Source organism: Epinephelus fuscoguttatus, linkage group LG14 (assembly GCF_011397635.1).
Source record: "Epinephelus fuscoguttatus linkage group LG14, E.fuscoguttatus.final_Chr_v1".
Lineage (NCBI taxonomy): Eukaryota > Metazoa > Chordata > Actinopteri > Perciformes > Serranidae > Epinephelus > Epinephelus fuscoguttatus.
In genome coordinates this window covers 16,867,413-16,939,501 of record NC_064765.1, presented here as the reverse complement: position 1 = coordinate 16,939,501, position 72,089 = coordinate 16,867,413, and the positions used below count along the sequence as shown (strand labels likewise).

The following is a 72,089-nucleotide window of genomic DNA, read 5'->3' as shown; positions in this document are numbered from 1 at the left end:
ACACAGAAGGTTCCCAAGTGGCTGGGTATGGTTTGAATCACAGGCCTTTTAACTACGAGACAACAGCGCTGCTAACAAATGAACAACAACAGTCCTCCGATAGACTTCCAGCATTTGGAGAAAGAACAAAAAACTGAGATTCTGAAAAAAACATGTTCAAGGTTATGTCCCTTCCAAAAATAGTCAAAGTACATTTCACTAGTGCAACAAGACGAGACAGATTTTACATGACTAACCCTCTTCGACTAAACACACACGTCTGCACATACACGCCAGTGAGACAGGTTAACCGTGAATGCTGGGCCACGCTCATCCGGCGACACGTTTCATGCACCGCTGCAGCAAACACGAGAAGTGCATACCGGAAACAGGCCGACGAGGATAAAAGCAAGAGCACGCAACCGCTCCCTTTCATCTAAGGCAGCCTCTCACCCACCCAGCTGCATGTTTGTCATATTAAATATGAAGCAATTACACAGCCTTACACAAGCCACACTGCTTCTCAATCTCGCATTTGAAGTGAAAATGAAATTCCTTTCCTCTCCCATGTGTTCCCCTGCTGGGAGGAAAAAAACTTCAACAACATCTCATGGTGGAATAAGATGTCCCCTCTCCCCACTTCTCCCCACTTCTCCTCAGACCGACTTTTCGCAGTGCGTTGATGGCGAGATGAGAGATAAATTGATGAAGTTACATTTGGATGAATAAATTAGTGGGCCAACTTGTACCAGAATACATTTACATGTAGATGAGATTACAGTCCTGACATACAAGCTCATTACTGGCCTCTGCTGCTTCCTGCAGACGTCATCACCCAATTGCATCCTAACTCACTCAGCCGGGTCGCTGCTGTGACTGCGAGAACAATAACTACAATAACTTGCTGATTGATGTGATAAATTAGAAGGGAGACAACACGGAGGGAACTACCAGCCACACATTATGAAAGCTGAGTTTTAGTTACTGCACCAAAGAGACCCGGAGGTGCAGATAAATGTCTCAACAATTGAGGCTGAAGGATTCTTAATTAAAGGCTAAATAGCACATCTTCTGCCCACAAACACCAGCGGAAGAAAAATCCTCCTATGATTCACATGCTGACCCCGAAGCTCTTTCCTTGCCTGCCGGTATGAAGCAACGGTCCTTGGAGGGCCTTTAGTGTCCACCAAGAAAACACACTATACAATCATAAAGAAATATGAAACAGGAATTCTAGCTTTAGGTGGCTCTGTTAGGAGGCACAAAGAAACTGTGCTGCAAGAAGCAGCAACACAAAGGGCTGTTAAACACTCATCATAATCTGCATTGATAGTTTTATACACACATATCTGTATTAAGATGCATTTAGATATGTTGTAGGAATTAATTATTTGATCTCTAAAGATTTGGGTGTAAAGGTTGTGGGGGCAGCAGTACCTTAGTCTATAGGGATTGGGAATTGAAGGGTCTCTAGTTCAAGTCCCCATCTGGACCAAATATGGAGTTTGACCTGGTGGCTGGAGAGATGCCAGTTTGCCTCCTGGGCACTACGGAGGTGCCCTTGAGGAAGGTACCCAACTGCTCGGGGCACCTGTCCATGGACAGCCCCCTCACTCTAACATGTCTCCATTTAATGAATGTATAGGTCCTGTTTGTGCATGTGTGTGTATTTCTAGCCAGCGTGTATATGACTACAGAGTGAGAAGAAGCATGTCTTCTTCCAAATGCAGATGCTTTGTCACATCCCTCAGCATCTGAGAGCTGCCCACAGGGCACCATTTTGCATATCTATGTGATGCACAGCTGAAACACGTAACACAAGATTAATGTTGTGCAAATGGTCGCAGTTAGGTTCAGGTAAGAGAAACACTTGGTTAGTTTAAGAAAACAGATCATGTTTTAGGTCAAAATAAGTACATCAACACACAGTAACATGATGTAAATACATCGCATGAGAAACATAAGTATGCTACAACTGCTACCCAAGTTACTTTTGGCTTGACTTTTGATTTCACATGGGACAAGAACTCTGATCTCCTGGATGAAAGTCCAGTTTGTTTGACCCATCCACCCGTCCACCACCCTATGCAGACTTTCTCACTCTTTATGCTTCATCAGTTGCTCTCAGCGTGAAGTATTGCTGCGGGGGGTTTACAGTCAAATTAGGTGAAAGCCTGGTGCATCTCATAAAGATGTTAAAGGGTCCTTTGCCATCAATATCACATGCCAAGGAGCTTGACAAAGCAGTGGTATATGACCCTCTGGGAATGAGTACAGGCTGTTATAGCAGTGGTGGAGAGCAAATTTATCCATGTTTACTTTTGAGGTAGGTTGCAATGTTATACTTGTGCTCCACAATTATAGATTCAGATTCACATTCAAAACATATGGCATACATTGTTACAAATTAAAGTATATAAAGTTGTCCAATTAGCTCAGCTAGCTACAGCATTAATGCTTCTTACACATTTAGCATCAGTAACAATGCTGTAATACTATAAGCTTTGATCCTTTTACTTGAGCAGCGATATGACCATGCATCAAATGACGATGGGAAAACAATGTGACATGACATGCACAACATATTCCAGTTGTTGCCCTTATTCCAAAAAAGACAATATTCCTACTACTCCACTAATGTTCCCTTTTCCATGCAGCCATGTGCACTCCAATTAACATGCCCTAAAATGTCATTCATCGCATTACACTATGGAAAAGTGGAACAGGTGGTGCCACTAGCGCCGTTTTGCTTCTTTGCATCAACATAAGACAAAGTTTTCCTCTGGTGAAATTGTGTGAACACAGCCTCCGTCTTTCATTCCTTCAATCACCTTCATGAAAAGGTCGGAGTTGCAATATTTGCACATATCCAAAAACCTGTTGATATCCAAGTCTTTCATTTAAAAGTAGGTGTGTCTCTTCTGCTGGCCAGAAGTGTGGGCTCTTCTTTTGGGCAGGTACCTCTACCCAGGCCTTGCAAATTGCTGGTGAGTTTATATGTTTACAGCACATCCATAATGATGCGCTGAGCTGACTATAAAGAGGCAAGAATCCATGTGTCACAAACTGTGGTAAAAAACAGACAACTTAGACACATATTCTGCGTCTCAGTTCTTTAGACCTGTATACAGGTCCAAAGAGTGCTCCTGGCATAACCTATATGTCTTAATCAGAAAACGCTACCCTCATGAAATGGCCTAATTCAGAATATCCAAACAGAATATGCTGTTTCTATGATCCATATCAAACTCAGAATACTGTCATATTCGGAATAATAGTTGAATAGTACTGTGCATGTAAATGAAGTCACTGTGAGAGTGGTCTTTATAGTGAGTTTCAGCTCACTGGTTTGCTGCCTGACCCCCAACTTTACTGTTTTGCTTCACCTTCACTGCTGTCAAAGCATCTCTTTTCAAACACAGCAGGAAGCTGTGTCCAGCAAAAAAAAAGAAAGCTCCAAAAAACCCACTGTACACAACCTGCTCAGCACCAAACAGCAGACAGACACAGGTAGCGACTAGCTGGTGAACGTAGTGGAGCATTTAGCAGCTGAAAAGCCATAAAGTTCCCTCAGGAGTTGGTGGGGACCAAAACAGAGCTTGAAAGGTGACTGGATATTGGACTTCCATTCATCATGGGGGTGGGGGGTAGAAGCATGACAAAATAAATTTAACTGTTGCTCTGTGTCTGCTGTGTTAGAGTCACACTGTGCGCTCGTAAATTACAATAATCAAATGACTACATTTATTTCTGTAGTATTTTCCATCGGCCACAGTCCTCCTGGTCAACACAGCAGGCTCACACTGCAGGTGCACAGGATCAAAGTGACAGAGCTGAAATGGCCTGCAGCTGAAAGTGAAAGTGAAAAGCCCAGACACAAATGGAAGAAGAAAAAACAGAGTGGAGAGGTAAAGGTGGCTCTACAGGGAAATCTGCTGAAGGGGAGGCTCAAGGGGAGGATAAGACCCCTGTCATCAGTGACCCGAGCACTCACACTGTCATACACATGAGCACACACACATTCAGGCTGCAGCATGAACGAAAAGCCTGATATCATCTGATATCACAACATTTTCCAGGTACCAAATTAAAACAATGACATGATCATGATGCATTGTGCTTAAAAAATAGACAAGGTTGACCCTTGTCCACCATTTGAAGGACACAGCCTGGAGAGTGGGCACATCAGCACCTGTCACTTCCCTTCTCCAGATGTTCAATAGATGCCTTGTGACACTCTGCACAGCCCATCTATCACTCAGCACAAAGCCATAACCTTCTGCTTCCCCGTGCACCGTTACATATTCAGACAGCAATCTGAATATAACATGCACGGAGGAAGGAGAAGAGCGGCTGTGGAGAATGAGAAGTGAAAGGTTAAGTCGTGGGCATGCTGGTGACAGCGCAGCAGGGGATTGCGGATGCCTGTTGGCAGGTACATGCTATGGCTCAGAGAAATGTCTGCCGTTTATGCTTTACAGCAGGCAATAAGAATGAGGCACCGCTGTTGAAGACCTCATGGGTGCCAGCTGATGGACAGGCCAGGCTATTTGTATTAAATCACAAAGGATAAGTGTGACTCCACGGGATAAACTGCCCGTCTCGCTGGTGAGCGATGCCCTGTAAGAAAAAGACAAAAAGTATCTCAGTTTTGATCAGCACTTTCCCGCTTCACACATTTACAGAGACACCTAGAAACAGCAGGTGGAAAAATGAAGACTTGTTTACTGTAAAATACAAGCTCTCATTTCTTTCGTGGTATCCATGTGATATTCCTATGAGTTATATATATATTTTTGTTGAAATTTTCTGAGGTAGAAATAGTTCATTGTGTTCATCCCATCAATATAAATCAACAGATTATCATGCATTTAACAATATCATAATAAACTGCCCATGTTTTACTTTTGCTGGAGATATCAGCCGTAGAGATGTCTGCCTCCTCTCGAATATAATGGAACAAGATCATGCTCAGCTTGTGGTGCTCAAAGCACTAAAAACATACATTTGAAAAATTCAACAGCAATGTCTCTTTCCAGGGATCCTGACCTGGTTACTCAAGATAATCCACAGTCATTGTCGTGAGCAGTTTCATGTAGGAACTTTTTGTTTTACTGAACTTCACCTGCAAAGTGTATCACTACACAGTATAAGGCCCTGATCACACAGACAGCTTTTTAGCAGCTGGAGGCAATTTTTTGCAATTGTTTTTAATGAGAATGAAACTTTTTGCTTGCTGTTTTTGCAGTGTGACATGTCTCGTATTTCTGCCCTCTAAGTGCCTAGCATAGCAACAGAGTGCTCTGAACCCCTTGAGTTGAAAAAACTCCTCCAGTGTTTACCAGCTGTAAACAAGTTTACAGCTGGTAAACACTGGAGGAGGAACTGGTTATCCAGAGCTACAGACGATAGACAGTAGGTTGTCAAACTCCCCTTGAGTCATCCTATAATATGCCTGGAAAAAGCCATCATGGAGGAGAAGCTCCTGGACCAACTGGTGGTACTCCCCATGATCCACCCTCTTTTTTAGGGTCTCATGTACCCACACAGATCTCAGTTTCCCTGTGCCCAACAAACTGTTTGCTAACAGCCAATCACCCTCAACCAGAGCTACAGCAAGTACCCTCTGCCTCAACATTGTAGCAACTAGCAACTAATTACTGTGAAAAAAGACAAACAAACAAAAAAACAGTCAATTGACCACACGGTAAGGTTAGTGTAAGGACTTGATGGGGTGGTTGCCAGCGAGGTGTGCCGTGTGTTTTGCATCCTGTAAAACTGTGTGATCGTAGCCTAAGGCATGCATCTTCTACCTATTCTAACTAATAATACGCTACTGCTTGATCACCTGTGCTAGCTAATGCTAAAGGAAGCTACCATGAGGAAAAGCCTCTATGAGTAGATGCACACTTCCTTCTGTGTGGTGATTCAGGGTTGCACAGATAGTAAGGGCATAGGAAACCTCTGATGGTCTTAAAGAGGTATATCTCCAGCAATTAATCATCTAGTTGGTTGGCAGGTTTGGTTTGGTAGAAAGAAAATAGTTCCTACATGAACTGCTCACAACAAGGTCTTTGGATTATCTTAAGTAATTGGGTCATGATTTCTGGAAAGAGACATTGCTGATGAGCTTTTCAAATGTTTTTGGGGCTTTGGACACTACAAGCTGAGTGCCATCTAGTTCCATTATATTCAAGAGAAGGCCGAGTCTTTATGGCTGATATCTCCAACACTCAGCAACTCACACCAAAAAAAAAAAAAAAAAAAAAAAAAAAAAAAAAAAAACAATAGCACTAAAGGTAAGAGGAAAAACATGTATTTCTGACTTTGGGGTTAACTGTCAGTTTAAAGTGAAAAAGGCCTGTGTGAGCAAGATTTAGAATTCAGTGCTTACTTAAAAACATTTTTTCCATAAATTTTCAGTTTACATGAAATATTTGACACAGCAGGTGAAACAGCTCTATCTCACATAATCCTATTTATTGTAGAAATTGTGGGAAAAAAGATGACTCAGGTGAAGATTTCATGCTTATTTCATCTTACTTTTTGGTTTGTAGCATCTTTAATGCTACTGTCACAATGATTTAGAGAGTGGAGCGAAATCCCTGGAATAAAAGTACAAAACTATGGCATGCAAATTTTAACTTCTCCAGAGGCAAAAGTGTCAAGTGAAGTTAGGATAACGTGGGGTGTTTAATTAATGACAGTCTAAAGGGAAACATGACATGCAATTATTTGTTGTTGTTGAAACTTCAGTTAGATCTTACTGTTGATGCAGCTCCACTGTGTCACTTATTAGATTTACAAACTGCAATTTTCTAAATCAATGTCACTTCATTAAAGTGTTGTCAAGTGTAGCTTCATTACTTGGACAAAGGTTTCACGGCCAAATATGCGATTAAATAACATTTTATATATGATGATAAGCAGTGTGATGTTTTTACAGGAGATTATATTAAGTGAAATCATTAAACACTGAACACTGTGTTTTGACATTTATCTGCAGCTTCTAAATAAAATCTGGCTCTTATAAAAACGACCTTGAGCAGGTTACAGAGTAATAAAAGAAATTGATACCAAAATGGACTTCTAATCCAAAAATAGCAGATGACATTTACTGTGGTGGATTTGATTGGAGAGATGAATCACCCATTGTCCTTGAATACAATCCACGGATCAGTGCGACCTTCGACCTGGGTGTGCTGTGAGAGTGCATTCCTATAGGTCACAAGGGAAGCCCATAACCATGTTGTTAGTACTGTCATACGGAAGAGAGCAAGACACAAACTCAGCCGAGTGGAAAATCGGAATAATGCATTGGCAGCAGGCGGTAGAGGAGCTGCTGCCTGTCACTCAGTTACACTCAGAGCAGGATTGTCTGCTTTGAGTCCCAGGCAGCGACACAACATGTTCTCAGCATCCTATAGATGCCATACTAATATTTTGATAGCTTGGTTGCGAGACACATTTTTGAGAAATCTGACACCTAGGAGAATTTTACTCTAAACAGCTCAATCAACCAGTTTTATTTCCACCAGGCATAAGCCTGGGGGGCATCATGTGCTCAGTCATGTGTGTGTGCGTGTATCTGTCAGTCAATAGCTAATCTCTCATATCACTGGACACATCAACCTGATATTTTGTGCACATTTATGACTATATGCTCAAGAACCTATCGTGGTTGCAGTGAGTCACAGTTTTTGAAAACCCCATTTTATGACAGTGTTGGCAGAAATATTGATTTATTGATACATATCTGTTTAATAATACATTTGTGCCAACCTCATTTAAGATTTTAAATAATGTTGCTTGATGCTTAGGGGTTGTGTTGTGCTTTGCTTATGGTGCTCTGTTGTGTGCTGGTGTTATATGCAATACATGAGTGGCTGATGTGCAACACTGTCATGTACTAAGTGTTTTTACCGGTATGTCATTTCTTTATATGCTGTATGCTTTTTATTTCTTCTGGATTATTGCTGAAAGGCAGCAATACTTGTGCAGCACCTGAGTCCAAGACAAATTTCCATACGAGGACAATAAAGCATATTGTAATGTATCGTATCGTATCGTATTGTATTGTATCGTATCGTATCATAGTGTATCGTATCGTATCATATCATATCATATCATATCATATCATATCATATCATATTGTATTGTATAATCGATTCAGGACATTTGAAAGGGTACTATCCGCCGATTCACAGGGACCAGCTGCACTTTCTTGCTTTTTTTCTTGTTTTATTGTTTGTTTACTACCGTCATTCTGCTGTTCTCTGCTACTAACCAAAAGAAGTCATCATAATCATGTTTTTGTTATATTTTATCTTTTGATTAAAACATTTAATTTTATTTCCTCAATGTCAATTTTCCCCCATAGTATTAGAACAAAGGAAACATTTGCATATCTATTAAAAAACACAGGTGCGTTGGAGAGAGAAGACCAAAAAGTTGCAAAATGACTCCTGCACACTGTCTAACTTGCAATATATAATTTATTTGCGATGTTTATTTATTTGCGTCTAGTACCGAAACATCACAAATAAATTATATATTGCAAGTTAGACAGTGTGCAGGAGTCCTTCTGCAACCCCCATAGTATTAAAAAAGGTTTTTGATATCTTTTTTCAAGGTTAGAAGTTAGAAATTCCAATATCTGGACAACGCTTGGTTCTTTGGTTTTATACCGCGATGACTCCTCACTCCTCATAACCAGCCATCAGGAGCCGCAAGTAAACAACTGCCTCAGCTCATTTTAGGGACAACCTCGCTGTCAAGAGGGAGAACTTACGTGGTGGTCAAATAGATGTTTGAAGAAAATTTTGCTGCTATATCGCTTAAAATTTACATTTTATATTGCTGGCTTTTAGGAATTATTCCTGTCCAGATTTTTACACCTAAGAAAACTGTGGTTTGTAATCATTCAGTCAAACATTACAGCACTGGTCCTTAAAACATTTACAGTAATAATGGTAAATGGAATGGACCTGCATTTGTATAGCGTCTTTCTAGTCATCTAGTGACCACTCAAAGCACTTTTTACACTACGAGTCACGTTCACCCATTCACACACACATTCATACACTGGTGGCCGAGGCTACCATACGAGGTGCCACCTGCATCAGTTTTAACACACTCACACACCGATGGAACAGCCATCGGGAGCAGTTTGGGGTTCAGTATCTTGCTCAAGGATACTTCAACAAGCGGGATTGAACCTCTGATCTTTTGTTTGGTGGACAACCCGCTCTACCTCTGAGCCACAGCCGCCCCATGTCAGCCAGCTGATGAAATGCCTTTGTCAGATAACTCATCACTTATGTGGGCGATACACTGGGCAACTTTTTGGTCAGCATGACACAGCAATGTTCTTGCCGACAGGAATTATTGTACAATAAATACCCACATGCTCCCAGACACACCTGACGGATATCTGCACTCTAGTTCACTTTTTTAGTTGGACAGTGTACTGCAATAGTCCTGCAGTGTTGTTGTGGAACTGTGGATTTTCAGTTGAAATGACCCATGTCAAATGACCAAAAAAAAGTATGAATTAAAAAAGCTATACCACATGCAATATACACCCAGGAATGTATATGATTCATCTGGTCCTCAGTTTGATTTGAGAAGTTTTTCAATTTTTCAACTTTTTATTCATTTATTGCCAGCAGGCTGATGGATTTCTTATCTCTACCTCTCCTACAGTAAAATAAATGATGTACTGGTCTATAATGGCACAAACAAAACCCCAACACCCTTACAACAGCCACTCATGGTTTTTAACGACACGCTGGATGTTTCTGCATAAAATGCTTTTGTAATCTGGATGGTACAAAACTGTGGCTGGCACCATGGAAACCTCCAGAAGAGAGGGCTCTTTTTAGAGGAGTTAGACAAGTCACTTGTAACACCTCATTTACCGCTGACTCACTGACTATATTTACATGCACAAAATATCCTGTTTTTCCCTTGTTCAGAAAAAAGACAATATTCCTACTAAGCCATTTGCATGGCTTGTAAAAAATGAATATTCTGCTAATACTTCTGTTTGCATGTAGTTGTGCATACTAAAATTAACATGCTGTTTATCATGTCAAAATGCAGAGTAGTGAAGCAGCTGGATCCACATGTGCTGTTTGCTTCTTTGCATCAATATAGGAATTTCTCAAAGTTTCCACTGGTGGCAACTTGCTCGATGATGCAGCTCAGCCTCCCTCTTTCATACCTTTAATTTTACAGCCTATGCTTTAACCACCTTGAAAAGGTCGTCACTGCAATATCTGTGCATATTCAAAACCCTGGTGATCTCCAGGTCTTTCATTTAAGTAGGTATGTTTCTTCTTTCAACCAGAAACGGGCTTTTAATTTGGATGCAATTTCTACCCCGGTCTTGCAAACTGTTGACTAGTTCATTTGTGTATATCGTATCCATGACAATGCACAGAGCTGACCATAAACAGGTGAGAGGCTGAGTGTCACATACTGCAGTAAAAACCCCAGATGAGACACATATTCTAAATGTGCTGTGTACATGTCCAAAGAATGCCCCCAAAACCTGAATAACACCAGCACATCCCACGACAGGAAAATATGGAAGATCTAAATGAAGCTCAATTGGGAATCAGGAAGACATTCTTTATGCTATATTCATTCACAATTCTCTCTCTATCCCACCCCCACCGCTTCCTCAAATCAGCTGCCAAAAAGTCTGTTCCCCTCTGTGTTCCTGTCAGCTGTCATTTTAGGCACAACTGTCTCACCCTCCTCCACCCCATTCACCTCCAGTCACCCTATCCAGAGCCCAAGACAAGCTTATCAAAGGCCGACTCCTCTTCACTTCCAAATCCTCAGCTCCCTCTTAATCTCATCTCGTCACATGAACACCATTTCCACCACCAGTGTCATAGACTCCATAGTGGGGGTTCCCTAATCTACTGCGTCTTTACTATGACATCACAATGGGGTCTAATCACCAAAGACTTTTCCCATTTCTCATACTTATGTGCACATGTAAATATATATATTCTTCTCTCTCAGAAAGAGTCACTCCTGACTGAAATGGAATATGATGTTTACATGACTGGTATCAAATTCAGAATACTGTCATATAGGGATGGCAGTAGCTCAGTCTGTGGGGACTTGGCTTGGGAATCGGAGGGTCGTGGTCCAAAGTCTCCATATGGACTAAACATGGAGTGAAGGCTGGCTGCTGGAGAGGTGCCAGTTTGCTCCCTGGGCACTGCCGCCTTGAGCAATTATCCCCGAAACTGCTCCAGGGGTGCTGAATAATGGCTGACCCTGCGCTACCCCTCTGCTGTAATTGCATGTGTGTGTGTTGTGTGTAATAAGAGGGATATGTGAAAGTCATATTTCAACCGCCAACTGTCTTGTGTGGACAGACATAAAAAAAAAAAAAAAAAATGACATTAAAAAAAGAATAACGGTGGAATATTAGTGTGCATGTTAATGATGTCAATGTCATTTGTTGGTTTGTTATTAATAAATAAAAAAAATGTTCTATGTAATTTCTGTACTGACTTAAAATGCCAGTCATGTCCTGGTTCAATGTGACCCAAAGAGAGTCCAAAAAAAGTCAATACCACACAAGGGTAGTAATTTTTGAGGGTGTAGTTTGTTGTATATTTTTTATTGTTATTACATTACAGTGTAAGGGGCTGTTTTACGGTGCCCACCCCTTTTTCAGTGGCTTTACTGGATATTTCATTGTAGAGATAAAACGAAGGGGGAGAGAAGGTGGGGGGTGGGGTGAAGAGGTGACACGCAACAATGATGCAAGGCCAGATCCACACGCCAAACATTCCAGCTACATGACATGCACCTGAGCCGACCGAGCCTCCAAGCTGTCTCAGTTGGTCCAGTGTTAGGCGTTGCTCTCATTTCACACTTAAAAACGTTGTACACACACGTACTGACATCCACAGAGGGAGGGAGGGAAGGAACGCCAAAAAGGTCAGGGAGCTTTGCCCTGTATGTGCCGCAACAGTAAAAGTCAAACACATCGCCACACACGAGCAGAGTGGCCCAGCAGAGTGGCAGAGTGGTTGTGGCATTCAAGCATGAGAGACTGTCTGAGTGGAGTGTTTGTGCGTCTGTGCACGCAACCGAACCTGTTGCAAAGCTTGTTGTCCTAATTTGTTTTGGTCCACTTTGGTTTGAATATATTACCACAAAGGACAAAAACAGTGAGTGCCAGGAAGAGCATTTGAAAGTCAATTTCATTTATTGGGGGGGGGTGGGGGGGGGGTTAGGCCTTGGGCTAAGATGAATGTCCCAGACGGACAAACCCAAAATTAATCAGGTGATCATGGAAGTAGGTTTTAGAGAGGCAGCTCATTACAATTTATTTAGGATGGGTAAGAGCACATGGAGGACGAGGGAAGACAGCCAGGCCACAAAAAATAAAATAAAATAAATGAGTTTTGCTATGTCACATGGTTTCCCCAGGGTGAATATGTCATGAGCCGTCCATTACATGGAAGCAGATATTGTTTTAAATAATACACTAGGGGAAACGGGCAGATATTTCCCAAATGGCACGACAAAGATACACAGGTCAAAAGGGAGACATCCCCTCAAGCTGTGTTGATAGTTGGGTAATGGATCAATATTTATTGTCAGAGGGATATCACACAACATGCACAACGCAACATTTATTAAGTTATACTTTATTGATCCCCTGGAGGATTATTTTTCCTGCAGTTGACCCTTTTAAACAGTGTTTTAAAGCAATTTAGGGGAGGAGGCAGCCACAACACAACATCTTGGGTGCAGCTGCAGTGCTGAATCTTCAGCTGTTTGTTCTTCTTTTCACCAACAAAGATGGTATTTAAAAGGCTTTTAAAAGGTCCAGTGTGTGAGATTTAGGGGGATATATTAGCAGAACTGGGATATAAGATGTTTTCGTTGGTGTGTAATCACCTCAAAATAAGACTCATTGTGTTTTCGTCACCTTAGAATGAGCCATTTACATCTACGTAAAGAGTGGGTCCTTGTCCACAGAGTCCGCCATGTTTCTACAGAAGCCTAGAATGGACAAACCAAATACTAGCTCAAGAAAGGGTCATTCCTGTTTTCACTTTAGCTACCGTAGTTAGCAGCCCCTCTATGATGAAAGCCTAGGAAAAACAATGTTTTTCATGAAACTGCTTTATTCAGTGTTTTTTTTTTTTTTTACTGTTTTATATCACTAGGTCTGTTTGTTTTGGAAAAGAAGAGACCTCTGTGGATATTTCGGCTCCCTGTAACGTCTGGATTTTAAGTTATCCAAGGAAAGAAAATGTGAACACACATTAGCAGGTACTGGGCTAGCCATCCGTCTTTGACATGCCAAGCAGTGCAGGAGAAACACTGATGTGTAAAGACCTTTGAACACCGAGTCTGTTTATTTCGGATGCGTTTTCTTCATCGGAGAAAAAAAAATCATTACCCACAGAGACCTCGCACACTGATTCTGATGCATTTTATTGTCCTGTTCATTGTAAAAAATATGTGACAATGCCTGAACGCTCCGCTCCATAGACTGTGTGTATAGTGCCGTGCTGCGCTGCTGTGTGAGCAGCGTGTTACACACTGTCCATAACAATGTCAGGGTTAGGCGCCATAGGGGGGTGTCACCGAGGGCACCATATGCTAGAACCAGGACTGCATATATCCTCCTTTGCCTCTCTAAACTGGAGTTACCTATCTGGCCGTCACCACTCTCTCCCTGTCGAGCACGGACTCACTCCGAAGTCATTGAAATACGATGCTTGGGCAGTGACTTGTGGCGTCAGAAACCAACGAAAAAAGGCGTCATTAATTTCCCTTAAAGCTATAGTTGGTAATCCTGTTCAGAAACACTTCTTGTTATATGGGTGAATTATTATGGGTGAAATGGTCCTTCCATCCTGAGAGTAAACGATACATAATGTGTTCAGAAAAAGGAACGAAAAAAGTCCAACCTCTGTGGCAGCTGCAGGCCTGTAAAAACTTTGACCAATCTCTGCCATTCAGTGCGAATGGAAAGAACCAATCAGATGTCTTCACGTCTCGTCCTGCCTGAGCCCCCCTCTGTCTCTCCCTCCCATGGGTGCAGATCCCGGGGGGGATTGGGGGGGACATGTCCCCCCCAAATTCTGAAAAACACAAATTGTCCCCCCCAATTCTAAATAGCTTAAATGATTGAAATTGAACAAATGTATACAGTAGTCCTATATACTGGGAGAAAGGGAAGATGATGAGGAGAAATGGGAATCCGTGAGAGGCGAGAGATGAGAACGTGAGTGGACATAACATGCCTGAGACCCTGAAACTAGAAGTAGCATTAACTAACAGCGAAGCAGTGAAAAGGAGGGTGATGGCTGGTTCCATGTACTACTGGCTGTTTAAGAGAAATAAACAGTAAAGGTAAGCATATGATTCTCTTTGTGGTGCTTTTTGAATGACTTGGTGATGGTGATGAGCCTCTATGAAATCGTGAAATATGCTGGTAATCTCAAGCGCTCTGTGGGCATGATTTGCACGCGTGCAATTGAAAAAAAAATCACAATTGATTGTGTCCCCCCCAAACTTGTCATCAGATCTGCACCCATGCTCCCTCCCTCCTCCCTGCATGCACTCATCACGTGTCACCGTTGCCGGAAATATTCAGCACACTCCTCAGCAGAAATACCAAGTTAGCAGGAGTTTGCTGAACAATAGCAGAGAAAATGCAGCCAAAAGTACCACTTCTAGCGTTACTTGTAATGGCTCGCCCTGCTAAACAGGCTGAGAAAAGAAAGTCAGAGGCAGAATAGGCTGCGACGAAAAAGGCTTTGGATAAAGCGAGAGGGCAAGCAAGATGTCAACATCGGTGCAGCTTTTGAACAGTGGAGACAGCTGAGGGAGCTGAAGGGCCTGAAAAGTGATGCAGAGGTTGCTGTCCTTCTGTTGGACAGGTAATTATTTGTTTGCTTCGGGGGGATTTGTTATTTTACTCGGCTCTCCTCTGCCCTGCTGACTCCTACTGCAGGATGCGCATTCAAGTTCATGTGGGGCCGTGGCTTTGGACGGAGCACTGACGGGAGGGGGAGGAGGGGGTGGAGCTTAGGAGGTGCCGCTTTCAAATCTTGCTAGCTCTCCAACATTACCAACTATAGCTTTAAAGGTGTGAAAGTCCGGGTGGGGCGGGTGGGAGGGGCGATGGATTGGTCCAACAATTGGTATTGATAACGACTGGTATGTAAACATTAAATTTCCTGTGAAAACAGAAGTGTATCTCAAAAGAAGAGAACTTGACACGGTGTCCCAGAACGTTACGGTACCTTGCACGTCCTATGTGGATGTTGAAAGTCCATGACCAAAATGTCAGAATGTGACGAGGTTGAGGTGAGAATGTGTTGCCCTGTTCTTCATTTGGCACCGTAGCTACATGAAGGGGCGGAGCTGTACCCTCTCAGTCTTCTGTGTGTGGTCCACATCCTCCTCTTCCTCTTCATCATCCACCTGAATACTACTATCTGACTTATTGAAAGTGAGCTATCTGAGTTATGAAATGATTCTGTGTGCCCCGTTCCTATGTCTTGTCACAGCTGTGTCCTGCCACCACATTTTCTTCAGATTTCTTTCTGATTCTCAGTCAAACATCTCTAAAGACTTTTGATGGAGTGTGACTCAGTGTGCAGATGTGATTGACACAACGTGAAGTCATATTTATTTTTAGACGTGAAAATTTCTGATGAAAAAAACTGACTCAAATACATTTATACAAAGCTATATTCAGTGTTCATTCATCTCCCAAAAACCTCCTGAACTATGAACACTAAACAAATTCTCACCAGGTGAAGTTTCAGATGGTTGCAGTCTGCACTCCTCATTGCTAGATGCCACTAAATCCCCCTTAATGTTACAGACTGTTCCTTTGAGTGAGCAAATTAGTGCATTATTAGGTGTGAAGGATGATGAAGGAAGGTCAAGGGGTGTGATGAAATGAGGTCAAGCATGAAATGCTGAACGGCAGGTCAAATGGGAATCAATGATGTGTCGGGAGGTGTAGTGGTGAGGAACCCAGGGAGTGAGACTTTCATCGTGCCCCCTGTGGTCCCTGTAATGAAAGAAGAAGAGAGGAAGTAGAAAAGGGGTTTGGACATGCCTAGGCATGGAAGATTGGATTAGAGTAGGGCACTGCCTTTGTTCCTGAACCTAAATTATAATGAGTTTCATTTGATGTGGCCTCAACGAGAGCACCCAAAGGACAACCAGAGAAGCAGAGAAAACAGGCAAACTCGCAGAGAGTGCTGCCGCTCTCTATCCACAAAGCCACTGAGCTGCTCAAGGCTGTTATACCTGAGCTATGAATATAACATACAGCCACATGAGCAGAAGCTAAAAGTGAGGAGTGACATGTTTGCCATGGGCTGCTTTTTCATATACTGTATTTGTTCATGATATATACCCATGGGCTTATTAGTCACAATAACAGGGAATGGATTCATTCTACTGCTACGAAATCGTCAGCGAACCATGCTTGACATCTTCAGGTCCTTTATGATGAAGTGACGGTGACAGTTCAAGCACGTGGTAGCACTTTTATGTGCACCGATTGGTCCGCTACCTGTCACCTCAGGGCTTTACAACTCATCAGACCCACAAGGACTGTCAAATCATCCTCTGCCTACTTTATCACTCACCTACTGTAGGGCAAAAAAAGGCTGAATGTGGTATAACAGATACAATCACCTGTAAAAATACTCTTTAAATGTGACAGAATAAGAACAGACGGACAGATTAGAAGCCAAGCTGCAATAATGGCGGCTGTTAGTTTGCTCCCAAATGGCTCAACTTGACATTTCCACCCCAGTCAGCTGAACCTTTTTCTGAAGGTTAGTAAAACAAATAATTGAATTTCCATGGATGCTGCAAACCCTTTCACATCAGCCTCTGTTGGAATGAATTCAAATCTATGTCTGTATCCGACCTTCTCGTCTTTGTGTAGTTGACAGGTTTGATTTTAGTTGATGGTGATACACACGACCCATATTTCCAGCAGATTAAAAGCTAAAAGAGGTTTTAAACCACAGTCTCACCCAGGTCAGGAATGTTTATGGGTGTTCTTGACCGTGAGTGTGTGTGTGTGTGTGTGTGTGTGTGTGTGTGTGTGTGTGTGTGTGTGTGTGTGTGTTCCTTATTCCAGCTGTCAAAGGCCATGGCTATACATATGGGACCTTGATTTTGTTGCAGCAGCAAAAGGAGTGTTTCTGGCAGGACTGATGCAATGAGAGCTGAAGGGTGAACGGACAGGGGTCAAACCACTCCTCCATCTAGATCTCAAGTAAATGCACACAAACATACATGCCCTTTCCACCAAGGCTTACTTAAGCAGTGTATATATAGACAGCAGGAAGTGTATTGGCCCTTGGCATAAACATTCAATTGCACTGTAAAGCATCATGACTGTTATGAAGTTCCAAGTAATAACTAATGGCGGAAATGACAAACCAATCGCTTCCCATTTCCCCCAGAGCCTAGCAGCTACCAACAACACAGGACACACTGGATGTTGTTTTCCACAGTTGCATCAGTTATTCCGCCGTCCACCATTTCCACTGCTGGGGATTGTAACCGATAGTTACAGCAGAAAACAAAAGCACAATTCTGGTTGACACACTTCCTTTGTGCTGTAAAATCGAAGCTTCATTTTCCCGTGACATCGTACTCTGTGGCAGACAGACTTGCATAGTGAAAGCACGGCTTATTTGGAACCAATCTATATGCCAATGCTGTCATTATTATATAGTCTTTACAGTGTGCAACCAATAATGACAAGTTAAAGCAAAAAAAAAAAAGTCTATTTCAACTTTAAAATATACTTTCAAAAACTGCATTATGTTGTGCCACATAAATAAGTATTCTGGTCACATATGCATGTGGAAAGTTAGAGGATTACCTCTGGGAATCCTTTAAGCAAAAGGGGAGAAACTCTGCTGCTCTCATCAGGTTCAGATTGGCAGTTGGGTCTTTTGATGTGACTGGTAATCTTCCCCATGCCTGAGAAGTTGCCTGGTAGCATTAAAGCGAAACAAAGCAGCAGTGGCACACAGGGCGCTCGGCTCACGGTGTTACGCAGATTCATTTTCTTCTAAAGTGAAAAAGGGCACAAAGTGTCTGCTCTCTTAGGACTCTACATACAACCTGAAACTAAAACATTTAGTCAGGATAGGTGCAGTAAGGACGCTCTGGACAAACACCGGCAGGATAGCTGTTGAATGGATTGTTGATATAGTATTAACATATGTCTGGCAAAATTATAAAATGTGTTTGTTATTGTTAACAAATACAAAAATTACAGAAACTGTTTTGCTTTTTGTATTCATGACCTGTTTTCAAAAACTCCTATCTTTAGTGGGAACCAGTGGGTTTGAGGCTGAGTGCCACCAGTGGGTTGGAGTTGATGAAAAATATTAAAGAAATAATTAAAGCACAGTTGCTTCTGGGGCAGTATTCACAAAGCTTCCTAGTACAAAGAGTTTCTCCAGGTGATGAAATTCTAAGAAAATTCTTAGAATTTATCCTTAAAGTTAAGACTAGGTCCTTGTAAAGATAAAAGTTATTCACTGAGCTTCTTAAGCCTTAAAAGAGCTCCTAAAGTGAAAAACTTTTAGGAGTAGGGAGGAGGACTTTTAAGAGGCTTAGGAGTTTCTTAATCAGAGGAGAAAATGGCAGAAAAACAAAGAGGTTGGGGAAATATTCTCCAAACGCTGGATGACATTGAGTAAATTAAATGCTACACATTAGATCATGCAGGGATAATATGTGTGGTTGATGTCATTAGGGATACGCACACATTTCCCACCCAACGCTTAACGCCAGAAATCAAATGATCACAACACAAATGCAACAGTGCAGCAGTAATGACTTGGGTCTGTCTCAACCTTCCATCAGCTGATTGACCACACTAACAATGACATCACTTTCACAGTAAGCATTTCATTTCATTTCCACTGGGTGTCCACACCTCGTAGGTTCACAAAAAGGGCGCAAATAGAATAGAAAAGAATGCATCATGCCTAGCAACAGGGCCAAACACACCTCCTCACCTCCTCCTCTGTCCCTTCCTCGCTCCGAGTTGAGAACTTTCCTAAACCACTCCTAAGCTAGGACTCTTCGGCTAAGTTAGGAGCTCCCTGACAGTATTTTTGGTATGTCTGTGAATATGGCCCATTGTCTTTTAATGTGATTTTATTTATATTTATTTTATTTTTTTTAACAATAACAAAAATATAGAGTGACGCTATAGCCTAATTCTTTACAAGCATTTATGCTTCTCACTCTTGACTGTGCAGGATCCTCAAAAAAAGGTTAATACTTGCTTCAATTGTGGAAAAGAACTGCACGGCTGACTTGGAACCAGCCGCTGTGCTGTGCTGCGACCTTGGGCAGCAAGAACAACTGTGGGCCAGGGGCATAAAGTGAACTTCCTACTTCCGGAGCCTTTGCTTTGACCACACCCATCTTCAAAGTGGCCCTCATTGTGATCTCAGCTACACACCTGTACAGATTCGTGACTGCATCTTGCGTGGTTGTGACATTGTCGCATTGATAACATCTCTCTACAGACAGACAGACAGACAGACAGACATGTAAACACCATGTGAAAAAAAGCTTCTGTGGTAGTTCTCACCACAATAGATGCTGCAAGACCACATTTTGACACACACACACACACACACACACACACACACACACACACACACACACACACACACACACACACACACACCTCTGTCACCTGTGGGCATTGAGAAATGTGCTTTATCACATCTGACTGCTCTGTAACAGCCACAGTCAGAGACACAAAGCCAAAGAGGCTATTGCAATTTTGGACTGTAATATGGCTGAGATGCATTAATTTAGCCAGAGCAGATGTGGTGCGCAGATGCACAGAGAGGCTTCTCCATTTGCACCGTGGCTTGATGAAAATCAAACAGACTTGGCCAAGTGGAAACACAAAAAAAGGCACCTTGGTGATAGATGACTCTGGTCACATAGGGTGCAAGTAGAAAAACAACAACTCATAAGCTATCAGTTTCAAACGAGGGAGAGAAACTTGACTGAATGTCTGAAATATGAACTCGCAGGCGGCTCATGTGAGAAACGTGGAGAGAGGCATGGTGTGTAAAGCAATGTTAAGACTGCATCCCTGTGGATTACCCATGGTCAAACACACACATGATGAACTGATATATTCAGCTGAGCATTAATTATAAATCACCTGCCTTGTTGGCTATGCATCAGTTGAGGAGAGGCAAACTAAGGCGTACTGTACGGTGAGTGCACGAAGCTGAGAAAAAAGAGCTTATACAGCACATAAAACGTGTGTGTTGCATGTTGTGGGAGGAGGAGCATGCATTTACTCACATCTCCTTTGACAAATAATAAACAGGTGTGTGTGTGGGAGGGATGTAGGGATCTCATTATATAATGTTTCGCTTGTGGTTTTGGCTCAAAATCCTCCTGCTTGATGCTCGATAGGTTGCTTTTTGATTGATTACACATACTACTGTAATGCTATTCATAGGTTCTGACACGCAGCTGTCACAGCCAAAATTACGATAAAAGTCCCCCAAGATTCAGGATATTTAGGATTAATCAAAGAGCATGACCGATCTCCCGTGAATCCACAAACACGCTCACACAGGGTATACATAAATACATAAAATCACACACATACAAACACGCACATTCTGGGCAATGTAGGCCCGGGTGACAGACCACATCAGTCACACCACAGGCATTCATAAATGTTGAGCAGGCCAGCCTAGTAGGTGGCGTGGCATTATTCCAACTCATTACCATCAACCTGGAATATTGTAACATGACAAGACCCAGTTTGATGCTTGTTAATAATCTATTTTTACCGGGATTATACGTCTGTGAATTGGGGCCAGTGCATGCCCAGTGGCATGTCCATCACAAAATGAAAGAGGTTGCAGAACAAACGAGGTTTGTTACAGAGTATAGAACCACATCGATGCACATCAGACTAAACTAAGTGTTACTGTAGCTGCAGTGTTCTTGCATTCAAAGCACATCAGTGGTGATGGAGCATGGCTGTGATGCTGTGTTTGAAGTCTTGTTTTGTTGGTAGTTACAATATGCAGCAATATGTCGACTTATCCAGGCAACATGAATCTGAATGTAACATTTACCGATGTGATGAAGTGAAACCACATTGACATGTCAACAGGTGAGACACACCTGAACCACACTTTTTCCTCTCACAATGTTTTTAGTATTTTACCTCATGTTACTGTACAAATGGATATTCAATTTAAAGGAACAGTGTGTAAGATTCAGGAGGGATTTAGTGGCATCTGGCAGCGAGGATTACAGATTGGCACCAGCTGAATTCATTTAGAATTTTGTCAGTGTTCATTGTTCAGGAGGTTTTAACCAGGAGCCAGGTTATCAGAGGTCTCTTCCTCTCCAAAAATAAACCGACACAATGATTTAAACAGGTAAAAACACTGAATAAAGCAGTTCTGCGTTAAATATGATCAGTGTTTTTCTGACACTCTTGTCATGAAGGGGCTGCTTACTACGGTGGCTGAAGCAAAAATGAGAATAGCCCTCTCCCGAGTTTGGTTTGTCCATTCTGAGCTACTTTGGAGGCATGACAGAGCAACATGGTGATCTCTGTGGATGAGGACCCACTGCCTGCAACCAACTGAAACTTCTTCAATGCGCCAAGTGTGTTGGAGAACTACAGTGGCTAATATAAAAATGCGAATAGCCCTACCTAGTGCCAGTGTTTGGTTTGTCAGTTCTGGGCTACTGCAGAAACAACATGGCTGACTCCTGTCTTTTTTTTAATTTAACCCTTTTTTTTTTTACCAGATAAGTCAACCATCTCTTTTTCAAGGTAGACCAGGCCAGGACAGAAGCGTATAAAAAACTTACAGCCAAGCAACACAATAAAAAACACAAGATATACACTAACATGTAGATATATTAGAACACCTACGCACAATGACAAGAACCAAACTAATGATTCATCCTTGTACTTATGAGAGTGTTAAAATCAGACAGAGACCAATTCACGTGGATTAAACTCTTTTCAAAACATCATATCAAAACAAAGACAACCTGGCAGAGACATGAGCTGGTGGGTATATTACACAGGGATGGCTAAGAGGATAATCAGGGGCAGGTGAGTAAGTGGCAGCAGGTGTGGTTAATGAAAGGCGGGAAAACACAGGAAACTGCGATGGCACATGAGGATAGTACTTCAAAATAAATACAGGAAATATCAGAACAAAATCCAAATGTTATAACTTAATTCTCAAAATCTCAGGTGTCTTTTCCTAACCATGGCTCTATTATTCCATCAAAAAATAAAATATTTTACAAGTAAAGGTGCTAAAAAGCTTCTTTTGCTTCCATATCGTTATTCACAAACTTGAACCGCCTATTTTTTTTTTACTTTTAATGGCCTACTTAAATGATACTCGCAGTTTACTCAAAGAATCCTTATAATTTTAATATATTTAAAATTTATATGTATGGATAGAAAATTCAGTTATATTACAAAATAATATCTCTCAAAGACAGAAATTCAGATAGGCCCCAATAGGGGACACATAGCCTACACACACTAGAGTGTGGCGATCCGAGCCCAACAGTACCCGATGGGTCGGGCGGGTTTGGTCAAAAATGTATAAATTGTATTCGGGCTCGGGTCGGATTCGGTCAGCTTTCAGTGAAAATGTAGTGTAAAAATAGATAAAATCCTATTGTCTGTCCTGTTTATTGCTTGGGCACTGTTATTTACATGACAACACCTGAACATAACACACATAGACACACATTGGCTGTTAGTTTCTATCTCTCCCCTCGCTGCCTGCCTGCCTCCGCCTTGATTAAACGCTGAAAATAAAATTAAACAGGGAGACAGGTTTTTCCTATTTTATCTTATTTTGTTTTATTTCTCCCTCTCCCCTCGCTGGACGCGTCGGACCTCCCGCCTCCCGCTCCCATCTCAAACACGGAGGTCTCCCTCTCTGCTGAGCACACCCGGCCTGTTAAATAGCCTGTAACTGTAACAACTGTGTGACACAAAGTCAGTGTTTTGGTCATTAAATAATGTCGGGCTCGGTTTGGGTTCGGACAGAAATATGCGGCCCGTGCCACACTCTAATACACACACACACAAACACATGGAAAACCGGACATCATCATCAGTTTATAAAAACCCCCCGGATGCCCCGGATGCCCCGGACACCCCGGACGGGACGTGAAAAGTGGACATGTCCGGGCAAAAGAGGACGTTTGGTCAGCCTACATTATATAAACACTCTACTCTACGAGCTGGTCCTCCATTGCCAACGTCCACCCTACTTTGTACTTCTTCATTTACTATGTCTGCTTCCTTGTTCCTCAGTCAGCTCGCTTCTTGATTGGCTACATTACGTTCCACATCACAATTCACGGAGTCAGGACTCGGGAGTCGTCGGCCTTCCTCACACACGAGGATTTCTGATCGTAAATATTGAACAAGTTTAATATTTACGATTGTCAGCCCCGACCCTTTTCCGAGCAGATTATTGGGACAAATTGATTCTTAACACACCTCACACCACAGGATCATCTTATGAGACATAAGATAATCGGGTATTTGCCATCCTTGGTCATGAAGGGGGAAAATCGGGACAAAAGCAGCCCGATTATTTTTATGTCTGTACCCTGCTTTAGTGTTCACCTCACTGTATTTTTGTTTATTTTGGTGGTGTCTGTGATTTCTGAAGTTTCCTCTCAGATGCATGCTGCTACTGCCTGGTCAATACCTTGTTTATAAAGGTCATGACCTCACCTGCGCACTAAGTCCAGGAAGGTCCTGAACCCAGTAAAATAAGAAGAAAATAAGAAAATACAGGCAGACTGCAAAGCTTCTGCAGATAAACACAGAGCCACACACTTCTGGTGGGTCATTAGTGATGACTGAGAGGGTTTATTTTTGTACGAGTCTATACACTGTTTTTAGAAAAACCCTGCATAGTTTACCTTTTAAGTACTGTTGGAAAACTGCAAGTTTGGCTTAATGATCAGGTAATGATTTAGAAAAACATCAGACTCCACCATCCATTACACCAGGGCTGGATCATTATTCAGTCTAATTTCTATAACTAATTTTGCCAGTAAACTCAATCCCACGATACGTCTGCTAGTAATAAATCACAGCGTCAGTGGGGAATGTGGGTATGTGCTCTTTGCTAACTGGATGACTGAGTCACTCGAGGCAAAGTGTTCCACTGTCTGGTTCTAAGAAATCTGATAGTCCTCAAAGTGACACAGTATTACTGAGAACTCAACATCAGAATTCCTTGTCGGCTGAAACCTAAATGTCTGTTTTTCCGAGCAGAGCTATCTAAATGTTCCCCCATCATCTTGACTGCCTGTGTAACACAATGACAATTTCTCAAAACCTATTGCAGCTTCCTGACACAGCTCAATTTTAAGCCTCCAACAACTGAATCTTATTTTCCAACATGGGAAGTGCACATGCCTTTCTGTTCTTCCAATAAAAAGGATCACAAACTTTGCTTTTCACAATGTTCAGCTGACTTTAATTTAATACACATACATACACACTTGCTGCTCTCAGCGAGGATGTAGATGCAGTCATAAAACCGTATAAAGTGCTACTTTCCCTGGTAGCACATATAAACATGTCTGTTGACTCTGTGAGCTTCCTGTTTGTGAAAAGAAGATTTATCCTTGTTTGGAAAGCCTCAACGATTTCCCTTTTGGTCTATATTTAATCTCCGTGAGAAGATGCAACACAGCAGTAAGTTTATTGAGGTCGTGCTATGCAGGATTTTAAATGGTGGGAAACAACATTTTTAATAAGATCTTGGTTGAAAAACATTGAACCTAAGGGCCAATTTATGCTAACTGGGTGCTTAGAACTAAGCATGTTAACTGTGGAAGTGTTACTTCCAGGAATTACAGTAATAACCCAGTACGTCATTTACATATTGTGTTTTCCTTGGAGAAAAAAAAATGGCAAAAGGAACTGAAAATATCACCCTTAATGTAAGATCAACATAAATGTACTGATGCATGACAAACTAGAGGATGTGATGCAACTTATTTATGTTCTTTAATACAGACAGATTTCTTCTAAAGGAGCTGGAAGTGGAGCTGTGAACTGGAGCGAAGTGAAATCCCCCACACTGGAGGATTGGACTGGCTGTTATGTATGCCTGCTCAGCACAAAAAGTATCCAGGAGGATGGAGTCTTAACTGCTGATCTAGGAGATCTGCATCATCCCCTCAGTGGCAGAGGTTATGGTAAACCAACACGGGATCAAGCAAAGGATGTTAACATCCATCAGTGACTCCAGGGACACTCATCTTAACTGTTGCCAAATATTGTTCAATTTTAAGATTAAACAAATATTCTGAAATGTGTCTGTGATATCTGACCCGAAGAAAATTTAAGTTCAAGCTGCCTGACCAGCTCTTTGAGACTGCTTTGTATGTAGACTGTGGCGTTATTCAACCGAGGAATACGTTTTAGTATTCACGGTGAAGGCCGGGTCACCATTAAATGAATCACTCCTCATACTGTAAGTAGAGCTTGTTAACTGGCTTTTTGAAGATACTCTCCAGTGAATAATAGCAGCATCCTTTACTCTGCAGGCCCAGTTAATTCAAGAATGTGTCATTAGTTTTAGGTCACAGGTTTTAAAGCCTCTGGAAGGGCTGCGGAGAGTGAAAACTCGAGTGCACACACTCAGAGCTTTGATATTTGTTCATCTATAGATTCAATTTACCCGTGGATGTCACAGTCACACACCTGTTGTGTTCCTGGGTGACTTTGGTGACCCAAGTGGGTTTATTTCTGCCTGTTAGTTGAGGTCAGGGACTGATGTTGGGTGAACAGCCCTGCTTTCACTCAGCATCAGTAACTTGATTTCAGAAGGCCAGTGATACACCATTGGATGGATTTTATACAGGCAAAAATGCCTTTTGCTCATAGGTCTACAGAAGTTTGGAATTTTTTCTTGCTATTTATCAAGCATTGGCAAGCAAGCAAAAAACAAACAAACAAACAAAAAAATAAACTATCGCTCCTTTGTCCTTTCCAGATGCACCCTGCCTCTATACCTACCTGGCTACCTTTATAAACCCAAGGTGCTTATATCGCTGCACAACTCTTATAAAGAAAACAAAGCCCTAGCAAAAGCAGATAAATAAATAAAACCCTAAAAAGAAATAATAAATGAGTGTTACAGGGACTAATGGACCTCAAACTTTTCTAACCATCTGGACAGGCTGTTCTCAGGCACTGTTCGCACATGTACAAACAAAAAGGTAATGCACCACAGTTCTTATATAACCCACCTCGTCATGAGCAAGTAATTTGTGTGTAACTCATGATGAAGGTAAAAAGGTAAGTAATGTTAAGAGTGAAAGTCTGCGTAAGGAGGCAGGTTGCAGTGGTGGAGGGGTACAGCAACACACACCCAGTCTCAATCCAAAGTCATCAATTTCGACACTTGTTGAGTGACTTCTGGTGTCAGACACCAACTAAAAAAGCCATCCTTTCACATCGGCATGATACACGGCTGGTTGACATTATAGTTTAATGGTGCCCAGCAGTGTCAGGGGGAAACGCCACAGGACAAGAATGAAAGTTAAGGTGGCAAAGGTCCAAAAAGGGTGGGCAGGAGAGGTGGTGGATGGGTCCAACAACCACCGACTTTCACCCGGGAGGAAGTGTTTGCTTCCTCGTTAGACTGTGAAGCCAAACACAGTTCTTTTTTGCCTAAACCCAACCATGTGTGTGTGCTGGCAATATGTAACCATATGCATTTGTTGTTGAAGGAAAAGAAATGTCAATTTGCAGTGTTGTACCGACATACTGCATTTTTTTGTTTAAAGAAAGTGTCTGTAAATGGCACATTTACTGTGAAAACAGAAGGGTATTTTGAAAAAACACAATGCATGTAACAGGCAGAACGTGACACGGTGTCCCAGAACATCAATAACCAATGCACCCAGGGTACGTTTCACATCGTATCTAGAAGCGGCAAGTCCATGACCAAACGTCGATATATGACGAGGTCGGAGTGAAAATGCGTTGACAGCACAGGACTTTCCCCAGGACACTGCTGTTCATAACGTGTGAAACCAAGCCAACCTTGAGTTATTTAAAGTACGTCATCACCATGTTTCGTTTGCTAAACCTAACCTACATAGCTTTACCTTCAGTAGCCTATGTAACTTTACGTTTATAACACCTTTCTTTGAGTGCTATTTTGTTGTATATGCATCTTTGTAAGATATCCCACTGGGATACATTAATCTGTGGATGCTTTCAGACCTAGAGTTGTCTTGCTTTGGTCTGAATCAGGGACTAATTTTGTTACAAAGTTGCATAATTGCCTAGAGTTGGTTCGTGTTCTCACGGCAGCATTTACAAGTGGACCAGATAAAATGCATTGTGCCATTAAGCTGCTCTTGATTGGTCAGAATTTCCACGTGGGAAAAATCCAGGAAGTAAACAAAACGTTGAAGAAGAGTACACTTGCAAGATAAATGTGACACTTTCTAATGTCTCAATGGAGGGACAACTACGCAGGTTGATTTTAGCGCTGGTCATCATGGACTATATTGCTGTCATTGTTCATTTTAGTCAAACCATACAGTTTGAAAACGAGGCACAGCTCCAACTAGAAAACAATGTTTTGATGCATTGGATGTGCTGAATGTGCATATTAAGGCAGTACAGGAGGAGGTGCACATTAATAATCCTCCAGGACTGTAACATGCTCATGTTTAACCCAAACAATGTGTCATGTGACTGCAGTTGGTTCAGATCCAGGTCGGAACACGTTCTCATCACAAATGAACCACACCAGAGTTCGTTTGTAACCGGACTGAGACCACCTCTTCAAGAAGGTCTCAGTCCTGTTGTTTTGGTGCGCACTAGAATGTGAATGCTGTGTTCATATCTGCCCTAACAAACTGTACTTAGGGGGCAAATGAACTTGAGTTTGCTTGAAACAAACCAAACAGGGCAGGTGTGAAAGCTCCCTGTATGAAAAATATTTAACTGGTTTCTAAAGTCACGTGTCTATTTTCGTAATTAAAAACAAACGGAGGCTGGAAATGACATATGTGCAGGCTTAATTTGTATTGTTAGCTTATGATTACTTATTAATACCGATGGTGATTTCTATTATTTTATATTTTCTTGCATAAATGTATTTATCTTAAATATTTTGTGCCATACCTTCAAGGCTACTTATTTTTTATTAACAAACAAAATAGAGGGAAACAAAGCAAACAAATGCTCTGTGACTTGAATGTAGTAATGACAATAAAACATGACAGGCACAAATTGGGGCTGACTCAAAACTATGAAAAGCAGTACATGTGAGTACTTGCACATAAGTGTACACTGCATGTACCTCAAAATATAAGTAGTCTGTGAATGTAACAAAAAAAAAAAAAGCAGGTAGAATAGAGTAAAAGATGCTCAAGCAAAGAAGGAAGGAAATGCAAACAGAGAGAGAGACTTGCACCTCCTTCGTTACATGTGACAGTCCAGCAGCTCCACAGCCTCCTCCTCCGCCTCCCTCTCCGACTCTCATGCTGTCTCTCGCATCCACATCTCTTCATTTCTCCGTCTGCTCAGCTTCTGTTCCTGCTTCTTTTGTCACATCCCTTCATTTTCTCCTCCTCCTTCCTTCTCTCTCCTTTTTTTTTTAAAAAAAAAAAAAAAAAATTGATTCTTCTTCTGCGACATGCTCCTCACGTGAAGTCCGTCAACTTGCAGAGCACTGTGGATGCCCAGTTAAAAAACAAAACATAGAAAAGAAGGCAAATGCTCTGTCGGGGAATAAGAGGAAAAGCGCACGTTTGCATCTTTCATTGAGTGCCTTGGCTTGAACGGAGCAACAGTATGGATCTGTCATTCATGGCTGCGCAGGTGAGACGTCTTTCCTCTAATTTGCACACAGATGTTTGTCTCGACCGAACTTTCTTTTCCGTTTGTCCATCGATTTCATGGGCGTGGCCGGTCAACAAGTTCATGTGGCGCTTTGACAAGATTACATTATCCATACGTCTCAACACTAATAATCAAGATGGATTACATAATAAATTTAGTTCCCTGCACTGCATAAATCAATACGTATTTCCATAATATTGCTAATGGGAGTTTATGGTATTTATTTCCCTCCTGCTGTGTGGTAATATTATTTTAGCAGTCTTTTAATTGAGAGTTGATGTAGTTACCCTTTGAGTTTATCAGGTTTAAGGTTTGTTGTAGTTAATAAGGTTATGTCTGACTTGGACATGTTGTACTTTTGTGGGACTGTGTGTTAGAGCCTAAAGCAAGGACTGTGTGTTACAAAATAACACCATTATAACTTATTTCATTTCATTTTTATTCTAATTTACTGTGTTTTTGCAGTTAAATAACACCAGTTTGTCAGATCAAGTATCAGTTTGGACCCAGACCCCGTGGCATATTGCATTACTTGCGCTCTGCATAGTAATACATTGGAAAATGTCAATTGATTTTGTCCTCATAGAGAACATGTGTTATCGCGCATCTTTACATGGACATGTGGTTTGTTTTCATTAGGAGCTGATATGGCAGGCTCCTCTTCCCTCCCCTCATTTCAGTGTCTGGCTGCTTATGGTTCGTCTGGTGCCATCTACTTTGCCATTTTCTGTGCAACTGCTATTAAAAGGGTTCAGAGCGTTATCTTTGCTGCCAGTGGCTGTTCTGCAGGCCAGACTATGAGCCAATTGCTCCCAAATCTTTTTAAATCAAGAACCCCCTAAATAGAAACGCATCGGAGCATGGAGCCATCCGAGAATACATTTTTTGTTCAATATGCCTGAAAGAAAGGTGGAGTAATAACAGCGGAAGGCATGAGACCTATCAATCAAACAGTCAGCATTGTTCTCTTTATCATCGGGAGAACTTTTAGAGAAGGAGGTAATCAAAATCGGTGTGGTAATTCACATCACACTGGTGAAACACTGTGTTCAAAGATTTAATGTGCTTATGTGTTTCAAGAAACTTTGGTTGGGTAGCAGTGTACACGAATGAGGCTGACAGCAGCCGAGTGAAGGAGGCAGACCACTATGAACCTTTTACGTGGGCAGTCGGTTACTCATATTCACAACTGGGAATGGTTGAATAGCACAGTGTTTGAAACCACTCAGCTGGAGCTGGGGACTTTGCTGCAAATGTAGTATGTTTCTTCTGCCCCGGCTGTGAAGACGCACAGATGTGCAGCGAGCCTTACACTGTCAGTAAAGGTGACAGACGAAGAGCTGTCTTTGAAGTCATCACAAATCCGAAAAAGTAGATACCACAAACAAGATTTAGACCAAATGTGTTTTTGAAAAAATAGTGCAGTAACAGTGAAACAACAGTTAGTTATCAAGATAAATGCAACACAACATGTAATGAACTGAGTAAACATGGAGTCAGCTACCAGTTATACTCTTGACTGATTCATTGTCTAGTCTATAAAACTAAATTATGAAACAGTTGCCAGTCTGAATCCTTCCTAAGAAAACCAGAAAATGTCAAGTCATAGTGAGATGGACTGAGAAAATGTTTGTCATTTTTACTGTAAGAAAAATGGCTTCAATGACCAGTTTGTCGGATTTAGTGGGCTGTTGGCAGATATGGAATACAATATTCATAACCCTGTTTTCATTAGAGTCAAATCACCCGAAACTGGGAATCATTGCGCTTTTGTAACCTTAGATCAAACCGTTTATATCTACAAAGAGAGTGGGTCCTTTTCCACAGAGTCCGCCATGTTGCACGGCTATGTTTCTACAGCAGTCCAGAATGAATAAATCAAACACTGGCTTCATGTTTTTATGTTAAAGTGGCAGCTTCACCTGCACCTGAAAGCCACCATAGGTTCTCCTACAGGCTTGGAATGGAGGAGTATTAAGTTGGTTGCAATATATTGCTAACTGGACATGACAGATGGTTGGCTTTCTTTGGTCCGAATCAGGGACTAATTTTGTTCCAAAGTTGTATAATTGCCTAGAGTTGGTTCGTGTTCTCACGGCAGCATTTACAAGCGGACCAGATCAAATGCCTCACGTGAGAAAGCTGCTCTTGATTGGTCAGAATTCCCATGTGGGAAAAATCCAGGAAGTAAACAAAACGTTGAAGAAGAGGACACTTGCAAGATAAATGTGACACTTTCTAATGTCACAATGGAGGGACAACTACGCAGGTTGATTTTAGCGCTGCTCATCATGGACTATATTGCTGTCATTGTTCATTTTAGTCAAACCATACAGTTTGAAAACGAGGCGCGGCTCCAACTAGAAAACAATGTTTTGATGCATTGGATGTGCTGAATGTGTATATTAAGGCAGTACAGGAGGAGGTGCACATTAATAATCCTCCAGGACTGTAAAATGCTCATGTTTAACTCAAACAATGTGTCATGTGACTGCAGTTGGTTCAGATCGAGGTTGGAACAAGTTCTCACCACAAATGAATCGCACCAGAGTTCGTTTGTAACCGGACTGAGACCACCTCAGGGGGCAAACAAACTAGAGTTCGATTGAACCGAACCAAACAAGTGTAGGTGTGAAAGCACGCTGAGAAGCCGTCATGTTAACTGTCTGAATAACTTCGGACACTTTCAAAAATATTTGGCAGGTGATTGGACGAACCATCTGTCTGTCAGTGTCTATCATGGACCAGTCAGGAGAGCCTTCACTGCAGTTCTTCGCTCTTCTTTCAAGCAGAAATACTCTCCAGTTCTGATGAAACTGATGCCATTGCAGCATATGCGTGATTCCTCAACCCTGCACGTCTCTGGTGAAATTGCTTTTAAAGTTTTTGCTCCCTCACCTTGGTGTCAGCTTCATAGTCAGCTTAACCTAGATTTCATTACAAGCACGTTTGTTTGTGAATTTTTTATGCTGCTTGTTTTGACCTTTTGCTGCTGCTTTCTTAGTTTGTTTGTTCTTTATGCTGTTCTCTTGGTCAGGACTTGCTTGCAAAAGAGATTTTAAATCTCAAAAAAATAAAGGGCAGGTATAATTCATCAACAACAACAAGCTCTTTAGGAGACGCCATTGTTGTTTTGAACGGACACACACCTAAACCATGCATGTAGCTGCCACTAGCTCCTCATGGGATGCTGATTGGTCTACGCTACTGGTGGTGCAAACACAGATGCATTACTTAAAGCCTCACAATAGATTTTTGTCTAGTCCGTGTTCCAGTGATTCTCGCGTGATCTTGTGATATCCCGAAAATCCAGCAGCCATGCAGGGTAGATTACATTGCAATCCAGTGTTTATTGAATTGAAAGTTTGTTGGTTGATTGATTGAATAAACATACCATTGTAGCTCTACATGTAACCTTAGAATTCAATGGACCAAAGGTAGAAAGAAGGAATGCACGACAGCAGGAAATAAACAGTGATTCAGGATCTTATCCTCAGGCAGCTATTTTAATGACTTAATTAAGCAGTCAAAGTAATCCTATTAAATTACAAATAACAAACAAGTCTCAAATGAAAAAGATGTACCTTCAGATAAAGCCCAACAAAGGCATTTTGAGAGTAGATTATTGCCGATATTTGTTTGGTCACAGATTTATAATAAAGGGTGGATGTACCAGGGTGTTTAACTGAAAATATCCACTGGTGGCAAAAAATGTAAAGAGTTAGCGCAGAGGGTGACAACGACTTAGCGCAGGGAGTCCTAATCAGGCTTAAATAAGGCTTTACTTCCAGTTCCCCATGGCCCCATTACATCATACTTATTTCCTGCTGCTCTTCCAGTTCACCTTTTTTTCCCAAGGATCCATGCACCTCCTCTTCAAGAGTGCAGCCCTGTGAAAAAGCTAATGGCTAATTTTACTGAGGTGAAATTCATTCCAGTGCCCTGAGTCACTCTGTAATGGTGACTGTGAACGAAGTCAGGCAAATGTCCCTGGAGTCTTGAAGATTGACTTCACAATGGATGATTTTTTGCCCATCCATCTCAGCGTAGCTCTGCTGCCTGCAAATCATTGGACCTTCGCCATCACTTTGTCTCTAGAAGATGACGGATGCTGCCATAACTGTTCTCTCCTAAAGACAGGGAAAGTTTTTTAAAGAAGTCCAACTCAGATTAGCTGGTCAGATTTTTCTCCATGTGGCAAAGGATGAGGAATCAGCAGTTTGGACGATGTAGTGGTTGGTAATGTTGCTGTGTATTTAAGGAGAGAACTCATTAAACTCATTTCCTTCACAGTATAATTTCCTGAAAAACCTAAGCCTGGCAATCAGCAAGGGCACTTACTCTAGGACAAGAACATGCATCATATGTGTACCATTACACAGAATACCACTCAGACTGGTAACATAATTGGCCATTGTATCTAATTATAGAATGGTTTTGTAGGATATCACAGAAACATGCTAAATAGCTCTCTCAAAACAATGTGTGTGCTTTTGCGTTCGACGAATGATTTGCATTTGGCAGAGATGCCTCACTGGTTTGGAATGAAAAAGGGCATACTTCATTAGGCTGAAAGTGGTGGCATCCTCAAGCATTGCAAAACATGGATTAATAGGTGACAATCACAGTGAAGCTTCTGAATACTAAGCTGAGGGCAATGAGGCGATTCGTTCTTTTCACTTAGACTGAATTGAGAAATGTTTCAGATAACGTCCCTTAGCTCCTTAGGTATGGGCATTAAGTTTTATTTTTAATTTGCATTCACTCTCACTTCTTCTTCCAGACCAACTACCGTGATTGTTAATCACACCGTGTACATCTTTGCACCTTGTGCAGGTTTTCACTTTCATAATTATTAAAACGGCAGATGTTAAGGCATAAAAAATGAGCCAGTGTGCTCCCTGGTTACTAACTGATGTTGAGGTCAAGTTTGATGTGTAACAGACAGGCTCCAGAGCCATCCCAGGCAATTTGCCAGTCTCAGACTTGCTTCAGCTGACAGATTTGCCACACAGGGCAGCAAAACCCTTAAGGCTCTGTCTATCCAGTACACAGTGACCCAGTGGCCTTGGCCTTTTACTCAATTTTGCATGTACACACGTTCATGCATGCAGAGACCTTTTTAAAAATTTACTACAATGGCAAAATTTGATCCCCATGCATAAGGCAAAGGCCAACCCAAAAGCTACAGAAAATGTTGTCAGTACATTTCTGCATACCACAGATACACTGTATTTGCACATTATTTTTTAGCAGATATGTTGACTTTTCATGTTTCAACAACCCTGTTGTTAATGTGGTTAGGTTTGGGCACAAAACCCACTTGGTTATGGTTAGGAAAAGATCATGTTTTGGCTTAGAATACCCAGTTTTCAGGGCACAATCACAGCAGGAAATGCAGCAATGTCTTGGTAAAACACAACAGCTTTTGTTGCACTTACTCTGCTGGAAACAACGATGGGTTGCCACAGAACACCCTTATTTGAACCATAAAGTCACTAGAAACACACTAACTGGTTTCTACAAAACACCCATGTTTGGAGCCTAAAGGGCAGCTGGAAAAACAGACCGGTCGCTACAAAACACCTCCATTTTGGAGCCTAAAAAGCCACTGGAAACACACTGACTGGTTGATACAAAAACACCCATGTTTGGAGCCTAAAAAGCTGCTGCAAAAAAGCAGAGGAATTGCTACAAAGCTGCTGGAGAAACACAGATAGGTTGCTACAAAACACGTGGAGCCCGAGAAGACGATGGATGTACAGCATTAACTCACTTAAAAACACAACTGGTTTTGTTGTTTGTTGGTCTTGAAAAGTGGTCTGCACGTTGGCAGGCGTCTCGCTTAGACATCATGTCATTCACTATCCCCTCCACCTCCCACTGACAAAGGCAGCTTATATATTACATCACCTGTGAAACATTGATTTGCATAAAATTTTAAGATGTAGCTTATTCATGTTCTGCAGAAATGCACTATGCCAACATTTTCCTTTGGCGACTGGACTGAAAAGGCACAGAAGGAATGTCAACACAGCAATCTGTACATGTATTTCCTACCCATTATGTACATGTCTAGACAATTAACACTTAGATGAGATGCTATAGGTGTGTTTCCATAGCCTCACCCCAGTTTTATCTTTTCATGACAGGCCACCAGCAGTTCGCATTACTCGATTACTTATTCAGTGAGGCTGTGGCTCTGAGTCATTCTACCTGACAGGGTTGTCAATCTCTGCTCCTGTTACAGAGGACGGATGAGAGTGAATGGATGAGAATGGAGGGAGTGGTTTACAGCCTCGACACGAACAGAGCCATCTGTATTTACCCACAGCACCAGGAACAGACAGGACTGGCAAATAGACATTTGGTTTACTTTGGTGCCAAGTGCTAGGACAATACAAGTGCCAGAAAGTCAATACAATCAGAGTAGATGATTTTAAAGTCGGTCAGTGTGTTCAACTGAATAGTCCTGATGCAGTCAGATCCACACGCTCTTATGCGGGTTACAACCAGCATTTATTTGTAATTATTTGCAAAAGCTACATCGATCACCACGTCAAAATAAAACGATTGGACCAAATTAACTGTCATACAAGTGACGTGTGATCATAAAAAGACTGGCTGGAGGCGTAGTGAGAAGACACTGCCCTCTGTGCACCACCATCCCCTGATATGAAGCCAGATATGGGAAATCCAAGTTGAATAGTTCACAGATGTGGTTATTTTCCTATTAGACACATTTTGCGCAATAGCACCCGCCACAAGGCCTATATCAAGACCATCTTTGATCTCGATTGCATAAAAAATTCAATTACATAATCATGTTATCTCGCTGTGCATTCTTCACACCCGGACCGTCCCCTTTAAAGAATAAATCTCCTGGTCTCTATAGTGGAGGCTTATTTGAAGTGTGTAATAATGGCACAGCAGCCTTTTCATCTCTAGGAGTTCATTTCCCCTCTGGTGTTTTGTCTGCCTTTTCAGCAATTGGTTTTATATGAAAGCTGTAGTCTTGAGATAGTGAAAACTTGCAGCAGCCCCAAATTTCAACCATCTTCCACTTTTATGACCCTGCAGTGTTGTAAACAGGTTGAGAAAACAACAACAATCACCTAATTAAAGAAGGAGGCGTACGCACACGAATAATCAATGCTTTAAGTGCATGAAAAGCAGGCGACTTTGTCTTTGCTAGGTCTGATGTCTATTTTTAGCAACTTTCGCAGGAAGAGCTATTGGAGGGTTTGAAGCCCTTTTCATTTTAGTGTTGTTCATACTTTTTTCCTGCACAGTTTTTCCTTCGTGTCTATATTCTATCATTGTTAATATAAATCAAACCTGAAATTGGCAGAATAATGTTAAAAAAGCAAACCACTGTGAGTTTAAATTAGTTTTTTTTGTTGTGCATCTCTGTGTGCACAATATGAATGTGTGACTTCACACAGCCAGCAGGAGCATTCAAAGACATTTATAGGCTGCGAAGGGCCAGTGTGCAATGTTAAAAAGTAGACCCTTTTAATGAGGAGATCGGAGCAAAAGCCTTAAAGTGATGAAGATGTAACCTTGCTTTTCACAGCAGGGCCACTTTATGGCTTACTCTCACTTGATGGATGTACCACATGCAGAGAGAGAACATAGAATACACTGGAGGCAGGAACATTCAGAACAAACAGAATGTGCTGCATTTTGGTTGGAGGTTTGCTTTGGCTCAATGATTTTTACATCATCCTCCCCACAATCAAACCAAATACTTACAAAAAAAAAAATAAAATAATGATTCATGTTTTCTAGCTGGTCCTGATAGTGGTGAGAGTTGCTGTAGCTGCAGGTGGTCATGTTAAATGAGCAGCCCGCAGGTTCACTCTCCTCCTGTTAAAGTGAGAAATCTTAATGCTCTCATTGGGAACAATTGCCTAACCACCAGGAAGCTGCAGGTCTCTATTTTTGGCTCTGATAACTGTTGAAGCAGGCACCACACAGCCTTGTAAACAAACTGAACATTTGCTAAACCCCTCCCTGGAGTAGCAATTGTCCAATCATAACTTAGCAACCGTAACTAGGCACGGCAGGCCTGTCAAGCTTTAGATTTCTCTGAAAGTTGAAGCAAGGCACATGGGGTTGTTTGAACTTTGTATGTAAAAAATTTTGATGATGGTTTATTTCAGAATGTATTTTCCTCTCCAAATCCAAAAGTACAAAAGACAATGGATTAAACAGTGTTTGTCTTGTCATGTTAGCTGGAACCATACTTTAAAGGCTTACTCAGGCTGGGACAATATGTTCATCTCACGATTTGATACTGTCACAAGTAGAGGTCAACCGATTAATCTGCACTGATAACACTTTATATGATCTATTGTCAATGGTGGAACGGGGCGATAGTGTCCGATGGCTGTAACCTCCGCTTGTCATGTGGGTACTGCCATAAGGCTTTTGCATAGAGTACCCCACATGCAAAGCCAAGATTACTTTATAGGGTTGTTGGTTATAGAATAAAATTATGTGCTTCTCTTTTTCGCTAGCAAGCATGGTCGGTATAATTTCACTAGAATTAAGTAGCAAGCCTAGCACTGGGAATGTGTGTGAAATTAATTTCTGATAATCTAAACGACCGTTAACTCATAATTACTTAGAGACCAGGAGGGGCCGGCACTCAACGTGCTCCAGCCAATCACATTTTTCACCCTACATCAGATATAGTTCTCTCAGAAAGCAATCCCCACATTTCTCTGGTGATACAGAATGTGACTTTGTTCCAGGAAACAGCTGATTTTACAGCAAAGCTCTTTAGTGGCATTCATGTCATAACAGACCCGTTTTCAGTCAATTTCTCCCCACAGTAGTTGTGTCAGGTGTTATCGGACAGTTAATCTGTGATTGTTTGTTTCCCTTCTTCAAATTATCGTTATTGTATCAGCCATTAAAATCCGATATCGGTCGACCTCTAGATACAAGACTTGGGTGCCGATTTGATATGTATTGTGATTATGTTTTTGGGTTGTAGACTGTCCGTACATGTACATCCCATACTTGTGAACACAATATCTCAAGACGGCCTTGAAGGTTTTCCTGAAATTTGGCACAAACATCCACTTTGACTCAAAGGTCAAAGGTCACTGTGCCCTCACAAAAAGCCCTCACACAAATATCTCACAGAATAGAATTATGAAATGAGGTTATTTTGTATTCAAAGGGTCAAAGGTTACCTTGACACCATGATGTTCTGCAAGAACACTTACCTGGCCGTTGTTGATCGGCATATCTCATGAACAGGAGGGAAGATATTTGGTCAGATACTGAATTGATGACACTAATTGTAGGTGTCCATCTTTAAACTGTACTGATTGTATAGATTTATGTGCTGCAGGTTGAAGATGTATGTGAAGCGTCATGTTGTAGAATATGTAGCATCTTTGAAGCTACATCAATAATTCAAGCATTGTCTGCCATGGCTACATATGAGTCTAGACAGACATGGGTGTAAATGTAACTACAACTTAAATGGTTTGTGGAGGCATGCAACCATGAGGTGGTAATTCCAGTTACTATTTGAAATGGTGAAATTCAGCTGTAGCAGCACCATGGGTCACAGTAGGCTGGGTCAAGCCTGTGTTAAGGCAGCAACATAAAGTTTGCTGATGTGGCAAAGAGTTTGTCTTGACTGTCGAGTTGCTACAGCCACAATAGAAGGTTTGTGTCCTTGGATGATCTGCATTTCTCACTTTGACTTTGTTTTTCTTAAAATTTGATGTCATGTTACTCATTACCACAATATAAGAAGCAACTTCTTTCAGTTGCCTCAATTAAATTAAACTGATTTGGCATTAAGAAAAAAATGTTTTTAATCATTTACGGGGTGCCCAGTAGCTCAGTGGATAGAGCAGGCACCCCATGCACAAAGGCAATGTCCTTGCCGCAGCATCTGTGGATTCAATTCCAGCATGTGGCTCCTTGCTATGTCGTCCCTCTTCATGCTTCAAACTATCCTGTCATTAAAGACAAAAAGCCCCCCAAAAAATCATTTGAAAAAAAAATCTTGACACTTGAATCCATTTTTTTCCAACCCCTATGGCTTACTGATATTTCAGTCACTTGTTACTGGGGAGCAGCTGACAGAATACAGTAATTGAGGAAAATAATGCCACTCAGCTGCCACGTTACTGTACGTCATTTCCCAGTGTCTCTGTGCCATCGTAGCTTACGTGTTTGCACTGTAGACACAAACATCTCCCAGCTGTTTTGCACCTGAAGTGAGTGATTGCATATTGAAAGAAGTCCTGGGGAGAATGAAAGGGAGACTTAATGGGCTGTGACAGCCAAGTATGAAGTAATGACATCTTTTCCTGATAGACCTAACCCCCCTAACTGCATGATGCTTCCTATGTAACTGTGCCTCTGATATTCAGCAGGTATGAATTATGCATTCCTATATAAATAATCTATTCTTCACTCATCCTGAGATCATTTCAAAGCAGCTATATCCCGTGTATTGATATGCTTCCAAATAAAACGGCGCTATGATTTGGGGTGAAACTTTGATGAATATTGACTCAGCCTGTTCAACTTTAAAAAAAGAAAAAAAGCTCCACAGGGACATTTTTGCCATTGAAGCACGCATAAAATTAAAATCTGAATTCAGCTCATGAGCAGTTCTTGTAATGAAAAGGAAATATGGGCAAAAATTATGGGAGTTAAACAATGTGTGGCTGCTTAGCTTTGGTGAAGGCTGGCAAAATGCTGAATGGCAGCAGCTGATTACACACCATCAAGGAGGAAGCAGAGATGAATTATGATTGTGGTTAATCATCACCACGGCTGCTGTAATTTATTGGGCTCATTATGATTTTTTTTTTCCAATCATTAGCATGCTAAACATAAAGTAATAAAACTATATGATCATGTTATGGAAAGAGTAAGTGTCAATTAAAATGTTTTCACCCCTGGGTGCAATTTTAGTAAATTACCCCTGTGCATATAAACAAAGGAGCAAAGAAAGGATTATTTCTTCTTGGTTTATACACAAATTTCTCAGGCATAAGTGTTTTCCATTTTTGGACAGCAAAATATCTGGTGCAGCGTTTTCACAGTTTTCACCCCGAGTTTTAAAACCCTAGTGACTTCAAACAGAGCCTCTGTAAGAACACCAACAGCAAAACCTGCTTTTGATTTGATCTGTTTCACTGGGCCTTACTCTTTGAGTCTGACCTTGGGGTTTGTTCAAAGAAAGCTGCCCTGAAACTAATGACACAGTGTTCAGACAGGCCTTTCTCTCCTACTTTCCCTCTCACTCTCCTGTTGTTCAATCTGCAAAGCAGCTGAGGTTATAGCACACATAATGTACCTTCACTTCAAGAAATCCTGTTGCCCTAAGAGAAAAATCTTTTAAGAAGTTTTTCTACTGCTTGAAAGATGGGGAGGGGGTTCAGCTTTTCATAAAACTGGGCTGTCTATGCAGTACAGAGATGCAAATGCTTTTGAAATTGGTGCTAAATGAACAGAGGAAATGGGCTGTGGCATTTGTTTTTACACGAAAAGTAGAAAGCCCATGGAGCCGTCACCCTGTGCGTCCATCACCTGCTGGAACAGGAAGCAGGGTTCTGTGCATTGTGTGCCAGGTGGCAGTCAGGGTTGGGGCCCTGGAAGTGCTGATCCCTGGCATTTCGGTCATGGGTGTTGGCCTCCGCCAGGGTTGTCCTTTGTCACCGATCTAGTTTGTGATATTCATGGACAGGATCTAGAGGCGCAGCTGGGGGTAGGAAGAAGTCCGGTTTGGGGTCCTCAGAATTGCATCTCTGCTTTTCGCAGATTATATGGTTCTGTTGGTTTCATAACACCGTGACCTCCAGCATGCACTGGGGCGGTTTGCAGCCGAGTGTGAAGCAGGTGGGATGAGAGTCAGCATTTCCAAATCTGAGGCCATGGTTCTCTGCCAGAAACCAGTGGATTTCCCCCTCCAGGTTGGGAGAGAATTACTGCCTCAGGCGAGGAAGTTCAAGTATCTCGGGGTCTTGTTCACGAGTGAGGGTAGAAAAGAGTGTGAGATGGATTGGCAGCGTGGTGTGTTTTCTGCAGTGATGCGGATGCTGCGTCGGACCATTGTGGTGAAGAGTGAGCTGAGCCAGAAGGCAAAGCTTTCGATTTACTGGTCCATCTACGTCCCAACCCTCACCTATGATCATGAATTCTAGGGAATGACCTAAATAATGAGCGGCTGAAATGAGTTTCCTTCATGGGATGGCTGGGCTCAGCCTTATTGATAGGGTAAGGGGCTTGGACATCCATAGGGAGTTGGAAGTGGAGCTGCCTTCGTGTCAAAAGGGGTGAGTTGAGGTGGTTCGGGCATCTGATCAGGATGCCTCCTGGGCACCTCTCGTTGGAGGTGTTCCGGGCACGTCCCACTGGTAGGAGGCCCTGGGGGGGACCCAGAACACGCCGGAGGGATTACATACCTTGTCTGGCCTTGGAATGCCTTGGGGTCCCCCAGGAGGAGCTGGAAAGCGTCGCTGGAGAGAGGAACGAGGAACCAGGCCCCAGATAAGCAGATGAGGATGGATGGACAGGGAACAATATGTCAGGTGGCCCGTGTCAAACAATCTTGAAATACAGTACCTACTTCTTGTTCAATTTTAGTTCTTGTATATCAGCCAGGGTTTGAGAGAGAGCAAGAGGGAAAGAGAGAGAGGCGGGTCTCTACCTTGATCCGCTTCTATATTCTTTGTGTCTGTGGTAGCAGACATACAAAAATGCAGAAGCACAATCTGTTGTTTGTGCAACAGCCTTAGAACCAGCAAAAATCTGCTAGTGGATGGAATTTGAGTTGGGAGATGAGCAGGGAGGTCTGGGCGTAAGGTGTGGTAAGAGAGGGACGGTCGCCATAGTTAATTTACAAATACTACATACATTATTATGTTACACAGCTGATTGAAAATCAAAGTATCCCTTTAAGTTTGGATTCCAAGGCAGCTTTAAGGTCTGAGTATGTAGCCACAGCTCAGGAACAATCTGACTGTATCTACACAGTATCTCATTATCCTGGATTATGCGACACCCTTCCTATTAGAACTCAATTACTGTATTTCAGTCTCATAGCTCATTTGTGCCATATGCATCTGATTATTAGGCCACAAATGGACTAGTTTCAATTTCCCTGCTGATGGGCTCCCCTCCTCTGTGCTGAACTACAATGTGTTGCTGCTGATATTTCACATCAGATTTATAGCAGCTATTTTTGTCATACAATACAAGCCTCGCTTAATGCTCCACGGCTCTTATTATGTTTTATATGAAGCACATCTGACTGCGACCTTCTCATTCCGGGTTCATGCAACTTTAATGCCCAGATGATGAATCAGGCACTTACGGTACAGTCAGTTGTATTACGTATGGAAATCATTTGGAATGCCCGCTGGTATGCATGAGTGGTGGAGAAGAACACTAACTTAGATTTTTCTTAAAATGTTGAATTTTTTATGGCACTTGCATAGAGTTGTGAATCAATTCGCAGCCAGAGCTTCAAGCTATTCTTTGCAGACGCTGTGATGTGTTTGAGCTTAATACCATACTGTTGTATTCACCAGAGTTTCAGTCTTAACACACCAATCTCAGTAGTGCATATGGATCTATGCTGTCTTTGTCTACCCCTGGGCTGTTTACAACACATCACTTTAAGATTTTTACTATGACCTTAGGCACTTTGCTGCAGTCAAAATGAGTATTAAGCTTTTCTGTGTTGCAACCTGCAGTGCAACCCTGGTGTGCAGTATGTATGTCACATTCATTTGGGCTTACAGCTACTCTGTAGGCATTACACAGCCCCTACAGGGTCGATGCCGTGTGGGATCACTTTACCCACCCATGTCGGTGTGGGAAAAAAAACACATTCAACACTTGTATCATTTGGAAGCAATGATATTGTTTATTGGTGCAATTACTAATCAAAGGCTGTAAACACATTGTAATTGATTAATTTCACACCTGAGAGTCTTGTTGGCTTTTATGTGATGCTCCCAGCTTACACACAAACACACACATACACAGACAAGGCTGTGTGTCCTGACACCCACCTCATTGCCCCCTGTGATATATAGCTATCTCAGAGTGTGAGAGACACAGAAATCTATTTATTTATAGCTGTGATTTATGGACAGAAGACCCCAAACAATGAATGCACCGCCTTAAAGAGCAAGTGTGTGTACGTGTAAATGCATGTAATCATTTGAATTCAGATTTTTTTTCTTTGCAAAAGGAATAAATCAAGTTATTTGGCTGTTGCGTGCATGTGCTTTGTCACATTATCCATAAACTAACAAATACATCTTTCCTTGATGCCTCAAACTGAACGTGCACACACACACACACACACACACACACACACACACACACAAAAATACATGGACACACACATATTGCACACATCGTATTAATTCAAGACTGCAGGCATGCAGAGTGAGGGAGCACTCCTGACTGTTACAGTATCTGAAAACACTGTAACTAGGCCAACATGGCACTTGCGTGACAAATTCATAACACCCCCCACCCACCCCCTCATCCCACGGGGAAAATATATACAGCATCCATTCATAAATGCTGATGCCAACCTGGAGCGGTATATACAGTACTGTAGCAGCGACATCTCTTTTCATTTTACAGCAGTTGTGTCGTTGTGCTAAAGGCAATTAACACTAGAAACAATGCAGTCGATTGTGGCATCAACAAAGACAGAGGGCCTAATGCAAGACAGTTATTTACTCTTCTTATCCGAAACCCCTCACTTTATTTCTGTGAGGCTCTTAGTCGGATTAAGGAGTAAATTTTTAACTGGATTCGTTGTTAGTTTCAGTGACTTTTCATAAGGAGATGCAGGTTAGCAAGATTTTCCCCCTAAAACACAGTGAGCTTCAAGTCCTGCTTTTGAAAATCTGCAGACATATGCTTAAGTAAGGTCTTTGTAAAGCAAAGCAGTTCATGACTTATACAGTACGAGGGGTAGTCATGTGACAAATATGAGAAGAGAGGGAATATTTTAGCCTACAGTAGGTGACACAGTTAACACTGTTGGTGCAGCAGAATGACACTGGACAGCAACCTGCATAAAGAAGACCCTGAGGCAGCTGTCAAAGTGAGAGAATTTCCCTAGCTACTACTGAGAAAAGTATGTTTGTGCCAGAATATGGCAATAAAAATGATGAAATCTGAAAAATCCTCTCAGCAATTTGGCAAACCACAATGATCATGATATGGTGAATAGAATACTAATTTTGTTTTAAATTAAATTGCTTTTGTCAAAGACGCCCAGAGCATTTTCCTCCAAGCTCAGCAACAAGATGTTACCGGCTCAGCCTTTTAAGGGCGATGGCCTCGTGGGTAACCTGTGAGCATGTGATGTGAGCTCCATGGTGTGTATGTGCAGGGAAACAGCTCTCTCAGTGTGTCATGGTGAAGACAGCAGGTGGCAAAGAGTGATGATAGCAGTAGAATGAAGCATGTAGATGAGCTCAGGGCTACTGTTCAACCTCATGAGAAAGCCATGTTTATTGTTTTGTGGTGAAGACTGCAATAAAGCCATTGTCATGAACGGCGCCCGAATGCCTCGCCATCCTTCCTTCTGTAGAATGGACCGCTAGAAGCTAGTTACAAGCTAATAACAAGTGAACTAAAATTAATGTTCATAAGCCCACATGTTCCCAGCTTACGGTTCAGAGCCGGTAAGCTGTCACCAAGAGAGGTAATGGCTTATTTTTTTTTGCCAGATCTCCAGTTACTTTGGCTCTTCCACCATCCAAATGTGTCTATCTCCACTTTTAGTTGCTGGTACATGGCGTTTAAGTAAGTCAGTGGTTCCTATCTGGACCTGCCATGGGGTCCAGATTTCTCCTTAGTCATTAGTTCAAGGTCCACACAGTCTAATATATCATACCTGCGTTTGGCCATGTTGTCCAGCTAGTTTGCTGTCTCTTTCAAGGACCTTTCCGGTAGTCACTCACTCTACAGCAGGAAACAGCACTTCAAAATAAAAGCTTTGCTCCAGAAATTCACTTTACAAACCTGACACGTTGGTGAGTCCATTCAGAATGGACTTGAGACCCACTTTCAGGCCGCGACCCACCAGTTGGGAACCACTGCAGTAAGGGCTCATTTATACTACATGTTCGCTACTACATGTTAGGACACAGATGGAGCCTTCTGTAAGCTTATGGATATGGACGAAACAGCAGTACCATGGAAAATCATGTGGGCAATGTAGCGTAGTTTAAGCGGCATATGACTGTAGAACATGACAAAGACATTGCAGAAGTGGTGGAACAGAATAATTCTTTAATATGATAACAGGAACTTGCCCCCACCGTGTCGCCATGTATTTAATGGCCTCAGAGACAGCATTCTACAATGCCAACACGTTCCCAGTGTCGTCACATATTGCTGCTTTATCAGTGGCCTTTCACATCTTCATATGTGCTAGGTATCCTCCTGCGTCTGCCGTTGACGTTCCAGGACGTTGCTGCTACCAATGGTAGGATGTCAACAAAAGCATATGGTTGGATTTAGAAAAAAACTTCAGCCTTCACCAGGAAGCGAACACCAGGCTCCCGGGTGCAAGTCCAGAGTTTGTTGGACCCATCCAGCACCCCTTCCACCTGCCCTATAGGGACTTTCTAGCTCCTTATACTACGTTGTTACTGGCAGCGTTTCAACCTTATGCCATCCAGTGGCGTATCATACCACAACAACAGATGCTGTCCAGTCGACTGGAGGCTAATATCACCGTGTAAGGTTATGTCTTACCACGTTACCAACTTGGGTTGCCCGGTGGTGTAACATACGGCCATGAATGGTGGCTTTTAGCGCCAGGTGTCGGACACTGAAGTCTCTGACAAAGCAGCAGTACTCGACAATGTGATGAAAACGGGCTGACAGTAGTACCTCAGTTAAAAAGGTACAGTATTGCAACCTCCTCCACCTTTGCCATGTTTGTTGTTGTCAGAAAACTTTTGACTTTGCCCTTTAGTGCCATCTAGTGGATGTATCTATGCCAGCATAAAGGATACAGAAGTATGTGGGCAATTATGGTCACAATGTTTGAAATAATTTATTTACGCATGTACAGGGAGTCTTAAGAAGAAAGTATAGTGGGACAGTTGTAGACTAAAAGGAACTTTAACATCATAGAGGCTGCGTATATATAAAACAGTCAGTGGGGGGAAAAAAAACAAAAAACAAAACAAAACAAAACAAAAAAAACCCATTGTTGCCTTTTAGTTTTGATTCGCTTCAAGTTTACATTACAAATGTACCAAGAGGAGTAGACATGACTTAATGTGGACTGACAGGCAACTCACTCATTGGACAGATGCATTTCATCCGGCATCAAATTAAGGAGTCTTTAGTATGCAAAATAACTTTTGTATTTGTCTCTTACAAAAACCTCCTCAGAATTAGTATGGAAGTGGGATACAACTTTAGCAGAGGGGATAATTAATCATGTTTCTCCATTAGATTGACAGTTTGTGGGAGCAGCTTTCAGGCTATTACACAGGAGAGCAACAGAACAAGGGAAAATAATTGTAAGGGTGCTTTTATATGTAAAAATAGAGCAAAAAGCAAACAAACAGCGCAGGGATCTCTGAGTCTCTGAGGACCTGAAACGTGTTATGCCTAATTTATATTTGACAGGAAAAGTGGTGGCTCAGAGGGGTCTGCAGCAATAGCTGAGGGTTGCAGAACAAGAAAGACTGTGGTGTTTGATTGGCTGGTCAGAAAATTGGTTGGATTTTCATTAATATCAAACCCACAGTACATCCATACTGGTGATATATTCCTCACACGCAGGATTATAACAGTGTAAGGAGAAGTTATGGGAGGGAGTTTGCTGATACTGCTCTTGTAGGTGCACTAAAATATCCGCTCTGTGTTTGAATCAAAGTTTGTGCTTTTGTAATTATTATACCTCTGTTAAACAATGCCAAATACTGAGTAGCACAGTAAGCACATAATTGTGTCTACATACAGTATGTGCATGTTTACTTCAGTGCATACTGTATGTGCAAGTTACAGTGAAAGAAATTCCCTCCATCTGGCTATCATTTCTGATGAACTCCTGCTACCTTTTAGTCACATTTCCCGGTGGAGTTATCTTACAGTGCAGAAAGACACAGCACTACAGTGTTAGTCGCCGTGGTTAAGAGCATCTGCCAAATGCTATAAATGTAAATGTAAATATTTCATGGTATACCGGGTCATGCAGATCACTTTAGCTCTGGAATAAAGAAATTAATCAGGAAGGATTTTAAGGAGAAATCTAAAGAATTGTGTGAATATTAATATGTACAAATGTTGCAGAAAAAAGGAAGAATCTGAGGAATATGCTGTCACACAAGAGTGATTTACAATGACTGTAGCACTGTAATCATACATATTATATGCATGCCATAAGAAGGTACAAGAGTCAGCAGTCAGGTTTCCTTTAAATTAATTAATATGAGAGCTAAAAAGGGATCTGAGAACAAATGGAGTGAGTAGATATGATACTAGATGTAATTCAGAGAAGAGAAAATGAGCATGAGGTGTAATACTTCTGGAGATGACTTTTCAGCCTACATGAGATGAGGAGTAACTCCACTGTTCTCAAGTCGTGGCAGCCTTGGGGAGCCAGGAGGGAGGCCAGCCATAACAAGGTCGGGGCAGAGAGAGCTAAAAAAGAGACAGGAGATGACGGAGTGAAGTCTGGCGTCCAGGACTGAACCGTGACCTGAAGGCTTGGCTGGGGTTAGAGGGGAGCGCAGATGTCTTCTCGGCCTTGTGGAGTTTTAGAGTAAGATTTTGAGGAAGTTTGGCTTTAACATGTTGTCTGCCAGTCTGTTAAATAGTTTTATTATAACTGATAATTCAACAATGAGCAAGGCAAACTGTAATTTTAATCCAACTTGTAGTTCAACTCACAAATGTACTCCCAGAAAGTCAGGTGACACAGTGTAAAGAGCAGCAAAGTCTGCAGAGGGAGAAAGTTGTGATGGATAAATGGGTCAAACACAGGACTTGCACCCAGCAGACTGGTGTGTGTGTCATGTTAGAGACAGTGTAGGCCCTGTCCCTGCCTGCCGCCTGGCACACGATGCACCCAACCCTGATTCCTGTCCTTGTGGGAGGTGGCTCCATGTTACTTATTCTTGGAGCCAATGTGAACTGTGATCCAGATTTAAAATGATATAAATGTGGCAGTTTTATATCAAACACAAGAGATATATTTGATAGTTGAGCCAAAATGCGAGCTCCCCATCTCCCACCAGCTTGCTTCTACTCGATCTGTATATTAACAGTGGTTGCAAAGCAGGGCCGCCCCTGCTGCACCTCACCCCGAGCCAAGTCTTACATGAGTGGAGATTCAATTAAGGGCTTCCATCTCTACGCCTGAAATTTTTCTGTGCTGCACAGTGAATGAGCAGGCATGGATGGAGCCGTAGGGGAGGCTGATGCCAGCAACAGATACACAAAGAGCGTGATGATCTTTCCCCCCCTGCTCCACTCAGGCAGCTTTCTTACACAACCTGTGAAAAGCTCCCCAGGTACACGACCTCCCTCAGGTGTGAGAATACAATGAGTTGACTGGGTTTTTGCTACAGAACAAATCTTCTGCTTTACAAAGTGCTTTACATTTTGTCTTTATGCACACTGTTAGTTTATATTTCTACAGCAATGCTTGTTTTCATGAAGTCGCGCTCATTATTTTCAATACAAAGTGTTGCAACAAGTGCTAGTACATTTAATTGTTGTGAAATACAGAGCACTGCAGTCATTTGCAGCAGAAATTCAGGAAGGAGCTTCTGTTTATTTTTCCAGCTTGCTTTCAGGACATCATTTTTGATTTTTCAATGAAAAAAAAAGCCAATATATTCTTTGACACATATTTCTTTAGTCATATGCTTGCTTCTTTTGTCTAAGCAGTCTTAAAATCACACTCTAACCGCTGGTGTAATATTTTTATTTTCTCCTCAGTATGATCTAAAGAATGTGTAGGACTTAGTGTCACAGCCAGATTTTTAGATGCAACACACTGTGCCAAGACTCGGCTCAAGTTAGACTTGGACTTAGCACAGTAGTCTTTCACAAAACTGAGAGAAAAGTGAAAGGCAACCAAAATAAAAGCAAACAAAAGGGTGTAAGGCTGGAGACAACCAGAGACAGATTGACGGCCACAAGCTTATATAGGGTTGTGTGTGTGATCAGCACAGGTGAGCTGAATCTTACTGATGAGCATCAACTCCAACCTCAGAGGCCGTTTACACATACACGGTGATTTTGATAAACGGAGATATCTTCCTGCGTTTGTGCCCTTCGTTTACACGCAAACGGAGGTTTCTCCTCTGAAAACGAGTCTTTCTAAAAACTCCGGCCAGAGTGGAGATTTTTGGAAAACTCCGGTTGCGCGTTTGCATGTAAACTGAGATAAATGGAGATAAACGGAGTTATAGGCAGCCGACGTCACAGTATGTGCCGGAACTTGCACCTGTGTCAAAAGTGCGACCTATGTTGCTATGGTGACAATGGATACATGGAAGGCTTGAGCTTCTCGTTACACTGCCACCTACAGGTTTGGCATGCTCTTGTGTATATATACACAGGTAAGTGTAAACGAATATCTTTTTGAAAACGGAGACAGTGAAATGTCCGTTTATGAAAATAGCCGGCCACGTGTAAACGGCCTCTCAGACACCTGCAGGGAGACGCTCTCCACAGAGTGGAGGTGCAAGCCAATTACCTTAACTACATCCACCTTTTGCACCCACGCTGAACACACATGAGCCATTTCTACTGGAAGAATGTGGGTTTTTTATTTATTGTAATGATAATTTGTGCCTACATTCATTGATATTATGTTTGTAAAGTCATGATTTCATAATACAGGCTATGATTAGAATGTTTTATAATTTGAAGAAATTATTTTTCAGCCCAAAAGTCTAATGAATGAAGGCAGTTGTGGTTGTTTTTGGAAATTAGAATTAGATTCAGGCCATTATTTTTAACTAGATGGTGAACAGGAAAATATGAACGCTAAAACCTATGAGTATCATACTTAAGTTGGTTTTATTATCAAGTCTGTCCACTTTGGTATAAAACTGAAGTGATGAGATCAGCAAACAAACTTGATTCTTCCCTGAATAAATTCTGTTTGTGAACATGCAAGAGGTAACACATGACTCCAACGGGTGTGTTTTAATTAAAATCGCATCACAATGTAAAATACATGAGCTCTGCACAGAGATTTGGAAGTGGTGTGCGACATGGCACAGCCAAGAAATCTCTGTCTCTATACCATGATGTGTTCTTTGGCGTAAACTGTAGCATAAAACACATGCTGCACATAATCTCGTTTATGCATATTTAAAATATCTGCTCCAGTAAATAATAAATGGCCCTTAGGCTTTGGTGAAAAAGCATTTTTCTGTAGATTTTGAAAAGCAGATTAAAATGAAGGTGTGAATGGTTAATAAATCAAGTTTAAATATGCCAAAAAGAAAAACAGTGATGTATTTTAGTGCAGGGATTTGGCAGTGCTCGAGAAGCATTTTCATGATTAATCAACCTGTAAATTGAGTTGTACTCTGTAGTTTATTTTAAAAAATAAAGGTGCCAAGGGAAATGTGCTATGTATCATATTTCTGACACTCCTGTAATATATGTACATGCATTAAGTCGGTAACCTTATGTTAAAAAGCCTGAATGATTATAGCTCTTTCAAGCACTCTGAGAGAGCTACATTTTACCTCTGCTGAACTCGTCTTCTGTTTTAACAAACACAGTCGAGCAGACAGAGAAGACGATGATTCCCATCTGATTTGGTCTGATCGCTCCAATTTACAATTCAAAGGATTCCAGAAGAGACAGAGAAGTGAAACAAGAAGTGTGAGAAGTTTTGTTTTTTTTTAAGGCTTGTTGGAGACTTGATTTTTAAAACAAAACTTAAGATCCAGGGCAGAATGAGTCAGGATAAGACTGTGTTCAATAAGTTCAACTCTGACAGAAATAGATATAAATGAATTCAAATGTGTTGCATCACTGATAAATAAAGCATGAGCAGAATTTCAGCACCGCAAAGCCTAGAGAGGTATTCACCACAATAATCATCTAAATAATAGAGCAGAATACTTGTGGAAAAGACTTTCAAAGCTGAGTTTATTACCAGTGTTGTCTGTGATCTGAGCTTCTTGTTTTGGGGAGGAAATGTGGGTGTAGTTAGTGGATCTTCTGCAAGATTAAAGAGGAAATCTTGACTCGTCGTCAAAATGTTCTTTTAACTTTCCAGCTCCACATGTTCCTCCTCTTGTCTACCTATGTTGTCTGTTACGCTGGCCTCACACCAAATGACTTTTCAGGGGATTTCACTGTTGCAGATAAATTTCCAATGTTGGAATAGAATCATGAGAGTGTGGTCTTGATCATTTTGTGTAAGGTGGTTGTAAAACTCAGTCCAAGCTGTCTTAAGTCCTCATCCTGATGTTACGTTAAAATCAAACATGTTTAAGGGAACAGTGTCTGGGATTTAGGCCTTGTTTACACGGATACCGATACAAATAAAAACAGATTTTTATTAATCCTGTATTAAAAAAAATCTGGGTTTACATGATCATATCCCTGTTTACACGAAAAAGCAGAAACAGCAGTTTTTTGCTGCAGTTAGCATGCCAGGCCAGTAGGTGGCGATACACCATATGTCAAACACCATAGAAGAACGTTTTGTGCATGCACAGTGATTTGTTTACCTCTTGGCGCTAGTGATAAAAACAATGATAAACTACATTTTATGTAGCATAGTTAGCTGCTATTCACTTACTAATATTGGGCAGAGCAGACGTCTTTGTGCACCGATGTAGCGGTGATATTGATGCAGCAGTGCTAAGTTCATTTGTGAGCTCGTAAGTAGTCCCAAAAGTGCTAACAAAATGTAAACAACCAGGCATATATCTGCCATTGTTGATGTGGTTCCCGGGCGCCTAATGGGCATGCATGAACTGGGTTGCAACATCATTGTTTTCCAAAATCTCCGTCTATCCTGCTTACATGTCTCTGTAGACACGGATATTTTTTTAAAACTTTCACTTTGGAAGCCATTTTTGAAAATCTCAGTTTTCATCGAGAAAAACGCCAGTTACGTGTAAATAGGTGCAAACGCAAAGATAAATACCCGTTTTCAGAAATATACGGAGCCGTATAAACAGGCCCTAAAGGTTCCCGAGATGCCAGGTCAGGTGATGCATTAGAGAGACTCAAAAAACAATAGAAAACTAGGACTTGCTAGAAATGGCTCTAACATACATATTATATTCCATCTCTGCACATATGTTCACCTAAATCCTACACACTTGACCTTTAATATTATCAGAAGTTTTTAGTCTTGGCTGACTCTCTTCAGCACTAAACAAGAAGTAGCAAATCAGGTGGACAGGTAAGATGGAGGGGACTACGGGGGAAGCAGGAATGTGACCTAGTCTTGGTTCTCTTGTACTGTGGAAAAGGAAGAGAAAAATGTAGAGTTGTGGCGTGAACAAGAGTTGGGCTTTAATTGTGTCTCTGGTCCACCAATCAGCATTTATATAAGGGAGAAATCTTAATGTTTGAAACTGTTTGTCTCTCTGTGTTTGGTCTCCTTCCACTAAAATAGTGCTGGTAACCAACAGAAGCTGGTGGCGAGATGAGGAGACATATTACAAAATGTTAAGCTTGTACGCAAATGCAGTTTATCTTCTATGGATTATACTGATGCCAAATTGACAGCAGTACCATTGACAGATGACGCCTTTCATCTTGTGTTTCTAGAGTGATGTGTTCTTGCAAGGGAGTTTGGTGTAATATTTTCCACCAGGAGCAGGATGGGAAGTAATATTAAAAGGAATCTAGTTGTAGTCTTGCTAATCGTGACCCCTGCAAGTTCACCAGTCTTTGCAAAATCTTTAGCTGTGAGAGGGTGTCAGACTTCAGTCTTTAAAAAGTCTTTTCAAAGTCTCCTAATGTACACTTGTTATGTGTGGTTTAAAGATTTCTTTCTTTATTCCTGGATGATCTGAGTCTGTGCAGCTTTGGGGGTCAAAGACCAAAGCACTAGAGACTCAGGCATACACTTACACATGTCAAGAGCCAGACACTAAGACAATAGAAACCTGTGTAATGTACATATTTAGACACACATACACTCACAGCCTGTGTCTGTTTCAGTCTTCTCGTCACTTAAATCTTGCCCGTGTGATTATCTGGCGCTGTGTCTCAGTTCTCATCTGGCAGGAATAGGAAATCACTCTTTGTTTGCAGTGCATTTTAATGTTTCATAGCTGATGAGTTTAGTTTCATCTCAAATCTCAAGGCATCACGCAACTGCTAATTAGCAGCATGTATCAGTGAGCAACAGCTCCACATGTGAACATGCGTTATTTTCTCCACTTGTCATCCTTTAAAGAGGTGTTTTTTTTTCAAGCCCATATTTACTGCTCCTATTTTTTTTACTGCTACAAGTGCAGGTACAAAAACCTATCGCATTGAGCTCAGGTACAGCAGTGAGTACAGAAACATGAAGGTGATACATTTATCATTCATAATATCAAACAGGTATAATAAACTTCCCCCTGTGCTGCACAATTTCCACTGAGCTGACAGATTGACCAGGGTGTCAAGCGAGGATCACTTGGGCTACACTTGTTCTACTGAATTATAAGATTTATTGAAAAATGCTGCTGGGATGCTGAGACAGGGAAAATCAATGAATGTGCAGCAGTAAATCTGACCAGCAGGAACCAGGCCTGAAACTAGAAGTCTCACCACTTCTGCGCGGGTGAACAAGCCTCCTTAAAACCTCTGTAAATCTCCCTCCAGATTCATGGCAAGACTAGGTGTAAAGTGTAGTACAGACCACATCTATTGTGTTCAGTAAGTGGCTGCTATTGTATAGAAGTATCACGTATAAGAGATTAATCCTCTGATTTATTTCAATGCTGTAATCCCATTTTATTTATTTCTCTGTGTCCTGACTTGTGTGTGCAGTAGGTTATAGATAACACCACCTGTCAAAAAACTGTCACTATTTTTTATCCTTCCTGTGGGAAATTTGCAGTCTAGTCTCACTCCTAGAAGGTCAAAATATATATACCAGGCTTTCGACCAACTCCAGTGTAAACCCATCCACATGAGTAGTAGATGGTCAGAGCAACGCACGTGATATAAACAACGCAAAAGTCCACTTTGTGTGGGTGGAAGCTGCAGCAGATGAGTTCAATGAGCACAGGACTTTGACCCAAGAGACCAGTGTTTGTGTCCCATGTGAACCTAAAAGGCATCGTTGAGCCTCACTTGACTACCATCAATCACAATCTTGTCCTAACCGTAACCAAGTTGCCTAAATCTGTTACTTACCGCTGACCTCATCTGCGTCGCAATCCACAAAGTGCAAACGGCTGCCCAAGTGTCAAAATGTGACAAGTAGTGATTAAATTACAAAATCTGATGTGCTGTAACTTTGTACAGGAAAGCAAGGCCTAAACTGAACAAAAATTTAAAGATTTATGAATTATGGCAAGAAAGCAGTATGTTTTTCATTTTTACACTTTGGGTCCATCCCAATACTCACACTTCCCCTCAAAATTGGCCCTAGCCCTTGTTTTTGTGCGTTCCCGCAAAAGGCTAGGGTGTCCCAAACTTTAGGGAAGTGCTTTTAGCCCTTAAAATCCCCACTTAATTTGAAGGGCCGTGCAAAGCACACTTAGGGCCCGTCCCAATACCCCTCCTTAGCCCTACCCTTTCGCGTTCCCCTGAGGGGTAGGGGTGTCCCAATGCCTTTTTGCGTGTAGGGGTAGGGGGCATAACGAGGGGTAGTGGGTATGAAACTAGCCCTTCGGAGCGAGGGATTTCAGATGCTGACTTGCCAGCGAGGGGTAGATGTTGCCATGGCTACCACCGAGCAAGAGACAGGGAAAAAAAGTTCATACGTGGCTTAGGTTACCGTCGTCAGGTTGCTTGTTAGCTAGCTAGCTAGCTCGCACTTTCTGGCATCTGGCATCTGTCCTGTTCTGCAAAATTGTCGGACTTTTCACGTTAGGATAACACACCAGCTAGTATAACTATGCTGCCTCATAATGTTAGCTGGTTAGCTAGCTAGCAGAAGTCCCCTGTTGTCTGTCGTTCATCAAACGAAGCATGAATGCAGCAAACGCGATCAGTAGGATGAATGAGACTCCATTGTAGATGCCAGTTGGAAATGTAGATGGCTCGCAGCTTCCTGTTTAAAATAGTTACGTATGTGTGAACATAACCGATGCAGTGACGTAGTGAGTGGTGTCCCAATTCCTAGGGAAAGATTTCTACCCCTACCCCTCGTTGCTTCATTTCGAGGGCCAAGGTGTAGTGGGCAAGGGCTAGGGGTAGGGCCAAGGGCTAAGGGGTAGTGGACAAAGGGGGGTATTGGGCCTTACGAACCCATCTCAACTTAGGGGAAGATTGAATTTCCCAGTTTGCATTGCAAAACTATCCAGCTAGCGAGTTTTCCAGGAAGACGGCAGTCTCCATGAGAAAGCCATCGCACAATTCAAGTACTATTTTCGCAAATAAGCATGCAAAAATTCAAAAATATGTCGGACTGTGTTATGTTTCTGCATATGCATTATCTGTAAGTGTTGAGTTAGAATATGAAAATGGCTAATTCACGATATAGCTGTCATGAATATCTACAGAGTTCTCTGTGCAAAAGGCCTACGTTGACGATATGTGTGACATAGGTGAACACGTCTGTTATGCTAATTTGCATGAAGTGCGTCCCAATTCGTAGGTAAAATTCCCTCCCCCTCAACACTACCCCTTCGTAGTTGAGGGGAATCTATCTGGCGAGTGCATTTGAAACCAAGGGGTAAGGTTAAGGGAAGAGAATTGGGATTGCCCGTTAGTCCACCAAATAGGTCTACAGAAGTGTAATGCATTCACTGTAGTGAAAAAAACCTAATCTGTGTTTCTGAATTAACAAGATTATTATCTCAGAATTGCCAGAAAGGTTTTCATGGGAGAAATTGTTTTTTTTTCTTTTTTTTCCCCTGAATTACCAAAACAATAATCTTGTTAATCCAAAAAAAAAGAGAGAATTTTTGGAATCATAAGTTCTGATATAGTAATCTTGTTTATTTAGAAAAACAGGATGAGTATTAAGCATTTAAGTCTTCTGTAACATTTGTGTTGCCTCCATCTCAAAAAAACTTTCATGAAATTAGTAAATAGAGAAAATTCAAAACAAGAAAATTATAAATAATAATTAAAAAAAAGTTAAAAAACAAATAAAGAAGGTGATGACCTGGAAAAGGTACTTTAAAAATATAATAATTATGTATCTTATGTATATAATTTATAGTTTTCCCCTAGCTTTTCTCTGTTTTTTATTTATTTTTATTTTTTTAATACTTTTCTGATTCATTTATTTATTTATTTATTTTTGCAATTTGTGGGACATTCCTTACCAAGTTGCTCGTTGCCTTTTTTTCCCATGTTTTTGAAAGAAATCGCAGCAATTTGCTCAGGGTTCAAAGGTTTAAATACTTAGTAAAGGCGTCAAGAAGCAGCACAAGAAAAGTGATGCCACTCTAGGTTTCAAAGGGTTAAATAGATGAGCTTGTTGTGATTGTCACACCATAAATAGTTTTCAATGTGCATAATCACAGCAAGTTTAACTTGATATTTTAATGCCCATGTTGTCATGCACCTGTGGCAGGAGGGTGGTGATTGAGGCAGTGAGAGGCTCGCCTGAACAACAAGTCACATCTGTGTGCAATTATGTGTGTGTGTGTGTGTGTGTGTGCGTGTGTGTTTTTGGAGCTGCTGTTGGGTGTGCTCTTTCAGTTGGCTGTTTGGACAGGGTGGGGCTTTTTATTTTTACAGGAGGCATTTTGACATGTCAGTATGAAAAGAACGCACATGCATAGATAATCAAACTAATGATGATTGTGCAGGCTGGCTCACTTTCTCACTGTCATGACTCACTGAGACACACACTCTCACACACTGTGAGTGACACCTGTGCTTTTCCTGCCTGGGACTGTATTGATATGGTGTCAAAAAAAGAAGATGCAAGAAAAACCATTGAAATTATGCTTAAACACATTATTTGAATAACTGCAGCAATCTCAGAACATTTTAAAATCAAGCTGTAGCTCAGAAAGTTGAGCAAAAACTCGAGGGGTATGCATTTTTCAAAGCGCTGCAGCTGTGCTTAAAAATGTGGTCCAACATGCATTAGCTACAGTTAATCTCCCAGTCTGTGAAAACACTGAGATCCCTTCACAGAGGAGCCTCGACAGACATGCCCAAACTGTACGGCATTAATAGCGTTGTGTGGTGTATTGCTACGAGGACTAAAACTTTGTGACCTGCCCTCGAGAGAGAAGTCCTTTCTGTATTCTGTCTTTAAAAGGCTTTTCTTTCACATACACTGAAGCTTTTTCTGTATAATAGCTGTGGGTTGTGTTTATGTCAAAACCAAATAAATCCAGAAGCAAAGTCTTTGAATTCAGCTTCACTTCTGCAGTAGCAAACACTCTCTTTAAGTGCAATCTTGTGTGTCCTACAGTGATGTGTACTAACATCATGGCTGAAGAGTGATTTCAAAACAATGAGTCAGATAGAAATCCAGAAAAACAATGACATCATATGAGGACAGGTGAAGGCCACAGCAACACTGGAAACCAACAGCTATGCGTGCAATGTCGAACACACAGTCCATTCTTTGCCCAGCAGGGCTCCGTCTCCATGCCTGTCTTCTCCGATACAGTTTGTTCCTCCTGGTACACCTTGAAGTTTGTTCTCCACAAGGACACAAGTATCGACTCTTTGATTTGACCTCATATTTTGCCTGAGTGCAGAAAACTGACTCGTTGTCTCTGTTTCTGTCTTAACAGCCACACTTGAGTGCTTTGTGGTTAGGTATATGTTTTGGTTCCCCCACTACCCAAAGACATTTATTTGGGTTTTGCTTGTTTGTTCCAAAGCCATTTCACTGAGCACTTACTGGTGGCGACATCCCACAGGAGGCAATTACAGTCCATTCTATTTCACAATTACTGCGATCAGCCGTGTAGGATGGCACAGCTCTAGGAACAGCTGGGACAAATAAATCAAAGCTGTGAGAGCAGAGCAGGTGGAAGCGTGCTGTGAAAGGAGCTGCGCTGTACCGTCTACCACAGATTGGGGTTTTCCTGTGCCGAGTATTGCACAGGTGGAGGCATCACTCAGAGCCAAAGAGGTGTGAAATATGCAAGTCAGGAGATTTCTCCAGTGTTGGTTAATGGAGGGGCGTTGTTTTCCACATGGTGTCAGACTATTGAATGAAACAGTTGCTTACCTGTAATCCCATTCATTTCACTCATCATTTATAGCATCAAATCCAAGATGTAAGCGGCAAATGGTGGTTTTAAAGGATGAGACCTACTTTCCTTTGCTGAAAAATTCTCTTTTCAGAGCTTTTTAAAATCAGCGTCTGTGCCAGTGTTACCCTCTTCTTTTTGAAGAACATTTCACATATCTGACATGCAAGTTTTGGCAATCAGTCTTGTGTTTATCTCGCTGGAGATTAATCCATCTACACTTAATTTCTTGTGTCTTGGAGGGATTGGTTAGCTGGTGGATATCCAAGAAGGTAAATGCATCTAAAAAGCCTTCGAGACAGATTCAAATCAAATTCTTTAAACCACCTTGGGAGCTAGTTTAACTGTCATAGTTGTAACTGAACTGCTAATCTGAAGAAGTCATGCTTCCTCTGTTGTTGTTTTTTTGGCACTTTCCAAACAGCTTTAGCTGCATTACCACCACTGTCTTGACTGGAGTAAGGCCAACCCTGATTCGCAGGGAAAACACTGATTGCAATTAGATTTGTGACACAGACTCATGTGTAAATGGAAATCCATTAAATCTTATCTTGGTTTCATCAGGATATGAGACACTTGAAGTGACAAGTGTGAATGGGGCCCTCTGTGGAATAAGCTTCTATCATACCTCCACTTATCAAACGACCATAATTAGTCACAGTGACTGATCGCGAGAAGCAAGTGTGGATTGTTTTCAGATAGGAGCATAATTATTTTTTTTTAAATGTGGAATTGTCATTTTTCCATTTTGTTAATGTGGGGCATTTAAACCATTAAAAGCAAGTAAAGACCCTGTTAGGTGTCCACGTGGTGTTTTGTATGCTCCAAGATACATTATGAGGCAAATGATGAACCAATGTCATGGCTGAACTGAAGTGTACCGATGACAGTCTCAAGGACGAGGACTCAGACTTTGGGTTTGTTACGTGACAAACCTGAGGAGCCACTCCCGTGAGCTTGCAGGACGGACCTTTCTAAAATGCTACAGCAAAATAAGGAGAAACAAAGTGTAGCTATGTATTGAATTTTGCAAGTTAAGTTTCCAACACATTCTCACTGCGACCTTGTCACATATGGACGTTTGGTCATGGACTTTCCACGTCCAGATAAGATGTGAAAGGTACCCTGGGCGTGTTGGTTGTTGACGTTCTGGGACACCGTGTCAAGTTCTGCCTGTTACATGCATTGTCTTCTTTCAAAATACACTACCACATTCACAGGAAATATACAGTTTGCATACAGTTTCTTTCAAAATAAAACATACTACATTGGTACAACACCTCAAATTATGTCTTTTTTCTTTCAACAACAAAGGCACATGGTTGAGTTTAGGAAAAAAGAACAGGGTTCGGCTTTAGAATCTCACGGGATGCAAATACCGCTCTCCCAAGCGAAAGTCGGTCTTGTTGCACCCAACTCGGACTTTCACTGCCTTAATTTTGTTTTCATTCTGCCGTGTTTCCCCCTAACGCCGCTGGGTGCCGTTGAACTAAAACAGCAACCAGCCGCATATCATGTCAGCATTAGAAAGTGGTCTGTTCGGTGGTGTCTGTCACTACCCAAGCACCAGATTTCAATGACTTTGGAGTGAGACTGTGTTGAAGTTTCACATGCCAGTCAAGAGCAAGAGTTGTCTTACATTAGCAACATGTGACTTGTTGATTTATAACAGACTAAAGCCAAAGGCTCAGGCTATGTATTACTTACAAGCAGAGATTTGTGTCTTGCTGCAGACAAGTGACTAAGGGTCTGGGGTTAATTTGCATATGTACAGACAGCAAATACTAAATTATGCACAAGTGTTGAGTCACATCTTAGTTATTTTGAGGCATGAAGGGATGCTTTTTAAGAGAAAAAAAATTTAAATATGTAATTTTGATGACTAAATATGAGTTTAGGGGCTTTAATTAATGCCTAGGGATTAACTCTAACATTAGTAAAAAACAATTGTCTGCTGCCTCTTAATTCTTTCGTAATGCAGAGGAGTATAACAAACACAAACTTGGTGACAAACCAATGCCTTTCAGAGTTGGCACAGTGAGGCAGAAATGCATTAAAAGAATAAAGATACAGTAACTTTAAACTTCAAGAGACATTTCCTTAGTGTGAGTGTGTGAAACACTTCACCTTCAGTTTTAATCTAAAGGTTAAAAGAAACGACTTCATAAAACAACCTGGGCAGTGAGACCACATTAATCTTTGCCAGGGGAATATTTGTGGAGCGTTTAAACTGTGGATCCAGGAAGCTCAAATTTAACACACTTTAATTTAGTACCAAACTCTCTGCACTCGAAAAAGTGACTATTTTTAACTTATTTTTTGACATTTTTTAGGTGGGATAGGCTCCAGCCCCACCGTGACCCCGAACAGGATAAGGGGTTATGGAAAATGAGGATGAATACATTTTTGAGTAGGATAGAACTCAAATAAATAAGTTAAAGTATCTTAAATGCAATTATTTGACCTCTAAACATCACCACAACATCTGGATAAATATAAAGTTGGTTCGGCTTAAATAAGCTCTTCAAGGTCAAAGCAAATCATGCTGGTTGTACTGGACTAATGGGTTTTGTTGTGGAAAGCCACTAGTTTACTATTATGTTGGAGAGTGGATACGTTTCCCTGGAAACCTTGGTCAGTAGTACTACTTAATTACTGACGTCATTCATATATGTCAACAAGCGTGGGTTTCCTGGCAGCAATGCTTAGGGGATGACCTCCATTGCCCACATAAGTGCTTTGAGATGCTCCTTCTCGAGGTTTCCTTCTCCCTCCTTTCCATTAGTGCTTAACCGCTCACTACGCTAACCTCATGTGCATTATCCACATGGGAGTTGTGGGCTTGGATGAATGGATGGAGGAGCATATTCCTTGAAAAATGATGATATACTAGTGACATGTAATAGAAACGCCCATCCACATGTCCTGTGTGCACCATCTCTGCCAAAAATAGTGAGCAATCAAATATTTAGTTTCAGGCTTACTACTGGAATATCTTTTGCACACGCTCCTGGTATCTGCTTCATTTTATTCGGTACACTTCCCCATTTATGCAAACAGCTCACTCCTGTGGACAATGAGTTACTCATGAATAAAACATAAATATAAAGAATGCAGACAGGGTTGAGAGCTTCAGTTATCGTCCGACTGAACGTTGGATTAGGCTAGATGCAGCTTTGAATACAGGATAAGGTTTTAAACATTGTGGTGTCTGGAGATCGCAGTGTGGTGGGGGTTTTATTTTTTTGTTCTTGCTGTTTTCTCTAAATAAGAAATCAAATCATCAGTATGCTGATGAGAGAGGTCAGATGAGCTTCTTAAAACTGACAGCTGATCTTGCCAGCTTGAGTTCCTCTTGCAGATCACTGTATTTGTCAGAAAAATAAAACATTACTGTCAGCACTTCTTGAAGTTGGCCAACTCCTTTGTGAGTTGTGTACGTCTAGAAATGTGTTAATTACTAGTTGTTTTCAAAAGTTTATCACCGTGGGGAGGTTGCATGGTTAACCACACCTGTCATCACAAAGCCTGTAAATATGGGTGTAAAATATTGTACTTTTAAATAAATCTGTGGTTTGGAATCAGTGTGCGCATGTTACCCTTCTCATTAATGCTCACTCTCAATAACATACCCTCTACATATGATTTGTGCACAACTGCTCATACTATAAAAAGAAATCTTAAAATGCATAAAAGGTATATTTGAGATGCTGTAAGATAACATCTACTTTATTGTCCCCAGAGGAAAACTTTGCTCAGACAAAAGTGCTACAGCCAACTGCAATCTACTTGATGCAATACATAGTCAACATGACGGTACAGTGGTTCACCACAGGCTGTAATAAATAATAATAAATGTATTTATACAGCACAAAGTGCTTCACAAGACTATAAACACAGTTAAATGAAGCTTGAGTATAAACAATGAGGTATCTGCAAGTAGTTGAGTGGTAAAACAAAGTGATTAAAACACATAAATGTACATAAATGTGTCTAAATATGTACATACATCCACACAAATAGGCTCGAATATAAATAAACCCATGTACACACACGCTTTGTGCACAAACTTTTGCACACTTAATCACAAAACACACACATCAGGGTTGAGCCAATTACTTAGATGAAACGAGAAACAAGTCTCATGGGTAATAAGTATTACTTCTGATCATTCCAAATAAATTTCAGACTTAAAATAACAACTTCTGATTAGGCCCAACCCACTCTGATTTAAACTCCACCCATTTCTGGCATAAACTCCAACCATTCCAAGTACAGATACAGATAATTCAGTTGGTTGAACAGATACAGCTAATGGTGCACAGACACTTAATATTGGGACCTTATAGAAATGCCATCCCAAAAAATGTGTTTTTAAATGTTTTTCAAAAGTGGATAAAGAGGTAGATGATCGTATCTTAACAGGAAGTGAATTCCAGGGTTTGGGGGCCCTGCCAGCAAAAGCCTGATCCCCTCTAGTTTCAAAATTTGTCTGGGAACAGCAAGAAGTAGCTGACTAGATTATCTCAGGGCACGTTTGGGCTCATAGGGTATTAAGACATCCATTATATACGTAGGAGCTAGTCCAAGTCATGATTTGAGAGTGAGTAATAAAATGTTAAAATTAACTCTAAAATGGAGAGGAAGCCAGTGCAAAATGCTACAACATGTAATGTGCTCCCTACATACACACAATCAAAATAAAAACAGAGAATGTCTAAAGTATCACACATGCCTGGAGTAAGATATAAATCCATAGGCACTGTCGAAATGAGAAGTCATGAAAACCACAAAACATTATCCGTAAAACAAAGTGCAAAGTGCTTACTTGCTCGCTGAATGCATGAGCATGGATTAACCAGCATCAGGACTGTAGTCACTGGTATTTAACTTTGAGGGGGACCATTTTAAATCGACAGTTTCTGTGGACCAACCCCTCCAGAGACATCTCTCCCAGGAGAAATTTTAGAAACTTAGTAGCTAGGCTGACCATTTTAGAGCAATTTGAAACAAAAATCTTAGATCATGGGTTTTCAAAGTTTTGATGACTGAGTGCCATTTTAGAGAGATAGCATATGATTGAGAGCTGCACAAGAAAAGTGCAAACACTACCAATTTACAAACACTGTAACAACTGACAGTGATATAGCCCATATAACACTCATATGTCATTCTAGTTTTACACTTCTTGATACATCTGAAACCAATGAAAATAGAAAGTACAGTACATCGATTTACCTGCCTATAGCAGTCTAAATGTGTGAGATTAAGGATTATGCAAGATTCGGTGCAGAGCATATATAACTCCTGTTAGATTATCCAAGATGGATGACAAACATCAAGATTTAGGCTGGCATAATTTATTCCACTTGCTCTGGGACTGTCCAGCTGTTCATACGCTCTGGTTAGAAGTGATATCTCTTATGTCAGAGTTTTCTAATGTTAATTTCCCAGTGTGTCCGAAAGTACTGTATGCTCGCTGGGCTTGAAGCTGGACAATAATGTTGGAGTAACAGTCAAGTGTCTATGGACGTCTATGTACTATCTACATGTACTATCTACTAAGAGACTAATTCTTCTCAACTGAAAGAAACGTTAAGCAGCCTCTTCCTGGCCTTTTTTTATTACTGTTTGCTTTGTACTGTTTTGTTTCTGCAGAGCTGCAATACACTGTGATACTAGAACTGGTAGTAATAATAATGAAAATTTGCTAGGATTATGATTCATGCACTAATGATTATTTCAGGTGGTGGTGCGTGGTTGCCTTTGTAGCAGCAATTGCAGCAATTATTTTTCTTTAACGTCTTTAACAATGTATTGGGGGTTATGTGTCACCCTATATATATTATAATTACTGCCTGGACCAGCTTCCTTGTTGAGTCGTGTTATAGATGTTGCTAAGAATGAAAGTGAAGTGGTTTTCTTTACATTTCCTGGGGCAGTAACATGTACCTGAAGGCAGTAGTTTGTATTCAGGAAACAGACTGTGAGACCAGTCCTTCTGAGTTCTGCGTGCATGTCGTCTCATAGATATTGTGAAGGGATGAGAGCTCTTTGTTTTCCATCACTTTTATTGCAGTCCTTACCATGTTTGCCGATGTAGCAGGAGGAATCAGCAGTTGCTGGGTGGGGGGGGGGCAGGGAGACCCAGGTTGCTGGACTTCATGCATGCCTGTCTGGCTCCATCATGCTCATGTGAACAGCAGGCGCTCCACAGGATGTGTCATGTCATTATTCACCACCAGGGGCCAATGAACGCAGAGCAGCAGCAGAATGCTTTCTAAACAGTGTTTTCCCCTGTGCGAGGGAAGACCCGTGTTTGTGTGTGTGTGTGTGTGTGTGTGTGTGTGTGTATCTATAACGTCTTTGTGCATTAGCCTGTGTACATGAGAGAGAGTGGGAGTGAGTGGGAGTGTGAAGGTGAGCAAATGAGCGAGCAAAAGAGAATTTCTGTGTATGCGAGCGCTCAACATTCTTCCGAGGTATTTTTAGCATTGTTTTTCAACATCTTCAGCAGTCTGTTATCCGGTCTGAGCGTGGTATGGGTCTCTCATGCATTTCTCAATCATGGAGACACACACACACACACACACACACACACACATACGTGAAATACTCTCACACAAACACACACACACATGAAAGCATTCCATTGCTTTTGCTTTAATGGCTAACCTTTGCGGGGCTCCAATTGTCCCGAGCAATAAATCATTTTCACTTGCCACATCTGAAATATTTATTCCATGTTAATCAAGCATTGCTTCCTAAATACACACACACGCAGAGGCACACACACACACTTAGCAATGTGTGTGAGTGAGTGGGACCCTGCATGCCTGTGTGGGAAACCTTGTAACCATTTACTAATGATGTCGTGATGCCACTACCTCTCATTTCTTTGAACATAGCACTCACACTTGCTAATGCATGACCAATAGGAAAAAAAATCTGCCGTGCCATGATTTTTCTTTCCTCTGCTAGGACTGTAAAGTGGTTTGTTTTTATCGAATTTAAATGATCATTTCTTTTTAAGTAAACTGACACTGTGAAAAAATGCAGAGTCATTTAAAACATTAACTATGCTAGTGCCTCTGTGCAGCCACATTAAAGCTGTAGTTGGTAACTTTTATATAAAAAGATACTTTTCATATTTTCTGAAACTGTCTTTACTGCCTTTTAGCACTTCTAACAGCCCTACCACCAGTGAATGTAAACAACCAATCAGAGCGGACAGCTCTCTAAAGCCCAGTTAAGACCAAAGATACGCAACGAGACAAGTTGAAACAGGCAACTACGGCTCTGCCGTTCTGCAACAGTATAAAAACCTGCCCGTTCACACCAATGCAATTAGATGAGATGCTGGATCATCTCTATGCAACACCTCTCTGTACTTCTGTTCTGGTTTTCAGCTTTTCAGGCTTATTTTGTGGCTGAATATAATTTGTAGCTTCTTGATATATGAATGAGGATAGTGATAGTGAGATACTGGCTACAGCTGCAGCCAGTTTACAACTGAAAAACAGAAATGAAGTGAGCATCAGATGGACTGTATTCATAATCAATACATCACATTACTATAAGTAAGCAGCGCCAGTTAATCAGTCAATTAGAATGTGTGTGTGAGGGGGCATAAGCATATACAGCGAGTAGCAGCAGCGACCCATCGTCCGACACCGGCACATCGTCAGGACAGAAACAGAGGGCTTAGTGAGGACAGAGCACCTGCCGCAGCAAGCAACCACGCCATCTGTAGTCATTTTGTCTTGACCAGCCAACCCGGTCTTACTCTAAAGTCACTGAAATTCAATGCTTGGGCAGTGAATGGTGGCGCCAGACACTGAAGAAAAAAGCCGCCATTTCATGTCAGCATGACACGCGGCCAATTGCTGTTATAGTTAAATCATGGCAGCAGGGGGAAACGCAACGTGACGAATGACGGTTAAGGCGGCGAAAGTCTGAGCAGTGGAGGTGGGAGGGTCCAACAAACACTGACTTTCACCCAGAAAAATGGTGTTTGCATCCCATAAGATTCTAAAGCCAAACCCTGTTCTTTTTTCCCAAACGGTAAATTTCCTGTAAAAATGGAAGTATATTTTGAAAGAAGATAATGCATGTAACAGGCAGAACTTGACATGGCGTCCCAGAACATCAACAACCAACACACCCAGGGTAGCTTTCACTTTATATCTGGACATGGAAGGTCCGTGACCAAACATCGAAATGGGATGAGGCCTGAGTGAGAATGTGTTGGGCTAGCCTACTTCACTACAAGCTGACTGATGACATGCTTTACATTCTAAAACCAGCCGCCGCCAGTTTGATCAACGGAGTTGCAGGTGACACCATCACATGGCTTCAGTCGAACTCAGACCAGCCAGTTCACACCACTGCAACTTTTCTCTGCAACGTTCTAAACTGGTTTCATCTCATTGAGAATCTTTGGTATGAACTGGGCTTGACGCAGCTGTCAATCAATTCGATTGCTCCGTGAACTGCAATCAAACTGTCAAACTCTGCAGCGCTGATCAAATATGAACCAAGATTCTGTTACTGCATTGCCTGTTTCTTGCCTGAAACATATTTTAGTGCACTGTTTAGCTGTAAAATGAGAAAGGTGGTCCATCTGGTAGAAGGTGCTTGGTACTTGACTGTTACCAACATGGTGGCCAGGTCTCTATATACTGCCAGGAACAGCTCCCTGATGAAGATATCCTTTATTTTGCTGGCCTAAAATTAGTCAAATTCATTTTTTTATGTTGTTATTTAATATAGAAGTGCTAGAATTGGAATCAGTAATACCTACCAAAAGTTTTTAACTAGGCTCTGACATATATTAATAATCAGTCAGTTGATTTAAATGTTGAAGTGACTCAGTGATGAATCACCCTCATGCATGAATCAGACATCATATATGGAAAAAGATACAGAAAAAATAGAATTGCATGGCAAATATTGAATACTGTAGAGACCCTCACAAAATTTTACACATCATGTTTTCAGGGGAGGTCATGTCTTATTAACAGAAACTCCCCCTGGCTCCCCTGGAGTTCACACCATGGCTCCAGTAGCCAGAGATTGGAAAAGCAAAACCTGAATTAAACATCGGATTTCAAATGCCTCACTACTCTTTCCTAGAATCGAAATATATTCTAACCCTTCTCTGTATTGGCCCACCTCCCCTCCTAGATCCCAGTTATGACGGGAGCCTTCATGGACTCCTCGCCCAACGACGACTACAGCGGTGAGCACTCCCTCTTTAACTCCTCGGCCAGCGTCCATGCCGCTGCCTCTGCCGCCTCGGTACACGGCCAACAGGATGAGCAGCAGTCCATGTCCAGTGATGCCATCTGGCTCTGGATCGCCATCATCGCCACCATAGGAAACATTGTGGTGGTTGGCGTCGTCTACGCCTGCACTTTCTGATGAACATATGCTGACAAAGACAAACACACACACACACACACACAAACACATACATCCTGCTTTTTCCGGATATCTGGACCCCTGAGCGAGGCCACGCTTTGTAGACAGACACTCTCTCTCTCTATGTCTCTCTCTGTCTTCCTCTGTCCCCCTCGCACTTGGATTTTGGATCAGATTGAGTCCCTGAGGGTGTGGAAGTTGTGATACTAGACAATAACATATAGACTCCTCTATTTCTTCATCAGAGGAGAAGACTGAGACTTGGCTGCAGTCGTCGGCATGGAGCATTTTTGGATGCTACAACTGTTAGTTTGAAAAAAAGCTTTTGTGTTTGACAGCTCTTTAGTTAAAAACAGAAACATCAGACCTGCGCTCTCAAACAAGAATCAAAGGAACACTGTTGGTTTTTTTTTCTGCTTAAGTTTGTTTCCATGTTTCTCCTCAGACAACATCCTCACTTATAATGCAGAGACGAGAATGGAGATTAAATGGGGCTTAAGATCCAGGTTGATCCGGGCCATCTTAAACATCCACCAGATAGTTTCTTAGCAATTTAGAGCAGTGCTGTTTAATTATGCGGCTGAACAGAGATGGTGAATGTTAAAACATTTAGAAAGTGCTGGGATTATTTTCATGCCAGGCAGCCCTGAGGCCCAAAACACTGGAGCTCATTTAAGAACTAATTTGTGGATGAAATGTGGTGTATATAGTATCTAAACAATTTTACTGACAGGAAACAAAGAACAGACACATTTAAAATCTCATAAGAATGGTTTCCGCAGTGCTAACTGAATTATACGCAGTGAACGATGGCTGTATGATTAGATGAGTAGAGTAAAACTAAGTCAGCCCCCTTGAAATGAATGATCCTGTTGTCAAATACCTACAGCAATATTCACCAGGGGTTATTAGAAATCTAATTGTATTGTCATGGTCTGTTCAGGCATGTTTAGATATTATCTACAGATGTCAACAAATACAATTAAAAGCACAAATTGAATCGCAAGATGACGTAGCCTACTTTGCTTACTGCACCTAATTATTTTGTACTTCTTTTTTGTCTTAAAGGAACAGGGTGTAAGATTTAGAGGGGGTTAGGATTGCAGATTGCAACCATTAAAAACTTCTCCTGGTTGGAATTCTTTCAGTGTTCAGGAGGTTTTTACCAGGAGCCGAATTATACACAGAGGTCTCCTGGTACTTGACTGTACCAGGAGAGAGGTGATTAAAAACAGTAAAAACACTAAATAAAGCAGCTTCATGTTACAAATCAGTACTTCTGCTACGCTGTTCAGCACGTCATAAATGGTCCACTCGCCAGCATCGGCTCTTGTACGCTCACCTATTTTCTCTGATAACTTAATGTGTGCTCACTTATTAGTGATCCAGGAGGTTTTTACCATGAGCCACATTTTCCACAGAGATCACCTCATCTCTAAAACAGACCAAGGGTCTCATTTATAAACATTGTGTATGCACAAAGTGAGGCCTGAAAGAGGCGTACGCCACTTCCAACACAAAAGTTGTGATGAATAAAAACTTTGACCCATGCTTATGAACATTTTGGAGACGGAAATTGGCGAAGCAGTTGGTGAGGTGGAAGCCTGAACGTGGGAATTGTTGAATATTTTTGCCGCCTACTATTTTTGGCTTTTGTTCATATGTACATTTTAAGTATGGATCCTACGCATTGTTTTGTAAACAGGACGTCAGGCCGAGGGAGGCTCAGGTGAAGTTTTAGAGTCCTCACAACACTTGCGGAGTTCCCATGGGAGAGGGGGTAGCAGCACAACCCCACCTAATGGTGGCTTACCACGCTCACGTGTGTGTGCTTGCGCACGAGACCAGCGAAAGCACGTGAACACACAAGCACGCACATGTCAGAGAGGCAGTTAGAGCTGCAGGCTACAATGAGGCTAAAAACAGAGTTCAAATGACGTTTTTCCAAACAACTTTTTATGTCGGGGCGTCAGGGCTACACTTGGATCACTACGGACGAGCAGTATGGAGATATTTTGTGGTTTCAGTTATGTGTTTTTGGACGTTTGAACCTGGGACGCCGTAAGCCTCCATTAGGTGGAGTTGTGTTGCTACCCACTCTCCCCTTGGATCTCTGCAAGGGATGTGAGGACTCTAAAACTTCACCTGAGCCTCCCTCAGCATATGGGTGAGTAGATAATGGTTGAATTTTCATTTTTGGGTGCATTATCCCTTTAAGAGTCTCTTAAGCCATCATTGTCTCTTCCTTTCCAAAACAAACAGATCAGGGATCTGATTTATAAAACAATGCATAGGATCCATACTAAAAATGTATGTACGGGCAAAAACCAAAAATGGTGTGCGCCCAAAAATATCCAACAATTTCTACAATCAGGCTTCCACCTCACCATCTATGTCGCCGGTTTTCAGTCTCCAAAATGTTTGTAAGCATGGGTCAAAGTAGCTCCCATCAAGTCTATTTTTAGAGATCACAATCCCACTTTTGCATGGGAAGTGGCGTACACCTCTTTCAGGCCTTGATTTGTGCATACACAATGTTTTTAAATGAGACCCGTGGTGATTAAAAGCAGTAAAATAACTGAAAAAAAGCAGTTTCCTAAAAAAAAACAAAAAAAAAATGTGTTATTCTGACGCTGCTAACTACAGTGGCTGACACGAAATCGCTAAAATGCCACTGCCTATCAAGAGTCAGTGTTTGTCCATTCTGCGCCACTGCAAACATGATGATCTCCATAGATGGGGACCCACTACCTATGTAAATATGAATGGCTCATTCTAAGGTAACGAAAACAGGAATCATATTTTTAGGTGATTACACACCAAAGAAAGCATACTTATTATATTCCATTTCTGCAAATATATCCTCACTAACTCCTACACACTGGACCTTTAAAGTACAGCTTGTATTTCTTGTCACTCAGAGTTAATCTTGTCAACAGGACAGAGCAGATGTGGAAAACTGGTAAATGTATGTTTTTTAAAAGTGATTTAACACCCATTAGATCTGTGGTGAACTTTGTGGTAACTGTATACTAACGTGAGGAGGGAAAGGATGCCTCAGTTCGAAATGAAATGTTGTCAGGCTGTCCCTCTAAATTCGTCACTGTTCAGTAAATTAGCTTTTGTGTTACTGTGGAATCTGGAGGCAGCAGTCTCCATGGCAACTAATCCTCGTCCTAATTGGGGAACAACAGCTGTACTCTGAGACTCGAGCGTTAACCTGCAGCCACTGATGCCATTTATGCTTTTTATTCGGAGCATTTAATAACCGCTCGCACACAAAGACCATCACAGGAAGCATTGCACTGAGTTTAAACAAATGTAACATCTGGTAACCTTGATTTTTTTATTTACTTGTGCATTGCTTTACACTGTTTTATTTCCATTTCTTAAGACAGTGAGCTGCTATAGGAGAACTGATAGAAATGTTAGTAATTTTGTTTTTCTGAATGTCACTTTAAAGTCAGTAAGTAGTTTTATTCTTTATTGACAAACTGACTGATCTATATATTTAGACAGAGAGAGAAATAGAAAGAGACTACTCCTTTTTTCAGTGAACTTATATATTTTTTCTGGGGTTTCGGGGATAATGCCAACATGCTTTAGGTTAAAAGATACAAACCTGTCTTGTAAACACCATACTGTACATGTTCAGATGTTCATACACTGCGAATTACAATACTAGCTGTATCAACTGTACCGATGTGAGGGGAAATTCAGAAATTCAGACACTGTTATTATACTTCTACAATGTTCAAAGAAGGACTTTTCAAGCCTGTTATTTTTAATAAATGGTTGATGTAGAAATACTGTATTTAGACATGTTGTAAACCACATACACAATGCTCCTTTTGTAAAGACATATGCTACTATTAAAATTTCTGTATTAATGCATTTTGTTTTTCCTCTGTTGAAAAATAAGAAATAGTTCATCTGGAAGTTCAGTGTCAAGTGCAGAATGATTCACTCACAGGAAACATCGCTGGCTAAATGCAAACTCTCGGCTGCCTGCGCACAGTGTGATCATGCGAGAAGGTGTTTTAGCTCCATCTTTTCTCCGTCTCAATCACCTGGCATTGTTCCTGGGGAAGCCAACCCGCGCTGACAGACATCACCAGTTGCTGCTGAGCCATCAGGTGAGATTGATGCTAAGCTTAGATGGCGCCATCTGTCATTTTGACACAGGCACAGGTTGTTTAGACACCAGCTGGATTCACTCCTCTGTGGACCCCTGCACCCTGCCATCTCTCTCTGTCTTCACACTGGTTTTGCTGAACCAACAGACTGTGCAAAAAGTTACAAAAACATACAATGTG

At 41.5% G+C, this 72,089-nt stretch overlaps 1 protein-coding gene across 1 annotated transcript; it reads left to right on the top strand.

Moving 5' to 3' along the window:
• Positions 1–28,584: 28,584 nt before the first annotated feature.
• Positions 28,585–71,649, top strand: LOC125901349 (uncharacterized protein C14orf132). Its single transcript, XM_049597007.1, has 2 exons — positions 28,585–28,954; positions 67,537–71,649. Exons 1-2 carry the CDS (start codon positions 28,928–28,930, stop codon positions 67,771–67,773), a joined length of 264 nt encoding a protein of 87 aa, XP_049452964.1. The 5' UTR covers positions 28,585–28,927; the 3' UTR covers positions 67,774–71,649.
• The last annotated feature ends 440 nt before the right edge of the window (positions 71,650–72,089 follow it).

Excerpts from the sequence above, each read along its gene's own strand:
- LOC125901349 (XM_049597007.1), top strand. The coding sequence starts at position 28,928 with ATGGATCTGTCATTCATGGCTGCGCAG. Across the intron at positions 28,955-67,536 it reads TGTCATTCATGGCTGCGCAG|ATCCCAGTTATGACGGGAGC; the intron begins GTGAGACGTCTT and ends CTCCCCTCCTAG.